Source organism: Neltuma alba, unplaced genomic scaffold (genome assembly GCF_004799145.2).
Source record: "Neltuma alba isolate B1F8T4 unplaced genomic scaffold, ASM479914v2 tig00011686_pilon, whole genome shotgun sequence".
Lineage (NCBI taxonomy): Eukaryota > Viridiplantae > Streptophyta > Magnoliopsida > Fabales > Fabaceae > Neltuma > Neltuma alba.
This window is the reverse complement of record NW_021636325.1, coordinates 7,575-69,084: the sequence shown is the minus strand read 5'-3', so window position 1 is coordinate 69,084 and position 61,510 is coordinate 7,575. Positions and strand designations below refer to the sequence as shown.

Here is a 61,510-nt window from a genome sequence, read left to right as displayed (position 1 = left end):
AAAGAGATCTACAGGAAATTCCACACGTAGTTGTAGGTTTAATTAGCCCATGACATGTCCATGCCGAGTAATAATACTCCGACGTACGCTGACTTTCAAGAATCAGGAATCAGGATTTTATATGTTCTTTTAGGACTTAACTTTTACACACTAGTGTGTGTGGTTGTCATGCAAAATCAGAATGCGCTCCGTGAAAGGCGCGGAGAAGAATTTCCAGTTTCTTAATATTAATCAAGGAAACTATCTATTAAATTCCTACAAAAATATATGCTAGCCATCTATCTGGTCCAATCCATGGCTGCCACCTTTGGAAATTTCAAACGCTGCAAAATAATACTTCTCCGATCCTAAATATAAGACCCTTATACGCACTAATATAAATATTTTATATTTAGGACTTGAGGAGTATAAAATTATGTGTATGGAATTAAATTCCCTTCAACTTATAGAACATTGAAAAGATTGACAAAAACAAAAAGTCTCCAAAGTACAACTATATGAAATAAGAAGCATAATTAAAAGATTTAGGCTTCATTTGTTATCATATTTGAAATCACTTATAAGTATATTTTACATAAGTTAAGACAAAATGTTTCTCACATACTTACTTTGTATTTTGTAAATCAAAACTGAAAAATTATTTATAATATATTCTCAATCATTCACGTTGTAGCACATGCTCACGCTTAGTTGAGTAGAAAAGCTTAAAATGAAGCAGGTAGAGAAATGGGAAAGAGAGAAAATAAACGGGAGATAATATATACTAGGCCTATAAAATAAAATAAAAGTAACTTTGTGCGGACTCATTCTAAGCCCAGTCAGCTCAGTTCGGGTCCGATCCCCAGTCTAACAGTCAAGGGCGGCCCGTGCCCGAAGGATGTTATTGGTAATGACTGTTTTGTCTCGTCTTTTTGATCTTTCTCCCTTCTTCTTCTTCTTTTTTTATTGGGGATATTAGGTGACGAATCCGCATTGGTTCGATTTTTTTTTTCCCCAATGCGAAAAAACACGACTCGGGGGAACAGAACAACACCGGTCCTTGAGCCAATTAATTTTTGCTTCCGTCGACGTTTCCGTTGGATCTTATAAAGATTAAAAAAAAATTGATTCAATATTAGTGACAAAAAATAATAAGAAAAATTAATCATTTGATTTCAATAACTTTAACTCAATCAAAATCCTGTCATTAAATTCTAAATTCATTGCAACACAATTTTCTATAATTTTGATTCAATTGAAATTTTTTGCCGTTCAGTTCAAAAATTTGTTATAAATTTTAAAGTTAATATAATCTTTTTCATAAAATTTGATTGGATTTTGATTTTAATTCATGAAATTTTAAACTAGAGATTTTTGTTCATGAAATTTGAGATCATTTTAATTTAATCTCTAAAATTTGAGACTAATAATTTTATTTTTTAAATTTAATCTCATTTTAATTTTGATCATGGTTTTAGGAAACCAAAACACTATTTTAAGAACCAAAATTCATTAAACATATTAGGATGAGGTCAAATTCTAAGGGGTCAAAATTACTCCGTCTGATTTAAAATATATAAGCTAAATTTTATCTATTTACGTTTATCAAGAAACTAATTAAAATTAATTTAAAACAATAAATGTGTAAGGTATATATTTGTTTTTCTTAATATACCCTTATTAATGAAAAGAATAAGTAAAAGATACAATAAATAAATTAAAAATAAAAGAGAATATATAGGGGTAAAATTGGAAAAAACTTATTAACTGTTGGGATGAAAGTGAATATTATCTTATAAAAAAATTAACCTTTTTAAGAAAGTTTAGCTTATATTTTGAACAGCAGGTAGTATTTGTTTTAAATTTTAGGGAAGAAAACTATTTAGTAATTTCTAATTTTAAAAGATCAAAATTTAGAGAGTAAAGATATCATTAATTCTAAATTTTATGCCTGTCATGTATTGAAGTCCGTATTAGTCAAGCTCAACAAGATTAGGTGGGGTTGAAGCCTGAAAGCAAAAGCAGAACAGGAATCAGGAAGAAAATTGCGACACTCGAAGAAGAGCAAGCGCCTGCTGCATCCATGAATGAACATAACCCTCACCCTGGACGTTGGACCCATCCTTTCCCCTTTTCAACTCTCTTTTAAATATTTTTTGGACGAATCTTTCTTATTAAATACTTCTCCTACTGTAAATATAAAAATTATACTATAAAATGAGTATTATATTTATACTTTTCCAGTGCTAAATATAAAATTTTTATATTAGTGTGTATAAAAATCTTATATTTAGACTGAAAAAGTATTATTCTCCTCTTTACATATTGTTTAGGTCTATCATTTCCCCAAGTTAATTTCTGCTCCGCTTTTCCATTTAGTAGCTGATTGAATGTAATGGATTCAGCCCTTTGTTTTAGGGAACTGGCATTACGTCCATCCTCCTTTAATGAAATGGAGCTTCGATACAATGGACGCGTCTTTAAAAAAAAAAAAAAAAGGCATCTAAGGTGATTGCTATGGAGTAAAATGGTTATTTTAGTCATTTTCTAGTGTTACAGCGGCCTCTGAAATCGAACCATCATCCTCTTCTTCTACAACAGTATCATTTCTGCGGAGGAGTTTCCGGTTTGAAAAACCCAGAACTGAGGAAGGGAAAGGATTGGGACTTGTGAAAGTAAAATCAATGCATTCTACAAATAAACATTTGGTTATGCAAGTCCTAGTTATTGTGGTTGGAAAATGTCTGACGAAATACAAGAAGATCCTTGCATGCTCTGTTTTTTAACTTTTCATACTCTCCCACGCGACGCACTTGGTTTGATCAATTTGACCTCATGAATATTCCTTTATTACCATAGACAAGCTGGAAAGCATTCCATACTGGATCTTCAAATTTAATGGGATCTCCTTTCATTTCGTCAGTGTAGGCTCTAGTTTCACAGTCGGAGTAAGTGGAAAATATCGTTTCTCTCTATTCAAATTGAAACATAAAAAGCCCAAAATGATGCATATGGAAACCGAAAATTTTTGTATGGGACCAACATGGAAACCCAACCATTGAGGCGTGAATGATAACTGGAGTACTATCAAACGTGGAATTACATTACGGCGATCAGAAACAGAGGTTTTACGGAGAATGAAATCCCAGCAACGAAACTTTGTCGGTCATCGTGAAAGAGAGTGCGCTTCTGGCTATTCAGTTATCGTGCATAGTAGGATATATGCGCTTGAAGTTTTTGGGCAGCGATGCTGCGAGCACAGGAGCAGTGAGGTCAGAAACGCCGTGGACGCCGTCGGAAGAATCTCCTTGAGAGGAAAACAAGCGAGCAAAAAAATCTACCCCAGTCTCGTACATAATTCTCTTTACTGATTTCCTGGGATGAGGAATCACCGATGCTTTGGTCTTGAACTTGCGAGGCTCTTTGGCTGTTTTGTCCATCCGATCGGCTTTGAGCTTTGTCTTCTTCTCTTCGCCTGCCCAGCTGCCCCTATCTGTGACCGGTCCAGGTCCTCCCTTCCTTGAAATTTATAGGCCAGAGAATGAGGAGGACCGTGGCCCCTACTTTTGAGGAAAGATACGCCGATACTGAACAATCCTAGAAAAAAATGGCAGCAGTGATATGGACCCCACCTGATATGGACACCCGCGGCCCGCCTTTTGTTTTCTTACTGGCCAGTCTCAACTCTCACCGTGTCTTTCTTTTTTGTTTGTTTTTTTGGTTTAACTCCCCAATCTTGGCTATCCAGTCTCACTGCGCTTTATTCCTTGTGTCATTCTTTATTTTTTTTGTTGCCCACCCAGTTCACCGGAGTTGTATCATTCTTCATTTAATTCTCACATCATAATGATAAACGCATGATAATTAATTAATTACAAGACCCTGCCTTATAACGAATTAAAATTGTTATAATTCCTCCCATCTTAATCATAAATGTTGTTTATAATTTACAAATGATATCTTATTGAGATAATACTTTGTTAATAGTAATTTTGTTCCTCTATAACAGGCCTTGCGTTGGATCTGTTTATAATTTTCTCTTTAATGAAGAAATTGCTTTACTTTCTAGAGCAGCGCATATCGGATTGGGAAGTGGCAGGTGCTGTATAGATTATAGATGTGGCGAGCAAGGGCTGAAAAAAGAGGGAATTAAGTACAGAAGGAGCGATCTCTGTATGCGTGCGCGTGTGTATGGCCTTCGACACGTTGGTGCTCCTGATGAATAGTGATGACCGGCCGGCCTTGTAGGCTTGGCTAGAGAGGGGGCCCACTGCGGCGGAAGATGGCGGCGGCTGAGAACCCATCTAATCCTGTTTCATTATTATTAATGATAATTATAATATCACTGCGTGGGAAAGAAGTTTCCAAAGATTTCCCAAATTCTAGCCTGTGGTGATGGTTTAATGTGTAGATTTAGCTTTCCCCATGCCAAGTCATCGTGTCCCTTGCCATCGGTCATTCAGTTGTCCGAGCTCCTCCACGTGTGAAATTATAGACGAGGATCAATCGCTTTGTACTGTCTGGCCGTAAAAGATGCCTTCCAGTCTTCCGTTATTGCGCTCTCCCTTTTCCCATCGACCGCCTCATTGTGTTTTTTTTTTGGGCAACCCAACCGCCTCACACAGAACCACCACTCCATCCGTGTCAAAATACTCCTTTAATTTTATTTATACATTACTTTTAATATCTTACATGGGAAAAAAAAACATTAAACTCTGATAACTGTTTAAAATTCAACTACTTTCAAATTTTATTTTTAGTTAATATACACTATATTTCACATATATAGAATTGACCGAATACTAAATAAAAAGTAAAATTATATATCAATATAAAAAAATTTCTCTCAACACCATATAAATATGACTAAAAAATATCTTCTCTTTCTGTTCTATAAATAAGACCAGAGGAATATAAGATAAACTTTATTCATTTATGTTTATAAAAAATTAGTTAAAATCAGTTTAAAACGATAAATATGTAAAACACATATTTTTTGCCAAATATGCCTTTATTAATAAAAAAAGAGTAAAAGATGCAATAAATAAATAAAAAAGAAAAGAGAATACTATGTGTTAGGTGTAAAATTGTAAAGAAAAAAAAAACTCATTAAATACTTAGTTAAATATAAATGTTATCTTATAAAATACCAAGTCCCTCCAACAAAATTTATCTTGTACCCCTCTAATCCTATATATAAGTTTCAAATAACCGAATCACATTAACGAACTAGCAGCTAGAATTAGTTAAAAATAATAAATATGTAAGAAATGTATTTTTTTTAAATTTGCCCCTTTTTATTAAGAGAGTAAATGAGGAAGGCAATAAATAAAAATAATGAAAGAGAATATATGAAGGTAATATTAATAAGAGAGATGGAGTACTAAATAGAGTCAACTAATAGTAAAATAGGAAAAAAGATAATTAATGCTCAGACAAATTAAAAAATAAAACTTATATTTTGGACCAGATTCCTCCTTAAAAATGAAGCCTATATATAGAACGGGAGGGAGAATTTTGAACAGGAGGGGGAATAGTAATTCAAATTGGTTAGCGTCGTTTAAGATGCATTAATCAGTGTATTGCTCTCATATATCCCAGCCACCTCTGAGTGTAAAAACCCCATCATTCAGACAGTTTCTAAATGATCTTACATTAAAAACAAACAAATACACTGTAAGATTTGCAAAAATAAAAAAACTGCGGTACACAAACTGTCCTTGGAACGTTGCAATGTTCTTTCTCCGGGGATTCAAGTTCACATCTGGAATTCAAATGAAACATTATCTTCTTTTTCTTTTTGTTGGTTGATTCCAGAGCTGCTTCCCCATCCGGTTTAATATATAAAATAGTATAATTTTAGGATAATTTAAATGTGTTTATAAGATACGAGTATATGTTTAAAATATGTATGAAAATCTAACTAATATTTTTACTTTATTTCTGGGGTTCATTAATGACATGATATATCACTATGTCGGATCGCACTTACCGCTCACTTCTCATAAACAATATCTTTGAAAAACAAATACAATTTTACATAATTACAATTTTTAATTAGCCTTTTTATTGAGATTTGCTGAGGTGAATATTTAGATTGAAATACTTAAATACCCAAACGGAAGGAGAGGAGGAGACGATCTCCAAAGTTCCCCTTTTGCTCGTCAACATTGGCGGCTGGGCAAAAGGCCATCTTCATTCGCTGGGCCATGTCAGAGCATTAGTGGTAAACAAAAATGTGATTATTTTTTTAAAATGAAAGATAAATTATAGGGGCCTTGAAATAAACATTATAATGTGGAGGGGGAAGCACCTTCCCCTCCTCCCAACACACTCGTCACCCTGCTGTATGCAGATAATTTGCAATTCAGCAGATAAATGGATGGTTTCACGTTTCCTTTTTCTTTTAAATCAAAAAACAAACGACATTCATATACTCCCTCCGTTCCTTATTATAAGAGATATTTGATGCTTATGACATGTTTCTATATATAAGAGACGCTTAAAAGTTGTCTCTATTTTTGTGTTAATTTTCTATTTTACCTATATTTATTGTCTCCAACTCACACTCTCTCTCCTTCCTACTTCTCTTTCTTTTTAATAATTTATCATTGTTCTCCCTCATACTCTCTCTCCTTATTAATGAGGGTATTTTTAGAAAAAAAAATTATATTTTTTATACATTAATTGTTCTTAACTAATTTTAACTGTTTTTTTTATCAACGTAATTCGGTTATTCGTCTCTTATAATAAGGAACGGAAGGAGTAATAAATAAGGATCTTACAAGCTCTTGCTTGGCCCGTGCCCTAATGATTACGTGATGCGCTGATGCTTACATATACAGGCTAATAAAATGATGCTTGAAATTTTGAGCCACGAACTTACTTTTTATTTTTATTTTTAAGAAACTGTTAAAAATGCCCGCTATAGTTGGCCATTTAAGCTGATCATTATTGGATTCTAAACAGAAGTAGTGGTAATTTATTTAACATTATTTTTTCTTCCACTGAGATTTTTTCCCTTTTCATCCAGGCCTGTCGTGTGTATTAAAAGTTGAAAACCGCTCACTTTAATGACCTATTATCCACAACCCTCCCCCCCTCAAAAAAAAAAAAAAGCGACTTTGACTTTAATTTTCCACTGTCATTTCTGTCTCACGAGTGAAAGATCTCTCTTCAACTGAGAATTCGAGGGGAGATCGAGGTTGAATGCAGGAGTGACTAAAAACGTCATTAGCCTGGTTTTGAACAAATCCTGACATATTACCTATGTGTAAAACTAGACGTTCACGCGAGATAAAATTAAAAAAGAAAATAAGACGGAGTATGCCATACGGAGTAGTGGCAGAATCAGGAGAGGGTGAAAAGATGGGGGGTGAGTTCAAAAGTCAAAAAGAGTTTCTGTTTGCGAGCTCTTTTACGCGGTGAACAGGAATGAAACCCAACAGACACGGGCGGCTTGCATATTGCTCGTAGTTTGAAGGCTATGGCGGCAGTTAGCATCCTAGCGTAACTCATATCACATCACAGGGTTGGGTGAGACTAAATTGAGAAAGGTTGTCAAATCCAATCAGGATTGGGCATGTGGCCACAAGTATTCACTTCCCCCGGTCCTCAGTGAGTTGGTGATGTCCAATCAGTCAGACACCGTTTTACTTTTTCACACGCATCCGTTACGCCCAGCCTTCGTCACTCACCAAGCAGCGTACTCCTCGAGAAGATAAGTTTTAAATTTGAGGAGGAGGATGATCAATTTTAATATCTTACTATTTTTAATTTTATTTTAGATTATTTATTTCTTATTTTTTGGCATATTTTTTATATATTCTTTTTTATATTTTTCTCATTTATTATAAAAATATATTTGTAATTTATTTATTATTTTTAACTAGTTTAACTAATTATTTGTTATCTATAAATTAATTATTTGAAACTAAGTCTTGAGCTTAATATATTACTGTAGTTTAAAATTAATTAATTTTATTTTTTGAATTATTTTTAGATTCTATTATTTGGGTAAACATACACTAAATTCTTAACAACTTTGCATTAAAAATTACTAACTCTAATTTTTAATATAAAACTATTTTTTATTTAATTTGGTTTTAAATATAAAACTTTAATTTACTTTATTTCTTATATTTATTTATTTTTTAAAATAATATTTATAATAGTTATACATATTAAATATTTATTAAATAATAAATTTAACTAAAATATATAGTTATTAAAAATATTTTAGTAAAAACATCATAGGCAAACTTATTTTTTTCATGTGAACTAAACAAATCAAACGTCCGACACACGTGTGAAAAATTAATAAAAGAGACACGTATTTCAAGAACCAACAGCAACCCTGCCTGGGTACTGCTGCAAACTTTTTTTTTTTTTTCCGTGAAAAGAAGATGTATATTATTTATGCGATGAGAACAAAGTCAGTTCTGAGTACAACAAAAGCAAAGCTCAGCTAACGAACAACCAGACATGAAATCCTTTTTTGCAGTGTAATCGCAAAGGGAAGGCGACTCGTTTACACCGTGATGCGCTTGGACATCCTCTTGGCCGAACAAAGTGCGGTTATGCTTACGCCATTCCCGTAGCTTCCAGCACGAAATTCCGAATATTGCTGCAAATTTTATGTAACACATGAACACCACCGTTTCTCTTGCATGATAAAGAACTTAAGTTTATATAATTTCTATGCCTATTTTCAAATTAAATCAAAACAGGTGGACTTTAAATTCAGAGATAAATTAAAATATCGTTAACTAGAATAATGGACGAAAATATAATTATTTTTATTCAAGTGAAACAAAGTTTGTTCATTGTATAAGTTGAAATACCTAAATGTTTTTAATGCTTTTTTGTTGGGTTAATATAATTTTCTATTCTTAAAATCTGAGTCCATTTTTATTTTGGTTTCTCAAATTTTAAACATGTGGTTCAGTCCCCCAAATTTAATTTGTCTTAAAACCTTAGTCTTTAAAAATGTAACAATCTTAAAATTTGCCTAACTGTAAGAATGGAGTTAAAATAATAACACGGACTCACTAGATCACGCCTAGTTAAAAATTGTGTGGATAACAGATTATACAGAGAATAATGAGTTTTTAAAACACAATGTAGTAAACAGTCCCTCAAAGAAACATCCAGGGAAAAAAAAGGTTAGACAACTACATTTTGAAGACATTTTCTTTATTTTTTTTCTCTTTGCTATTTGCATAAGATTTAGCTAGATATCATTTAGTGAGTCTACATCATTAGTTTAATGCTATTTATAATATTTCAGAAGATTTTAATAATATTACACTTTTACAGATTTTAAGATAAATTAAATTTTATGGAGTAAAAACACATGTTTTAAATTTAAGGGATCAATACTAAAATAGACCTAAGTTTCAGGAGAAAAAGTTATATGATCATAAAAATAATTAAAGCCCAAATGCCTACTTGGGTATATTTCTTTACAGTTCAGACCCAAAAGGATGGTAACGAGAACGTCAGTCTGGGTTGGTAAAACCGGGGTGGGCCTAACAAGCTTCAATTTTTGGGCCAACAGCCCAGCAAGGTTCCAGATTATGTGAAGCATCCAAGAGCGAGGGGAGGGGTGGGGAACGGAGCCTATGGGAGGAAGGCGAGGAAAATTGGAAGGAAGAAGGAAATGAAAGTGACGTGGAAGAACAGCAAGAAACGCTCGTTGCCGGCGGTGTCCAACTTCAGTAACCTTCCTTTTGAGCATCAAGAGGAGGATGTGACTCCTCATCAAGACCATGCTCGTTTGCGGGGCAATAAAGATGCCGAAACCGGTGCTCGTAACTCGGACCAATCCGAAGATCGGGACAGTCCCCATCACTCTGACTTATCGGAAGCAAGACGTCTGGCCAAAGAATTTCAAGCTCAGGGAGACAAGCTTGCTGAGGTATTACTATCACTGTTTTTATCCCTCAGTTCATTTTTTTAATCTGGAGGGCAAAGGAGAGAATTGTTTTAGAAGCCGTGATATTTCCCTACGGTGTGCCACAGGGTAGCGTTTAGTTAGGCAGATGTTCACTGATTCCAAGTTGTGACTACCATTACAAATCCCTTTGCATTACGAATAACACCTTTTTGTCGTGTAAAAGATTAAATACTAAATTTACATAAACAATATTTTGAGGTGAAATGCTCTTTATTCTTGTTGTTACTGGAATGTTCTGGGATTTTCCAAAGGCTACTTCCTCCTGTTGTTGTTAATTCTCCTATATTTTTACCACCTATTTTTCTGGAAATTTTCCTCTGTCAGTTTCCTTAACTTTTCTGTTCAGCTCTGAGATATCTTTCGATCGATTTTTCGCTTCTATCCATTCGAATACTCTTGGGAAAGTTCAATCTCATTTTAATGACTTTATCAATGTCAAGCAATTGTTACATGGACTGAAAATTGTGTCTTTTTACTTGTACCACACCCTTTCATGCAGGATGGGAAGTACGGGGAGGCATTAGGTAAATGGGAGTCTGCTCTGTCATTGACACCTGATGTTGCTGTTTTACATGAACAGAAAGCCCAAGTTCTCCTGGAAATTGGAGATGCTTGGAATGCTTTGAAGGCTGCAATCCGTGTGTCCCTGCTCTCTATTCTTAATCTTGTGTATTTTAACTGTACGTTATTATATCTCCAATTCCAAGATTCAATAAAATAAATGAACAGTTTCTGCTACTATTAATCTTTTTTGACGTGTTCTAAGTCCTATAAACTTATTGAAAAACTCTTCTGGACTTAGACCATAAGCTTTTCCATCTGTATATTTTTAATTATGTTCTGGAGTTTGGAAGCCACATGTTTTGGCATATATTTACTCAAAGCACTATTGACTTAGTGCTCAATATGCTCATTCACCGCTTCTATATGGCAGGAGCTACGGAATTGCAGCCATCATGGGCTGAGGTATGATGTTTATAATTTAGAATTATCGTAGTAGTGAATATTGTGAATATTTTGAATTGTTACATTGTCGTATTTAGAGGATTTTTTTTGGGTCTTAAAAGCTTTATGTTGTGTTTGTATCATTTGAAAGATATTGTTAGAAGCTTCTCAACCTAATAAAGCTGCTTTGATATTGTTCTATGTAACATGTATGGTCAATTAGATTTATGAAGTCTGGTTTCCTTATTATGATGCTCAAATTCTTTGATATTGGAATATGGAGTAATTATTGGTTATTTGGCTGGCTCATGTAGTCAAGCTCCGGCATTTATGTATATACATAAATAAATACATTTCGGAATCATGTAGACAGAACACCTGTATTTTACATGATTGATTCCCACCTGTTGTTATGATGTGTCTTAAAATTGATAAAAGAGAATTAATGCTGGAAAATCTCTAGCGTTGCAAGTCTAGGCCGTTAGGTTCAGAACCAAGTGGCATATTTCTCTTGTTTGAGACCAGTAGAGAGTTTCAGCAAACCTAAGATCGGAGATTGCTGGATTGTTACTCCTCTCCAGCTTACTTTAGTTTTTTAATAGCATCAAATTCCTCTAGATGCTGTGTCAGCCTGTTGACTTTTTTCAGTCCTTTTTGGTTCTATAAATGCCTGCCCTTGGCTAATATCTCTTATCTCTGATATATTGTCATTTTGTTTTTTATTATAAAACAAAATCATCATTGAATCGTATCTGTTGGATCTTTGAAAGCTTTTGTCTGTTGTTTGTATTAAAACATTGGTGCTTAAAATTATGTTATTGGTTGATCATGGATTACATATGTCTGATGTAATGTAACTCTTTTTCTAACTCTTATTCATATGCAACTCGGTCTCTTCAGGCATGGGTTACACTTGGCCGGGCTCAGCTAAATTTTGGCGAACCTGATTGTGCCATTGAGAGCTTTGACAGAGCCCTATCTATCAAGGTGAACCTTTAAGAATATAATCTTGGTTGTTGGTTTTGACGTTGCTCAAATCTTATCATGCTGGTGAATCGTGTGATATGGAAGGTAGAATTTAAACAGCCATAAGATTGACTGACTAATGGTGATATCATCCCAATGTAATTTCCGGTGGGAGAAGTTAATTATTTTACAGTTCAATTAAACGGCAACTTTTTTTTGAAGAAGCAAAATTTCAATGAATTCCACGTTTGAGAAACCTATACAGTCTGACTGATCAGGAATTCCATTTTGAACAGAAGACCTTTTTTTTCCCTGGGTTGGGGTGTAGCGTTTAACTAGAAAATTTGCCTCTTATCTGAGGCGAATGCACCCCTTCCGATGCTTGAATAATGTTACTAAACGGATCTTTGCGTCTGCTTTCACTTTGATATCTAACGAAGTGTATTGGCATATGCAGCCTGATTGCGTGGATGCTCAAGGCGACAGAAAAACGGCATCACATCTTGTAAAGAAGAGAAAGCAACTCCACTCAGCAGGCTTGAGTAGTACTAAAAATCGTTACGAGGTGGGTGATAAAGAAAGCGCCTGAAGAAGACTTGACCTGATCGCCGCAGTTGCGTTCTCAGAGTTCATTGGCGCGGCCACGTCTTGTCAATAGTCAAATACAGATGACTGGTGCTACACCTGTATTTAACTGTTTAATAATAAATTACTCGGCGAGCAATTTTTTTCTTTTTTTGGTTGTTTTGTTTTGATAGAAGGCGAGCAAATATTTGGGTCGGACGTCATCGTTAAGAAACAGTTTTCTTGATGACATTCCCTACCCTGTTGCGGACGATTTCTTCCGTAAAAGTTCCCTTCGTACAAATTAATGTTAATATAATCAGGGGCGTGACGGTGCATTATATTACTATCTCCGTTTTAATTATAAGAACCAGTTGATTAATTTGAGGAGATTAAGGAAAAAAGTTAAGTTAGTTATTTGTAATAAATATGTATTGCCTTTCTTAAAATATCCTTACTAATCAACTATATTAGTTAGAACTACTATTATTAGAAGGATTATTTTGGAAAAAAATACATAAATATGAGATAAAGTAGATTAGAGTCTTATATTTAAAATCAAAATAAAAGTCAAACAGAGTTTTATATTAAAGACCGGACGGAGGTAGTATATTATAAATTTGCTACTTCAAGAATTAGCAAGGGTCCGGTGATTGAAGCGTGGATCCCAACCGTGGCCCGTGGGCTAGGCCTCGCGATCAAGAGCAGCAAAAGATAAAAGGAAATGATGGTAATTAATGTTATTAAACTCGCAAGTGTGAGTATCTCAGAATAATAATGTGAATTCATGATATAAATTTGGATCAAAAAAGGTTGCCTCAATTATTAAATTAAATATTTACTAGAACATACAATTACATCATCGATTACAAATATTATCTAATAAACAATGACAATATAATCCAAAATAGACTAATTTAAAACGATTTTTCATTTTTTAATGAAATTTCAAACTAATTTCAATACAAAGTCACTGAACAGATTTGGATACATACATTTATACACGTACACAAACACGAAAGTTTTTGCAGTAGTTTTAGATTGGTTGAGAATGAAAGGTTGGAGAGGGAGGAGTAACTTGTTAAGTTTGACTACTTCAAAACACAGCACTGGAGAGTCGGAGAAACAGCGTGACACTTTCCGAGTTCCCTCACTCTCTGTGTTGAAAAATGAAAATAGGGTTCAGTTTTTTTTTTTCCAATTAAAATTTCTCGACTCCCCCCCCCCCCAATTCAATGATATAATTGCTTCCAGGGGATTTAAGTGTGATTATCCCTTATTAAAAAAATAAAATAATTCTTAGAAAATGGGGGTAGAAATTAAAAGATCGCTGAATAATAGAATGGGTTCATTGTAATGAACGGAGGAATTTTTTTTTTTTTCCCCCTTAATTGCTTTGACCATCTCTTAGGATGCCTTTTCCCTTCCAAAGCCGTAGGCCCGTGCCAAAGAGTCAAAACAGCGTAGGATTTAGTGGGGGACGGGCTAATAAGGGATAATGTCCCAGTTTGAGGAAACGCAGGAAACCGATGACGAAAACTCAATGCAGTGCCTTTCATGCCAGGATTATTACGTCCCAGGAGATGCCGGCACCTGCAGGGAGTGCTATGAAGAAGTCAACGAGACCGAGGAGGAGCTCAAGACTGAGATCGATGACTTGAAGGCCAAAGTTGCCTTCCTCAGCCTCTTGTCTCCTGTTGATCACCATAATCGCTCCGATACTGACGTTATTTTGGTTCCCTCCGATGAGAGTTCTGATCCACCCTCCCTGACCGTTCCAGCTCACAGGGTTGTTCTGGTCGGTATCTCCTTACCCATGTGTTTGATGAATTTTTCCATTAAACCTATTCTTCTTCAGTGCTGTTTCGATTTAGCATAGGGCTACCCACCACTGATGAGGCAAAATTTGGACTTTAGCTGTCAACTTTTTTCGAAGAGCACTCTTTGCTGTGTAATCCTACTCGATTTTAACTTGAATCTTAAAACAAAAGGATTTTATTGAACATCCGGCCCATGGATTCTCGTGTTTTGTCCTACTTTTTCTGTTATGCTACTTTTGCTTATTCACCAGAGGAGCGGGAGTTTTCTCTTCTTCCGGCGGGGGCCTTGTATCGTCTACCTGTTAATATTTTCAACTCACAAATCAGGGGCACTCAGAGGATTATGATCTCTTTCTGTTTTTTTTTTTTTGCCAACGGATTATAATCTGTGTTACTAATACCAAGCTAATAATGGTTGGCAAAAAAAAAAAAAAACCAAGCTAATAATGTAGTTGGGTCATTGTATTCTTGTGAAATTATTCTTGTTAAGGGTTTCATCGATTTCAGCTTTGCTGTTAAAAGCACTCGCATTTGACTATCTGAGAAGAAAGTGATGCGACTTTTTAAAATAATCAAGTTTCACTTGCGCTTAGGCAAGTGCTTTGGTCTTCTTTGGCACTTGGAGAATTACGCGCGTTTTGGGTGTGCCTCGTAGTACACATGAGCGGGGAAAATAAAGCAGCATAAAACAAGAAGATATGAATACGTCCTCTATGTTTTTCCCCTCCTGGTTTATCTATCACTAGAGAGTTTGAGAAACCCAGTATGCTTGCTTTCGTGTATTTTAATAATTTTGAAGACTGTCAGACAAATCAGCAAATTTTCATACAGTGCATATGAATAATGCTTTGAGGCTATAAAGGAATTCTAAATACCCCTTGCAAGAACTTCAATAAGTTGTTGAATTTAATGCTGTATTGTTCCTAAAAGGCTAACTATCAGATGACCGGTAGTAAGATTCTCACCACAGCGTCCATATATTCTTATACGTTATAATTGCCCTGTCAGCTGTCAAGTATGAATCATGGGTTGTAGATCATTTTAAGTTTCCTTGGAGTGGCAAGTAGAAAGAATGACAGTTCTTTCTTCCAAATCTGGCTTCCTTTCTACTTTTCAACTTTCCTTGGGGAATTCTGGTAAAGGACTGTCATGTGACTATATGAGATGCGCATCTGATGGCCAAAAAAAAACATGAGATGCACATCTAAATCAGTCCATACTGCATGGATTTTATGTACTGACTCATGCATGCTCCGTATATCGGTAAACAGACACATCCATCATGGTTCATTTTCAAAGTGCCAAGCCTCTTTGTTCTTCGTGCATTCGTATATTCCCCCCCCCCCCCCCCCAAAAAAAAAAAAAAAAAAGTGACACAGATGAGTGAGACTATATACAAGGTTTACATCTCATTATTACTCTCATAATCTCCCTTCTGTCTTTCTCGGTATGCACTACATACATTCGCTTTATGAATGTAAAAGTCCGGGTTGCTTTATCTGTAACCAAAGGGACATGCACTCTAACTTGTAAGCATGTTTATAATCTTTTCCTTGTTCATTTTTGGGTGTAAGATGAACCAAAAAACGAAAATTGCTGAGCTATTGGTAGGGATGATTGTCTTGCTATTTTCTTTGTATTCATACTGAACTTGATGCTATCTTGATATTATGTGATTAGGTGAGTCGCTCTCCAGTGTTCAGAGCAATGCTTGAAAATGATATGGAGGAAAGACGAAGTGGTACCATTAAGATTAGTGATGTGTCATACAATGCTCTTCGTGCCTTTGTTGATTATTTATACACTGCTGAAGCATGCCTTGATGACCAAATGGCCTGTGATCTGTTAGTTTTAGCTGAGAAGTATCAGGTGAAGCATCTCAAGGCATGCTGTGAAAAGTATTTGACGGCCAGATTGAACTGGGAAAAAGCAGTCGCGAATTATGCCTTTGCTCACCAACATAATGCTAAACAATTACTAGATGCAGCCCTGGCATTAATCACAGACAACATGGACAAGCTTTCTAAGCATGAGGAGTATGAGGATCTGGTCGAGAGCAACCCTCGTATTGTGGTTGAAATCTACGAAGCTTACCTCTCAAAACAGGTTAATACTGCAGCCAGCAAGAAATCTTTCAAAAAGAAATAGCAAAAGGACATGAGAAACTAATAGAGTCGATGTTGTGATATGTTCTTCAAGTTGGATATTCTTGACCGGCTATTATTTTTTGGATATCTGAAATGTAAATGAGTGTAGTGTTAGCAGACCCCATTATTCCAATCCCCCTTCCGAGTTTGTTTCGGTCACATTTCCTGAGAGCATAGCTTTTTGGAGATATAACATAGATGTCATTTTTTGGTTGAAATATGTAATATTATTTACTTTTTTAAGTCAGTTGCACTTTTTGCGACCCGCCGATGCTCCCAAACTTATCTACGAGTAATTTTGGGGTCTGCGGATATCTAAAGCGAGTTTGTATTTTAAATTTTAATAATAAAACTATCTCAAGTTTTAAAGTGCAATTTTTTTTAATACACGAAATTGTTTTAAAAAAAAAAAAAGAGAATGATTTTTAATGAGACGAAATTATAGACATTTCGTGTGCGCTATGGAAAAGAACGTTTCGTATACCCAAATATGATATATATTATTTATTATATTTATAATATCATAATTTAACATAGTAAATGTCTTTTTTAATGATTATATTTTACCTTACACGAGACACGAGATGTTTTTAAATTATAAAAGCATATATTTATATTTTAATTTGCAAGCCAAACAATCCTTTTACGTATACAATCATGTTTGACAACATATGAGAGTTACTGACAATGTCATTTCATTTACTTGTCTATTTAAAATGAATTTAGAAATGAGAAAAGAATGCTGAAAATATAATCATAATATTTTTTTGGCATATCACGCACATCTATCTATTGAATAATTAATAGAAAAAAATGAAAAATATATACTTATTGAATTTGAAAATGACAAATAAGTAATTTTGATATATTTTGACTTATCAAAATCATTATGAGTAGTCAAAACCGTTACAAGAATAGTCGGTACAACCTGTTTGTTTTTTAAAATTTAATGGATCTGTTTTTTTAATCATTTTGCCTAATCAATAATAAAAATAAGTTGGCAAAAAATCAATGACAAAAATAGATTAAATTGCATGAGGCATTTTCATCCAATAAAAATTAATTTTATTGCATAGGTTCTATCAATCTTTATATGAAATTCTTGCTCTAATAACAGCTGTGAAAATAAAAGAAACACTTCGACTGAATATGCATTTTGTCTCATTTAGTTTGCCTTCTCCATGCTTTCAAGTTACTGCAAGGTGGTGCCAATCAAATTGGACCAAACGCCATTTAATGCTAGGTTGAATTTGAATCGGCTTACTTACAGCATTCACTTGTAGTTACCAGATACGGGCCTTTTGAACATGGGATTAAAGCAGCGATCAAGGCATTGTTGCTAAGTATTGAATTGGCTTTTGAAGGGAGATGCGCCAATGCCTAGTTGTGAGCCTACTTCTGGCGCACCATGATATTTAATTTCAGACAGTTATAGCTATCATATTTCTTTTAATATCTTCCAGCTTGTCAGAAACGCTTCTCAGATCTTAATATCTTCCAGCTAGCATAGGGACCTTCGCCCACATCATGCCGGAAATTCACCCAACCCATGGCATTTGCGATTTCTTCCAGTTCACTAATAACAGATATGTAGTCACGTATATATACACGCCCACCAGGTCTTAACATTCGATCCATCTCTAACATGATAGTTGAGATATTACACCTTTTCCTGAGACAGGTGAATATTTCAGACCCCTACGATGGTGGTTGTGGAAAACATGAATGTATCAACAAGGAAAAAGAGAGTAATAAAAGCATGGACAAAGTGACATACCTCTTTTTCTCAGCAGAGAAAAGACCCGCTGCATGCAGCAGATCATAGGTTCTTGGATATGTGTCAAACGGTTCGCACCTACAAAAATAAAGTAAACGACGATGACAATAAAGCAGGATGAATTCCATAATATAAAAGTCACCAAACTCACGATGGCGTAAAGGCCAGTGTATTATGCGTTCACAGAAAATGCTTAGCATTCTTAGAAAGCTTTCAACCAAGAGAAGTCAAACTTTAATGCACATTGAAAGAAAATCGTTAATCTTTCGGAGTAGACAAAGTGAGAATAAATCACAACGAAGCATATAGCATAGTTTATGTTTCTAGAAAACAGTTTTGAAATAACACCAATCCTAGAGACTTATAGCATAGTTTATGTTTCTAAAAGCTTAAACAAAGTTGAGAGCCAAAAGCTTTTAATTGATTATTTTCAAAATGCTTTTCTGAAAAAAATCTCCAAAACTACTTTTGTGGAGTTGGATCATTGTTCTTTCCAGTTCCACAGAAATCAGGAACGTCGTTTAGCATTCACACGCCAATATAAGATGACAATGTCAACTTTAGTATGAGTTGCAAACTTGCATAACATCACAAAGTAAGTCCATAACCCGAATGTAAGCAATTTAACCAAATAACAAACACAAATCTCATACCAATCATGAACCACTCCTATCAGTCCACGGTCATATACAACAGGCAAGGTATTGAATTCACTAACAGGAACAACATTCATAACCCAACAATCAATCTGAAGATCACGCAGAGCGGCTGCAAACCTGTTATTGTCAAAAGAAAGCAACTCATCATACACATAAGGACAGATGCATGCTTAGAAAATCATTCTACAAAAAATCATCACTGATAAATGACAAAAACACAAAACAAAATCAATGGCTTATTCCATACCCCCCAAAACCTGCCCTCATGTCCATAACATTCCTTAGGTTGTACTCCTTCCAATGGTAGGCTCCAATATAGCTATCTATAATTTCCTTCCAATATTTTGATTCAGCCTTGAAGAGTTCCTTCCTGGAGATATGGGCATCCATTTTAATGCTCTGAAGCCGGTCTGGCGGTTGATGAAGGCGTGCAGGCCACTTAGAAACATTGGCTCCATAAGCACTACTAGGTAATCTAGAGATGCATGCCTTAAGGTCAGTATACCTGCAAAATCCTTCTGGCTATCATGAGTTTTGGTATTCATTCATCAAATGCAACCCTATACCTAAAATTTTTATCAAGTTCTCGCAATATTCCAGATGATCTATAAATAAGCTTTATGCTTCCATTGACTAGCTACAAATTAAATCTTAATATGAAAGGCCCATATGGAATAGCTTATAAGTAGCTTTTCAATCGTGATTTGTGTAATACGAGGTAAATATGTGAGAAGAATTTTATTTCAATTTGCGTGAAACGTGCTTACAAATGCTTTTGCATGCTATTCCAAATTGTTCACCGTGCGTTTCACTTTTCTCTCGATGAGTAATCACCTTATTTAAATTTCAGAGTTTTCTTGTCTTGTTTATGTATAAAGAATCCAAATTGCTGTAAATCCATAAATAAAATTTAAAAAAACTTATTTGAGAGGACATTTAATAACAAATAAGATGCCTAAGTCTCATAATGAAACATTATGATTGAATTTCGGGACATACCAAACTTCATCAGGATCATCATTGGAGTCACAAATCAGAGGCTGCACACTGCTGTTACGACTAAGGTAGCAGCTATTGTTCATTGGTTTCTGCCATATAGCTATATATCCCTCCTTTCTCACAAGTTCCCAGCAAATGCGAGCAGTTAGGTTCTCCATTTCTGTTATGTAATCAATTCAAAAATCATGATTTCCTACCTATACTTATGATCAAAGTCCAGGAAAGAAGCAGCTAAATATTTGATGATATAAATATTCAAGTCATTTAAAAATATTTCGGACCTCTCCAACCTCGAGTTATCATATAGAAGTAGGAAGACTCTCAAGAGAGCAGCACCAAATCATCGACTAAAAAAATTGATCAGTGAAGATACCTTTCCATTGATCTTGGAGGATCTCTTCATGTTTGTAAACAGGTTGTGCTGCCCATACAAAGTGTCCACCTGCCCTAAGCAGCCTGTCGGCCTCAAGAAGCAAGATTCCACCTTCAAGAAAAGCCAAGGGAAAATGGGATATCAGTGCAAAGAACTATAGCCATATAAGTTAATCGTAAATACAAGTATATCCCTCCCTCTGTGTGTGTGCGCGCGCGCGTTTTTTTTTTTTTTTTTGGGTGGGGGCTGGTGGTGGTTTAGAAATAGCATTCTACAGAAGGAATTAAACTTTTCACAGATGTTTCAGTCATCTCATTTAGGACTGATATTTTTCTTTGGTAAAAAATGGTAAACACTGAGAAACTCACGGTTCTTATTAGCTTAACATAATTTCTTTTTCAGCGCTGAAGATGCAGGATTAAAGGGTTAAAAGGAATACAGCAAATAAGGAAAAGTAATACCATCACGCATCCAATTGATTCTGCATCTTGAACAATGAATCAGGTCAAACGCCTGGCTAGGGAATGGCAAACGGTGCGTAGCAAAAACTGCTACCATGGCAGGAACACCACGCTCTAGAGCGAACTGAATCTGGTTTTCGTGAACATCTTTTGGTGCTATTGAAAGAGTGGTGACATTACGTTGCATCAAATAAGCACCAAAACTTGCCACTCCACAGCCAACGTCTAAAGCAACTTGCGTGTTGTGACCAAATGCAATGTCAGGAACCATCTACACATTCATTTCAAATGATCATAGCGTTGCACCTATGCAATGTATCAATAAACAATAATTAATAAATAAGCATCCTAATAAAAATTGACACCAACCGCAGAAATCTGATCCAGGTATTTATCCGCACCATGAATAAATTGTGTTCCACCACCAGGAAAGACAAATTTATCCTTCTTTATAGATATCCAATTTTGGCCGCCTTTATCTTCAACAAGACGTGTATGAGGTACATTACTGAACCAGACCTGTCATTACGTATATAGTAACTTGAAGACTTCTCATCTCAAACAGAACTGGTGAAAGAGTCACAATGTGCAATAATGAAAAGCATGCACTACTGAAATATAATTTATAAGTATGTTTATATGAAACCAAAAGAAAAGGTTTCAATTTCACAATCAACAAGTTAAACATTGAATCATGGCTTTAAATGCCCAAGAAATGAAAAGGAGGATATTCCTTTCTAGATTATGTTAATGATGTAGGTTTAGAAAATTCAATGCCCCTGTTAACCATCTTAGATGCTTCACTAACAGGGACTATCAACTGCTGAAAGATTATCGATATTCTAGTTTATCTCCCAAGCCAATTGACCGGCTACTGCTTATTTATCTTCTGAAGCATAAACTCCAATTCTGTGAGAAATTGAGGCCAACAATGCAAAACAGGTAGTCATACATAGTGTACGTTATACAGATCACGCAGTTAATATCCAAACCGCCGGTCTCTGTTTCATCATCAATTCCAATATCACCCCCTCCACCAACTGACATTTAACCCATTCTTCTGATCAAGCCCAACACTGTATCTAAAGAGTCCACTTTAAAGTTTCAGCACAGCTCAAAGACCCCCCCCCCTTACAAGTTAAAGTCAGTCCAGTAAAGCCTCACACAGAAGCAAAATAAGACCCTTTTGCAGTCCCTGGGATGGATTAGATAGTTCTCTATCTTGTTGGGCACAATGACAACTGTAACAAATATCTAACCGAAAAATGTGAACAAGTTCAGAAACAACATCGCACATCATGCAATGAAGATTCTACTTAAACATCGCAAAACCAAAAAAGGATAAATAACTGATAAACTTACACAGTTCCAAGTTCCAACTCGAAAAGTACCTCATCTCTGCTCTTGGGCCACGGTATTGGACTCTTGTACCCCTTCGGCATTGGCACCAAGCAATTAAGCCCCTTGCCTTCCTCGGGACAATGCCGCTCGTACTTTCCCCCCCGCTGGCTCGAATTCAGCCTCTTGATCCATTCCTCATTGTCCAAGCAAGGTACATAGTCGGTCATGCTCCCGTCGCAAACCTTAAACCTCTCAATCCTAACTATGACGTCACTTTCTCCCCCTTCCCCCTCTCGTATCTCGCTCAAATTACCCAATTCCTGTAGCAAACTCGCATCAAGGTCTCCAATTTGGAAGTCATCCGACATCACACCATTGTCGTCTACAACGCCCATCCTCTCCACAGGCGGCAGCGGAGGTACAACGAATACCTTCTGACGAGGTGGCGGAACCGGAGATCGGTCCGCCGACGAAACGGTAAAGGAAGAAGTTTCGCCGGAAGGGGAGCCGGAGAAGAAGGTGCGGGAGGAGTAAGTGGAAGAGTAATGGTTCAAGACGAATATGAGGGGTAGAGAGAAGAGAAGAAACGCCGTAAGCTTTACGAAAGCAGAGGTTTTAGAGAGATCAACGGGTAAAAGGCCCAAGAATTTCATGGTCACCCCGTGGGAGGAAATCGTAGGCTACCCTATGAGGGTTGGTTTATGGGGTCTGAAGGAAGTGAGGGAACATGACGAACGGAGGCCGACAGAATGAAGGTGACGGTGGGAGGGGGTGTTGTCCGAATGTCCGTAACAAGGCGCGAGGACGTGAACGAGTATACCAAAAAAGAAAAGAATAGATCATGGATTTGGGTGACTAGTACAGTACGTGTGAGTGTTATAAGCAGAATCAGTACAATATTATATTCTTAAATATGACTTTTTTCGGGGCGTCGAAATTCTGATATGTGAATCAGCAGGCTTGCCTCTCGTGGAACTGTGGGACCATTTATGACGCAATGGTGAACGCGTTGTCGTATTGGCCAACTGGTCGTTGCGGGTGGATGCCGGCTGCCATGGCATGAGCGCGCTTCTACGACGTTATTCTTTTCTTTCTATACTTTTGCCACGTGTTCATTTCATTTTATGAACAACGACAATTTTTTATGAAAATGAAAGTAGAAATAAAAATAAGAAGAAATTGTTTTTTTATTGCAGAAATATTTATAAATATTCTCACATCATTGAATGGATTTTTTTTTGTCAAACTTTGAAGGGATTTGATGCGATATCCTAATGATAATTTGTTGTTTTGGCTTCTTCCTTAACTCCCAATACCAAACAAAATATTCTTTAATTTCGCCCGTGTTTTAGAGCAGGTCATTCTATAAATTGTTCCATTAAAATTTTTTTTTTAGTTCAATGTATAAACTCTGTGATTAAAATGTTCGAGCATCTAACTAAAAATCCAAGTTTAAAAAAAACTAAAAATTATTATATTACACATTATTATAATATATTTTGTTGCAGGAATACTAATTGCATTGGATTTTCTGAACTTTTGTCATTATTTTAGAAATCTTTTTAAGGGAACGCTAACAGAATCAAAATTAAAAATGAAAACAGAATGCGCAGAACAAGCTAAGGGGCTTGACCCCTTGACATAGCACTATAGCAGTATGGCACACTGGAAACTGGAAAGTAAAACCAACAATTAACAGCAACAGTATACAACTTTTCGGCAAAAGATCTAATTCATAACTTAATTTGAATTATAAATTAGATCTTGTATTTATATTAAGAAGGTGAGCTAATTAGCGGAAGCCTTCTCTGTCATAGCCAAGCAATGTGCATCAAGAGATAGGATATTGGTTCCAGCAGCCACTCTACAATTTACAATTTCCAACCTTCACAACTAGCTAGTTTACCAATATCGCCGATGACTAGCTCCGATCCTATGCTTAATAATCACAATATATAAGATTCGTTTGTAATTGCAGGGAGCTTGATGCAGATCTAGTTACTTGGAAATTTTGCTCAAGTAGATATGACTCGGACTAAGAAGAATTCATCAAGAACAGCTCAACGGATGGTAAGCAACATCATGTTCTTGAATTCCTGGAAATCAAGCAGGCCATCGGAATTGGTATCATATACGCAGATCATGGAGGCGCAGTCTTTACAGCTCTTTGGGTCCCATAAGCCAAGCCTCTTCAGCGCACACTCCACCTCTTCGCTGCTGATGAATCCATCTCCATCCATGTCAAACACCTCGAACGCCTTCACCAGCTCTTCTTCTTCTTCTTCGCCACCCCCTCTGCTCTCCCCGCTACTGTTACTTCTCGATATGGACTCGTAAAACATCAAGAACTCTTCCAAGTCAAGTCTCTTCTTCCCCACCAGAGACTCGACCTCCTCTGCTCCGTAATTGAATCCTATATTCTCCGCCAGTCTCTTAAGACTCTCAACGCTAACATAACCATCGCCCTTCCGGTCCAGCTTCTCAAAAATCCTCTGCAAGTCATTGCGGGTTAGGGAACACATCATATATAAAACGGGGATCGATCTTTGAATCTTGAATATGACTGTTTTGTGATACGCTAAACTGATATACAAAGACGCATATGTACAGATTTTTATACGTTTCATGCCAACCTATCAGGGGCATATATATAGGAAGTAGAGAGGCGCTCGAGTCTATCACGTAAACTGGGGTTCGTGATCCTGGTGTACCGGAAAGTACAAGAATGAGGGCCAGATTAAATTGATTTGGATGAAGACGTTCGAAAGTGTGGTCGTGGCATGGGTTCCAGGAAGTTCCCCAGGCATTTCTTTGAAAGCACATTGTGATTTCCAACGGATCAAGTGGATGTTTCTTCTTCAGTTCCACGCTCAAGGAAGTGTTTGGATAAAATCCAAAGAAAATAGTTTTTGAAGAATAGATTTTATGAAGGATAGATTTTGTGAAAAAATGATTATGATAAAGTGAAAATGTTTGGATAGTTGTCATTAGAAGTACTTCTTATATATGTAAATTATTAAAAAAAAGCATAAATTAATATGATAATAACATAAAAGATAGATTTTATAATATATTTTAATTTGAAGAAATAAAATTGTTAATAATATATTTTTTTACCAACATAATTAATAATATATAAGATAATGTAATTAATAAATAATTAATATGTGTATATATATTTATAAAATATAAGATTAAATATGCTTATAAAAAAATAATTGAGGGGTCTTAAAGTCATATTATCATTAAGATCTACTCTAACAGACACAATCATATTCTCTAATTTGAACCAGAAGTACAATGGATTTAGGGGATGTTTGGGTAGCACCAGAAGTGTTTCTGAAAAGTACTTTTTCACAAATCGAGATAAACTCCTTCATATATTTACTTCGTATACTGTAAAAATACTTTTAAAACTATAGTTTTGATTCCATCCAAACATCCTTTTACTTTTTCTGAAATCATGGTTTTGATGCAAAACTATGGTTTGTTAATTTTTCCTCTTGTTTGGCAAATGATCCCAAAACTATGATTTCCTATGTTACCCAAACAAGCCCTAAGTCTCCGTCAACATCATTTCCACGCTAAGATGCATCCAAGACCCAAGATCAAAATATTTTATTAGGTGCTTTAATATTCTAAAATATTTTGTGATATGTCTATAATTTTAAAATATTTTTTTAAGTGTATTCAGTCTATTAAAATATCTTATGATATGATTCCTGTAATTATATTAAAAGTAGTTGTGCTTTTTAAAATATTATTTCATGAGCAGTTTTAGTTTTATTATTAACTCCTCAAAATATTTGTTAAATTAATATATATTAAGTATCATAAAGTATTGTTTAATATTTTTTTTAAAGATGTTAGATACACTATAAAATATTTTAAGATAATTAAACGTATTTAAAAAATATTTTAAAGTGTTAAATATACTGAAATTTTTTTTAAATATTAAAGGTGCCAAAAAAACAACTTTGAATTCTGGACTCATCTTGACCCATCTTTTAATATTGGGCATATTGGCCAGGCTGCGTTTTTGAATGGAAATGTCAAAAGATTTAGTGATTTTCGGTAATTGACCAACCGGCAGGCGCGACGCGGAACTTCTCTTTGTTGCGGTCTTCTTATCATCCTCTTCTTTAATCCTCACCTTCCATTTCATCCTAAGGTCATGAAACACTCAATAAAATATCGAGATTTTCAGTAAAATACTATAAAGACGGTGAATTTTTAATTTTAAATCTAACTGCCTTTTTTTTTTCTCTTTTTAAAAAAGCCCCTTTTCCCAAATACTCTACATACCCATATGAGTAACACAAATGGCCGGAGTTTAATTTAATATGCGAGAATAATTTTCATTCTTATGTGAAAGAGTAAAATGTTATATTTATATATGCAAATCTCAACATTTTATTAAGTGTTTCATGACTGTCAGATGAAATGAAGGGTGAGGATTAGAAAAGAGGATGGTAAGAAGACTGTAAAGAAGAGGAGAGGTTCCGCGTTGCGCGTGCGCGTATTAATTACTTGAGTGCGATATTCTAACTGCGTGTTGAGGGCGGGAGGGGGTCTTTCCTCATGGAACACGTGTCAGGATTACTTGAGTGGGATATCAATTATTACGTCATAATGAGTCTAATATCCTGTTTGATACAAAGTATTAAAAATGAAGGATGAAAACTGAAATTACAATTAAGAAAAATTACTAAAAAATATTTAACATGAATAATTACTTGGTACTCCTCCGGTCCTTATTATAAGACCCCATTTGACTTTTTATTTGGTCCTAATTATAAGACCCCAATCCATTTTGTCTCTTATATTTATGCATTTTTTCCAAGATAATCCTTCTAATGATGATAGTTTTAGCCAATATACTTAATTAGTAAGGATATTTTAGGAATGATAACACTTATTTATTATAAATAACCAACTTAACTTACTTCCTTAATCTCCTCGAATAAGTCAATTGGGTCTTATAATTAGGACCGGAGGAGTACATGGATTTAGACAAACTCATAAAAGTAGAATTGAAAAATAATACTTTTTCTTACAATGTTTCCCAATCCCACATGAAGAGATTTGTCTAATCCTATGTATTAAATAATATCTTATACTAAATTCTCTTTTAATAAATCTTTTCGATTTTAATATCAATCCCTATCCTTTATTTTTAATACTTACTTCGTATCAAATGAGACCTAAATATTTAGACCATGTCTCTTCCGTCTTGGATGGGTCAACTCATTTGCGTTTACTATCTTTTTCTTTTTTTGCCGGTGTAGTGCGTTTACCATCTTTTGATGGGGACAAGGATATTTAGGTCATAAAAATGATAATTAATGACAATTAGGTATAAGACCAGTTTTTGGTAAATGAATTGCAATATTGATTTAAATACAAATTCATGAATCAAGTTCAAAGGTAGATATTTGCAGATGAATTGAAACTTAAAAAAGTTCTATACAGCTGGCATAAAAAGGAAGAAAACAAAACTTTTGTGCAACTTAACTGATCAAGACATCAACGAAACCTCTGCTCTAACTAAACGAGATAATGGGAACCCCGGAAAAAAACTAAGTTAAATACAATTGCCAATTGCCACTGTCCCAGAAAGAAGCCTTATTTTTTTTTAAAAAAAGAATGATAAACCCAACAAAGCCTTCCGGCATCACTGGGACGCATTATTACGATCAACGAAACGTCAAATCTAAAAGCAAGAATAACGAACAATGCCCAGAGGGCCCAAATTTGCATTGTTTCACCTTCAAGACGTCAACGAGAATTTGCCGGGTTCCGAGTAGTTCTTCTCCAACTGCTCAATCTTGTTGATCTTGAAACCTCTAATTCTTGTTACCTCAGGCTGCGACGCATCTTTGAAGTCAACAGTTTCAAGGGTCCACCCCTTGTTCTGCACCGAACCAACGATCTTTACCTATTTAACCATATCAACATAATCATATTCCAAAATCCATATCCATTAAAAAATTCTTCCACAGTACAGAGGATCATCTTCATCATATCAAATAATCAAAGTTTCAGTTAAAAAAAAAAAAAATAATCCTGATCGAGTATGGGATGGCAACAATTAGATGGAGAATCGAAATATCTGCATCATGAGTATATGAAGTTCCGTTGGAACTGAATCACAGGAGATTTATTAGTACAACAGTCTCAGGGTTCTCAATCTATGTAATGGAGTTGAGATTAGCATCGAGATCTCTTTAATTCTCTCCCTCCGTGTGTGCCCCTCAATGATATTTTCAACAAAAAATTAAGCAACATTTTAAACTATTCACAGCGAATAACCTAAGCAGCATATGATTGTGAATTTAACTCAAGTGTTTGATTATTTATTAGACGACCTGACTGTCAAATAGTTATTATTCCTCCCCAGCAGCTAATTTGATCTTGGGAAACTTCCAAAACAAACAATGAAGCAAATTTGTTCAGCCATACCTCAGCATCATCAACAGCATCAATAATTAAAGTCCCATCTAAGGACAGATTCTCAAGAAAGATATTTTGACCCTTTATGGCCAATGTAGACCTCTGAGATATTGAGGAATTTCCACTGATTTTGTTCTTGATCTGACAAAAGGTCAGGCCCCATTTTGGCTTCCATACAATACGGGGCCATACCTCAACCTCTTGCCCGTTGAAAACCTGCAACACCGGATCTGGTATCTTGACACCAGCCTGGCAGAAATAAGAATGTAAAGAGATTGGGTTATACTGTCTGGATTTTGACTTTTAGCGATGAGAATCTTGGCAGTATGTTAGCCTGCCAGTTACAAATACCAGTATTTTAGCCACAATAGAAATAAGAATCGCTTCATTTTGCCTACAAGTTCTACAAAGAAGAAAAACATTTGCATATTCCACTCTTAAACTCATGAAGTTTACTAATGCTCTAATCCCATACAAATGCAAAGGAAATTAGTTTTTCTATTTTTTCTTTCCTTTTCTTTTTTTGGGGGTTGGGGGGTGTGGGGGGAGTAAAAAGGCTAAGCTTGCATCAAGCCACTTCATATGTACAATTGCACATCTGCCGGAAAGGCTGGAAAGTGTAATCTTTAACATGCATTTTTGGCTCCGAAAAACCATTAAAACAGTTGGAATCAGAATGGATTTATTTAATTTTCCTTCTAGTTGATGTGGAAGAGCACCCCCTAATGATAGGAGGAGCATATTACCTTTTTAAGGACGAGGCTGTTAGCACGATAGACAGCCATTTCTCCGGAGGTTGCACTATGATATGGATTTCCCTTCGGTACCTTCAGTCAAATAAAAATAATATCAGACATAGTTCCCCTGTTGAAAACTTTTTAGCGATTAATGATATTTCAGTGAATTTGTACCATCATATAAAGCTTTTCTACCATCCAAACAGTATTTTATATCCAAAGCTCCCAACTCAGACTGAACTATTGATTAATTATTTGCACTCTGTCCTCCATCATATGCTATATATAATTAAATATGAAATAAATCATGAAAGACTTTTAAGTTTTCCCTTTTATTATTTATTCTAATGGGCGTTTCTTCATCTATGAGTTTTAGATGTCCTGCATTACTTCTCAAAGAAAACAGCAAGGTCATGCCCTGCAATAGCTGAATTTAATTTTAAATTATACCTTAGCAGCATCTTCAGGGTTGTTCTTTACAGGTGCATAGGCGAGCCATGTATCCATTACCTGCATATTTACATAGATCCAGTAAGCCAGTACCATGCGTGACTCCCAAAAAATCTCCTAACGGCATCTCTACAAACTCAACATTTATTTACCGTAAACCCAACCCTTGCAGACGGTGGCAATGTTTTTGGATAGTCTTGCATCATACATTCAAGTCGAGTTGATGACTTAAATGATGTCTTGCTGGAATCCTTATACCTGCAGTTAGAAAATGTTGGATTGATGGTCACCATAAAGTAGCCACTGAATTACATATATAGATAAATCAAATTTATATTGCTGCTTATTTATATTCCTATATAACTAATACAAACTTGTTCACTTTATTCTTAACAGGCTTTATGATTAAAGTAATTCAATGATTCTTATAAATTTCGTGCCACTTTTGTGAGATTTGCTGGGCTTCTCTTGAAGCTCTTGGTTGAACTTTGAACTACAGGACATCCCGAAGCCCCACCTCTCTTCCCATGGATCTCACTGCCCCTGACACCAGTCGATACATGGTAGAAGGCACAAACATCCAATAAACCAAAATAGTATTTCATTCATTCTGAGTGCTCCGCTACTAATAGAATAGAGGTATGCTTCAAATACCCTAATCACCCTAAATCCTAACTCTCTAAATACCTTTTATCTGAATTTCCCTAATTACCTTTAAATCCCATATTACATTGAATTTCCTATGAATTGTGGCATGTAACTTCAAAATTGTCCAATCAAATAGGTTCTAATTTTAGAACAGTGTCGTCATATAAGCAAGCAACGCATTTTACAGCTATATTTTTCTTCAATATTAGCATCACAGAATTGACGATTTATGATTTTTTTTTTCCAAAGAAAATAATTCTTATTCTGCTAGAAAATTTGCTGACTAACATTGCTCTACCTGGAATTTATGCAAAATGTTCAAAGAAACTATGGCATTAAGGCAAATTCTAATGGATCAAACACATTGAATACATAACTCAATTTTTTCAAGAAAATAATTAAAGCATGCTACCATTAAGTGTTTTAAAATAATAATAAAGCATAAGGAGTATACAAAGATGTACTTTGGATTAACAAACTCCGCTATGGCACCTCCAGTTTTTGTGAGCTCTTCAATGTAAGAATCAAGTTCCAGAATTAACTGTTAAAATAAAATAAGGCGTTACATATGGATAAAGCAGTTGGACCAAATAATAATAACCACAGTAACAACAAAGAGGGTAACAAAATCATAATTGTTGTTTTTCTGCTCCCCCCCCCCCCCGGGGTCTGGGAAGTGGGGCAGTTTGCAGTTCTAAGTCGCATGACACTGTCTTAGAAGGCAGATCACATTGCACAAATCCATATCATATCAAAATGAATGTCAATCTTACACCAAGTTTAGATTTCATGGTCTACCAGATATATCAAATCAAACACATGGAAGCCTGATATCTCAAGTATTGCAACAATAAAGTATGAACAGAATGCTCACAAGTCAAACAATATGTTAAGCTAAGAATGCAGATTAGAGGAGTACCATTGACTCAGACCAGCCATAGTTAAATGAAAAGGGGAGCAAAGGGGAATTCATGAGATTACTTGGTTTATGTTTCCTGGAAAGGGTGAGAAGCCTGTCTCAGAATTGACATCCCCATCAGGGAAGCCAGTTGCCCTGAGGAGGGGATCTAGCTGATTGTATTCCACATTTATCACCATTGTTCTCCCTGGGAGCGAAACAAGATAAATTAATAGTCAATGTTAAAACTAGTGTCATTCCCAAGGTCCACTTGAAAAAAAGATTGAATAGCTTTGGTTCAGATGCAACTTTCCAATTAAAAACCACACGGAAACAATGTTTTTACATTGTCTTAATCTGTTTATCGGGGAAAAATAATAATGATTAATCCTTGGTCAAAAATGAAAACAATCACAATAGCTTTTCTTAGAGTAATAGTGAATAAACAATTAAGAGTTACCATCTGCGTGAGAGAGTTTGGTAATTCCTCCAATGGCTTCTTTTGCTTTTCGAGGTACAGCAAGCGAGTTAACATGGTACTGTTTGGAAGCACTGACTCCTATTGCAGCGGGAACGGCCTGTACCCTCAAAATGCCGGTCAATTAATATTCAAATCATATTAATAAGAAAACCAGGAAATTGTGACTGAATGGAATGTGAAGGCAACAAACCTTGAACAAAAGTCCATTTGTATCTTGGAAAAAGAGAACCCATTTCAAACCAGAATCACGCCTGACAAATGCAGATCATAATATAAACTTACATAAGAGTATTGCTAAAAGACAAATTACCACAGCCCTTTATTTTAGTAGGAATCCTAGACAACAGCCCGCCAATTTAGAAATATGGTAAAGTATCATCAAACATTCCCAGTCATGTAGGACAGCTTTCTCAGGATTGAAATTGTATTCAAAACACACTGAAATTACTTAGGAGAAGAGACAAGATCCATAAGCGAATCAAGTAATCAACTCACAACAATTTCTAATTCTTGAGACATAGCTCAGTTAATTTAAATATGGAAGTATAAATGAAAATGGAGACACAAATTGAGAGACCACCAAAGTATGTGTCATCATACCATACTTTCAGAATACCACTGGAATAAAGAAGCGCATGAACATCGCCATGGCCATGAGGTTTTGTCTACAAAGAAAGAAATCCTTAATCAATATCACTTTCTTTGAAGATATTATATCTGAGGTTTAGGTAACACAACATATTGCCCCAAACTTCAGTCATACAGTCATGATTGTACCCTAGGCAACATTACCTGAATTCTGTACTTGTTTTTTGAATCCAGTGCAAGTCTTGCATCATTATCATCTAAGCATGCTACTTTTTCCTGAAATGTAATTTGTTTTAAAACCATTTGATTAAAACGTTTTAAAGAAATATTATACTTTCGTTTAGGTATCCAAAGCCATACCTGCTTTAAAAGTTTCACTTGCGTAGATTGCATACCAAAGTAGGAATTTGATTCCAAAAGCTTTAAGGTACGTTCATGTGTGTCATCAGATGTCATAATAACAAAAGGAATCCGCACCTGGCTCTCACCTGTAGATTGAAAAGAAACAACATTACTATAAAGGACTATTGAATATGATAATTGACGTTAATAACCACGTGATGCTGCAGGACAACAAACGGTCACACCTTTCCTCATTGGATTATAACAAAAACAGGAGATATATGACTCTACAATTCTGTTTCCTGATGAAAGATAAGGCTAACCTTGTGAAAGTTTATTGCTGGCTTCTTGCAGAGCCAATATAGATTCAATGTAATGCTGTAAAAAGCATGTTCCAGTGGTGGTTTCAACGGGAAGAGCAACCTGCAAGATGGAGAAGCAATGGTTGAGAATCAGAAATAATTCCAAGCGAGAGGGGGGGAAAAAAAGAAGCTAACTTATATGCCCTTCAGTTTTGCATAAAACATGCATGGCACAGCATTATTAGAAGGTAATAAGTTCATCATGGTCTACAGGACCCAGAGATTAGAAAGCAGGTGAGTGTAATTCTAAGGGCAAAGAATACTGCCAAAGCTATGGATATTATTAGACCATTCGCCTTAGAAGATTACATCAATCAGGGGGCCATGGGCTATGAAGGTCAGCTGAAAAAAGTACAGAGCAAAGTTGCTGGTAATATAACATCATCAGTCATAATACTGCAGTATTGAATAGAATCGACACTTGAGACTGAGTTCATTAGGCACACACACATATCATAGGTGTCATTAGTCCTTATATAGAGCGAGAAGGCATACCTTAATTCCATTGTATCCAAGACGCTCCCCAAGGCCACCTGCCACAAGAACAAATGCAGCTCTTCTGGCTTCCTTCACTCCTGTTTCCTCAAAATTGATGAAGTTCTCATCAGCAAATGTCAAAGTCTCCCCGGTTGGAACCTGCAAAATCATCATCAAATGAAATGAAATATTAAACTAGCCCATTCAGCATTTATTTGATATCAGTATATCAAACTATTAGGACAGCATGCAATGCAATATAGAATGTATGGAAATAGTACTCACAGAAGGTGTGAAGCCGTCGTATGGGTTCTTTCCAGCTTTTGAATCAGCCAACAGTCTTCTAGCGTTTTTAATATATGACGCCAGACCACCGGGATAGCTTGAATTCAGTCGGGCCACCTAAAAAGGAAAAAAAAAAAAAAAAGTAACTTAAGGCAGAGAGCGACGGGAAAAAGCACGGTCCATCCAGTATTACTTAGAGGATAAAACACTTCGGCCACTATATCAGCGAAGAATTTCATAGAAACCTCTTTCAGGATTAGTAGCTCACAATGTTTTTAAAAGGTGTGTGAGTTTTCACCCGAGTTGAAGGATCCGAATTAAATTATGAAATGCACGAGTACCGTCTGATGATCAAGAAGTCCTACCTGCTCAAAAAGTGCTTTCTTTTGGTCGTCATCGACGCCCGGCTCCGCCCAATGTTCAAAAAGATGACTTTGGCCCATCTCCAGCAACATCTTAGCGAGATCAACCTGCATCCACCACCCCAAGCCAAATCAAAACCGTCCCGAGCCAAAAAAAAAAAAATGAAAATCAAAGAAGCCAAGGCATGCATGGTGTGTGTCTGTGTAGGACACCTGTTCGGGCGACAGAAGGTGGAGATTCTTCTGGAGGTTTGGAGCAGAAGTAGCGAATTCGCCATTGATACCGAGCTTGGAGAGCTTGTCAGCGGTGGAATCGAGCGTGGAAGCCATTGAATAAAAACAAGAGTAGAGAAATCGCAGAGGCGGAGGATGGTCAATTCAATTCGAGATCGACTATGAGAAAAGCTAGCAAGGTTGGACACCGAACTAAAACTGACAGAAGTAGTCCTGCTGGAAGCCACGCTTCTGGATTTACGTAAATCTCTCTCTTCTTTTTGTTAACCATTTACGTGAATTAAAATTATTATTATAAGTTGCTGTGAGTTGATGGTCAAATCATTATTATAATTTTATCTGTCATTACTAAATTAAAAACGAACGGAAAATCACAAAAAAATCACTGAAATTAAAAAATTACATAGAAGAACCTATTTATAAAAATTATTTTCAAAACTCATTCTCCAAACCCATACTAATATTGTAATGAATTCTAATTTATAATTTTTCTACTGACTTTTTTTCCAATGTTTCTCTAAATATGAATGCAGTATTAAAGTAATCTTCGATATAAAAAAAAAAAAAAAGGTTCCGTCGGCGAATTTTTTTTTTTTAAAAAAAAGAGAAGTAGTCCTTTTATGGCCTGATGTTACCGGGAAGTACGGTCGTCATAATTATTTAGAGGGTGTTTGGCAAAATCAAAATCACGGTTTCAGAATCATTTTTCGGCAAAACGAGGTAACCTCCTCCATATATTTACTTCGTAATCCGTAAAAACACTTCTAAAACCATGGTTTGGCTTCTATCCAAACACTCCCTTAGTTTAGTTGGGCTCCTGCACTAAAATCAACGAACATATGATTTGGCGAAACCAATAACACCTTTCTGAATTTTTAAATATAAAGCTTATTTTATAATATATTTAAGATTGAAAGAGTAATATTTAATCTAAATAAAAAAGAACTGCCATGAGAATGATTTATGCCCGGGAAATTAACAAGATCTCGCCCCAAGAAAAATAATGACGCGAAAATATTATCCCTTCCTAATTTTATCATATCGCAAGTTTCTTAATTCTATGAATATTCTATCGTTGGGCTGATAATATTCTGTGAGGAGATAATTATATCCTTAAATAGATTTTAATATTTGATACTATTATTGTTGCGTTCTTTTTTTAAGATGGAGGATTTTGTTTTGTTGACTGACGGGGGATGAAATCAACATGTTTTAGAAGTAAATTGATTGATGATTAATGATCCCATAATATTTATCTTTAAATGGATACTTTTTTTTTTTTAAATGATAAGCACATGAAAGTTTAACTTGAAGCTGCCTAGTATACTCCTTCTTCATTGTCTCTTTTAAATTCTCCTTCCCAGCGTTCGAACCAGGCAGCTTCTGTTAAGGGTTTGTTTGGAGTTATATTCAAAAGAGACTTTTGAGCAAGTTCATATAAGTCGAGATAAAATTCTTCTCACGTACTTATTTTATATTTCAAAACCATCTTTAAAAATTATTTATAATTCAATCCAAACAAATTCTCAATCTTTAATAAGAAAAGTTATTTCGATAAATCATTGAAACTCGAAGAAAATTATAAAAATAAGAAAGTACAAAGAGGTTTTTATGAGCGCTGGATAGTATTTTAATTGGTAGTCTCAAGTACAATTGAGTGTTGGCATGTTATTCGCCAAGTCACGTCAGAGATGAAAATGAGCCTTTGCTTTGCATATAATTTAAAAGTAGATAGATTGTATTACTGATAATTCATGGATTTTTCATAAACCTTATATTATCCAAACATATATAGATATAAAATAGATTATTATGTTTATTTAACTATGATGACTTTATCTGATTTCACTAGAAAATTCTCAATCTATCCTTAAATGATGATTTTATTTTCCAAATCTGGATTTGAATAGCCATTAATTAACTAACAGTTATCGGTCGCCTCCATACCTTTGATAAGGATATTGCTTCAATAATATAAATGTTAATTTTTTTAAGCATTTAAAAATAAAATATCTTAAAAATTATAAGAACAAATCCATTATAATACGATAAATAAATGATTATGGCTTATTAAAAGCAATAATCATGGTCATGATACCTTCATACGTATGTCTTCATCCGCATTGTTTTTCATCTGCTAGGATTATTTCGAAACTAAAGCTCTTAAGATGATTAGAAATATAATTTTTTTAATTCTGATTATTTTAAAAAAATCCAAACAAACAAATTAATTTTTGGAAAAAATAATTTTCTTCAAAATAATTATCTAATTAAAAAAAGCCACTCCCACATTAAGATAAATCATAAGAAATTTAAGAACAGATATGTGCCCTAAATTTCAATTAATATTAATATATTTTAAGAGATATAATAATTAAGTTCATTTATAAATAACGTAACTCGGTTTGTAAAAGAAAGGTTTGGCCTGTAAATATTAAATTTTTTTAAATTAGTTACTATTAAATAAATTCGAAGAGCTATTTATATATAATTTGCTTACTTCAAAACTGAGCACTTTTCTTCCAAGAACAGTTTGGAAGTTTGATTTTTAAAGTACGAGAGCACATTAACAAATGAAATTAAAATTAACACCAAAAAAAAAAGTACGAGAGCACTTTTCCACGTAGGATAATGCCCGCACAAGACAAAAATAATGGAATACCCATATGCTAGTGGGAAGACCATATTCCCGGCCCAGAATCATTCCCATTCATCATTGTTCTAAATCACACCATTCAAAATCTCCTGATCTGCTTTGGGCTGCGCACATAATCTGCATTCATTGGAGTGCTTACAGGGAGTGTTTGGATAGAAACCAAACCATGATTTTAGAAGTATTTTTATGGTTTACGAAGTAAATAAGTAAAAGGAATTTGTCTCGTTTTGCGGAAAAGTGCTTCTGAAACCATGGTTTGGAGGTTGCCAAACACCCTATAGTCTCAGACCCACCTCCTAACACATCAGTTAAGTTATTAAATTTATTTTAAAATAAAAAAATCAAATTTAATTATTAATCACATTTGATTGAAGAGTATAAAAAAAAATTAGATCAAACTTTAAATTAAGGAAATCTTAAAAAAATATACCAGCACCTCGTTTAATAACTTATAATAAAATCTCTTCATTCCTTATGAGAAAGTGTTTATTTATAATAGGAATAGAGTGGTACATTGATTTTGATAGTTGGCTTGCCATAATAGCAAGACAGTTTTTATTTTATTTATTTGTTTGTTTATTTGCATTGGCAGCGGTGGCTTTACTTAGCATAGTAATACGACGGATTACGTGTGATATACTGGACAAACAACCCTCCCCACTTGCGAGTGGGTTTTTCAGATGAGAAGATTACAACTCCATCGACCAACAAAAAAAGGAGAATGAAACCTTTTCAGTTCACAGAAATCTCAGAATTGGTCATATTGAAGCAGGTTATTTATATAATATTCATGTTGCTGTACAGTGTAAACACATAGAAGTGCCGGGTGGAGAGCATTGAAAATCAACCAGGCATATAAACTAAGAACAAATAATAAATCGTTAGCTTCACAAATAGTCCCCCTGCCACTTGTCTGGCCGGGGGCTGTCAGACAGGAGATGTCTTGGCCCTAATATCCTTTTTCATTATCAGAACTGGTTTAATGAGTTCATCCTCATCATCCAATACTATGTCTCCAGGTTCACCATCACACAATGTTGATTGCTCCCTTGCTCGTCCCGGAAGTTCAGCAACGTCTTCATCCTCGACATCTAGACTGATATAGTCAGCAAGTTCTCCTTCAAGGCCATCCTTATTTTGTTCCCCTTGCCTTGGAGCTACAACCATCGTCCCAGGTTCAGAAACATCAATCCATAAAGAACCAAAATATCGCCTTTTACAGTTCCTCTGATCCACGCATCTCTTCCTTTTCTTTCCCTTTCCTTGTTTTTGGGGGTGATGAAGTTTGCACTTGCTCCCTTGGGTGCAGCTTCCTGTTGCTTGAAACGTAGGGCAGACATAGGTGTGCTTCTTCCGACACTGAGACCACATAAATGGCACAATCTTAACGCAAAATCACTTGTATATGGGGCAGGAATTGGATGCCTTAGGGGCAGAGTTAGCAACCAATCTAAAGTTTCTAAGAGTAAAGAAAGTAGCTACTATATAAATTATAGGTACGAGATAAATCGTCCATACAATCTTGAACTGCAGGCAAAACTGAATTTCACTCCTAAGGTGTCGCACTCGACTGAAATTCAGTGTGAACATAAACAGACATAGTAACCCCAACGACAATATCAAATCACCAAACTGGAGTTACAAAACCTGTTTCCTCAAAGATGCTAGAGAAATGAAACAATTGCATGTAAAAAGATTGATATGTCTGATTTGAGTGAAAAGAGAAGCTTAACATTCATATTATCCACTAATTTTACTGAAAATTTAACATGATAGCCTAATACCTCATTGCCATCAGCACAATATCCCCGGAGGAATCCTTCACAAACGGATGCCTTAGGGTTCACATTAACATGTCTATAGGGGCAATTTCTATTTGTGCATAAACCTGCCATTCAACTTGTCAGTATAGTAATTTCATGTTAATCACTCAGAAAGAAAAAACTTTCTTCTATGCACCTTGCAAAAAATAAGAGCAATCAGGCATTCTCTCGGGAATAACCTGAAAGGAAAAACAAAACAAAACAAAAACTTAGACATCAACTCTTGACAGACAGATCAGCAAATTGCAGCAGACCACATACAGTCCCTAGGACTTGATATATGACAAAACCTTATGAGTCAATTTGCAGTTGGGAGTGGAGCATAAACCATTCAGAAACTTAGTACAGACAGCAATTTTAGAGGGATCATGAATATAGGGACACTTCCTGTCATCCTTGTTACATTTCCCAAATCTAGTAAAGAATTGACAATACTTCTGCTTCCGAGCCAACCGTTGTCTAGCTGTGTGTAAACTCCACCTAATTTTTTCATTAGCCAATATACGAGTTCGCTTCTTTGGGTCTCTGATAAGCTTATGGCCATTGCCAATTCGGACATACCTGTGAATGTTGGAAGTTATCATTTATATACTATATACACAAAATTGTAAAGATAGTGAAACTATAAGAAGCCATTACCAACTGATTAAAATCAACAAAGAAATTAAAATAAATATAATAAAGCACATACTCATCATTTCCAATCACTAATCTCCTTGGAATGTATGAACTTTTCACATGCAAACCTGGACGGAGAGAAGCAGAGGGTAGGGGCTCATCAGCTACAAAGAGCATTACGTTTTATTAGTCCCAATAAAAATTGCCTTTCTTCTGGGAGAAATATAGCCAAATATTCCATAAAACATGTTGACAGAAAAAAAGAACCAAGGAAAAGAACAATGGAAAACATTAGAAGTTAAAAAAACGTTATAATTCTGAAAATATTACCACCATAGACACCAACAAAAGAAATACAAGAACTAATAATTATAATGCCACCATATGCTGATATTGATGCTTATCAAAATATGTGCATGGGAAAGTTTAAGCCAACTTAGCCACAAGCTATTTTGACACTTGGGATATATGCGTCACCGTTGATATTTTTCCAATGAAAAAACACACCTCTTGGAGAGTCTATCTTAACATGGAGGAGAGCGGACCCTTTGAAGTTGAGGGTCGATGCATTTCCCTGAAGTCTATTTATTCTGGATATTTTCTTTCTTTCTTTTCCCCCCATTTTTAAGTTCAGGGAAATTTATGAGTTTGTATTTCAGAATCCCAAGGCTAACAAGAATTAGTCTATTTCAGAACACCCAAGTCAGTAGAGCTTATTTGACATAAGCTCTTCTTCAATAAGCACATAACGTGTTTATCCATATGGGATCTAAAAACTGATGTATAGCCTCAAGATGCATAAGGGGGCATAGAGAAGGTATCATAATCGATTGTATACACATAAGGTTCTACCAACAAAATGATCATGGTAAAATTGATAAACTTAGTGTTGTTATAACATTCAATCAATAAGCTCAAAACGCGACATACCTTATACAGGTATTATTAAAGGGACCGGAGATGCCATCATTCACAAATGACATTGTTAATGAGAAATCACCAACTTAATATACGAGTAAACAAATCACCAATTTCTCATCTAATATGAACAATTGTCGCTCTAGATCATACTTGCCAAAGGCACATCTTAAAATTACTTGAATCGCATGTCCCAGGTAAATGTATTCTTTTAGGCAATCGTGACACATTAAGAAAAGTAGTGAATATAGGAGGTGAAGGGGATGCAACATCTAATAAACAAATTAAGGCATAAAGGTTGAACACCTGAAATCCTTTGAAGTGTCCTCCCCGAAGAGTCCATTCTGTAACGAACCAACCCAATACGAAATATACGTTCTCCTAATTGACCACCACTTTAAAGTCAGAGTAACACAGAAAATAAAGGAGATGCTATTTTAAAAAGGTGAACACCCATAACATGCATCACAGCAAACATGAAATTCTTGTAGAAAGAATGATTTTCCTACTCTTTGCCCGAGAGCTGATACAAGCACCATCTTTCTGTTCCCTCCTTTTCTTCTCTACAGCAGCAACTGCAAGTGTGGCTTCCTGTAATGATCATAATAATTGTGAGAAGAAAAATCTATTTTACTAGGAAAAACTATACCAAAATTAAAAGGTAAATTTCAATGGGAAAAACCCAATATATCATATGCATCAAAAGCCAAACTAACCTCGTTAACTTTCTTTGAAGACTTCTCAATTGATTTTGACCATTTTAGACTAGATCCGCCAACGCCTAACACCTTGGATTTCCGAAGGGAAAATCCATGGGTTGACCTAGTATAAACAGTATTCCTCTTTCTCGACAGAACCAATTTCTTGCTGAAACAAAAACAGTAATTGACCATTGCAATTGACTATGACTGAGGCAAATAATGTAGCGCAACATAACCATAAACAAAACAGAAAATATTGAGGAACAAACACCACCCAGTACCTGATTGCAGATAACGAATTAGTATTGGAGCTCAAAGCAGGATTATAAATGAAGCTCCTTAAGTATGTTGCTCTTTTCCATGGAAAAAACTGAGGCAGAACTTTCGGATGATGCTGAGAGTCATTATCGTTTTTGGATGAACTTGCACCACAGAGTGTCCACACCAATGAGGCTCTCAAAGGTTTGCATGAACTTCCAACAACTGCATATGAAGTCTCAAGTTAATTGTTTATCTAACCACTATGCAAGAAAACAGGAACTAATAAATGGAAATGCACTGGTCCTGATGCCTCAGCAGAAACAAATTAGAGAATGGTGGCTGAGAATGACAGAAAACATTAGCAAAATTACTCCCGGTTAGTTCAGCAAACAAACACAAAAATGGAGGAGTAAAAAAGAAATTTGAGAACTACTTTGAGGGTCAAAACCCATATAGAACTGAAAAGATGATGTTCCGAAGACCGTGGACTCCTGATCTGAACAGACAATCTAAGACCAAAAGAACATGAAGCCTAAGATAAATCTAGCATGGGCGTATTATCAATCAACTATCGCACAGCCCGGACAGCAAAAAGCAAAAAAATCTAGTGTTGCATCTAAGCTATAATCATATCTACTACAGCCATAAGCACAAAGAAGAGTATTCGGTTCAAGTTACATTCCCTACTCTGGAATTACATAAGCACGGAGATTAATTGATTTGACAACTTGATGAGTTATTCATACATACCCTTTAGTGACCGCCTCTTACCAAACCTCCTGTTGTAACCAGCCTTACGGGCCCTGTGCCTATCAGAGTTTACAGTGGGCATTGCAACTGTCTGGTTGATTTGACTTTCAAATGTAGTCCTAACTAACTGATTGTTGCTCCTCTTGTAGTACCCATCGGAAGAGGCCATCTGGACATTGTCATCAGTAGCAACAGGAAGTTCACAAGAATTTGAAGTTGCAACCAACTGATTTGATTTGCGCTTTACATAGACTATTCTCTTTGAATTCAAAGACACATTCTCATCACGTGCTTCAACTTGGCTCTCCACGTTGTTTGATGGAAAAGTTAGGTTTTCAACAGTTTCATCCGACTTCAGCGCATCATCAGAATTTGGAGCATCACAAGGCTCCGTAAAGTTTCTAGGTTCAGATGCACTATCACGGAAAGCATTGGAAAGGGGTTCTATTAACGAGGAAGATTTATTCTCCTCACATGCTGTTGCCATATGATTAGGTAATTTAGTGTCAACAGGTAGAGGAGGCGTTCTTTGCCTCTCCAGAGAAGCGGGTGTCCATCCTGATTTCAAGAGATTGGTGTGATTTGAGATATCAACCATAATTTCAGATCCAGTGCTCTTATGAGACTCATCAAACCCCAAAGAAGAAGACTGATTAGCAGTGCATTGTGGTGAAGCAGAAACAGAAGTATGTTTCCTTACAAGACTGTTACCTTTACGAATGTAAGAAGTATTTTGAAAGTTCCCCTTCTTTTCTGAAACTGACCTTTTGGGAGGCACAGATCCTGCCAAAGGATTATTTCCTGGTAGAGAACCAGAATTATTACCTGTACGATGCCAAGTTCGAAGTTTTGAAACCTGGGTTGAAAATGCAGATGTCTTTGACTTGGGAAAATTTAAGTAGGATCGACCCTTGAAAGTAGTAGGAATGGCAGGACCCGAGTGATTTTTGCCATAATTTAGCTCTGCACAGGAGGAATTCAGTCCTTGAGTCATAACTCTGGAATCAACTTGCAAAGGTTGAGGCATCATCTTCCTTGTGATCAAGTTATCACTTCTGGCTGCAGGACTTGACTTTATATTCTCTATAGTGTTCTGTGAATATGATGTACAAGCAGCTAAGTCACAATCCTGTTCAACCTTAGATGTGCTATCCGCATCATTTTCATCCCCTTGAATGCTTTCATTTTGGATTGTTTGACAATCTGAAGTCCTACTGTCAAGTATGTCCAGCATGGTCCCCGGAGAAAGTATATCTGATACTGTACTGCAGTCGCTTGTTACAGCATCAGTATCAGCTGGGCAGGACAAAGATTGATGTTCAAGAGGTAAATCATCCTTTGTTTGAGGATCAATGGATTTCATATCAGCACTCGGAGATCTTTCAACGAATTCTCTGGACTCAAATTTTTCAACATCCTTTATATCAATCTTCTCTCTCTCAGTATTTCCAGAAACCAGAATGTTCTTTAGAAAGTTGTTCACAGGCACAACAGGGAGAGAATTTTCTTTCTGCTCATTTTCCAACAATGGAAACTGATCGTTTGGAATAGCCACATCCTCATGCAAATGACAGTTGATGGCTGGGTGCTGCAACTGGGAGCATTCAAATTTTGTAATATTTGTATTTGCATCCATAGACCCAAAAGATTCTCCAAACAAGCTATTCTTGTACAATTTAGCACTACTCTCAGGATAAGGCAGGGATAGAGAAGCAGAAGGTTTAACCATGCTAGAAAATTCGACCTCTTTCTGGTGCGTGTTGTTATCACTAATACTAATAGGAACTTCTGCACAAGATGTGGCAACCACAATTGCATCACAAAGTTCAGCTTGCAATAAAGTGACATTCATGTGACTACTAGTTTTAAACATTGGTGAAGTCCTATTTGCGCTGTTACTGCCACTATGTCCAAAGTAAACTTCCGTTTCTGAAACCTCCCCTTTCCCATGTAAAACAGTAACCCCACCTGTGCTGGATTGTAAGCAAAAATCTGAGCTTTGAACATATGGATTTAAAACTTCTGACACACTTGAATTTTTTGACAAACTTAAGGTTGCATGCACATTTGCAAGGCTAACCGTATGCATAGGCTCTGGAGATATGCCCCCGAAATCTGAACTTGAAAAATTTAAATGTGTCTCAACTTTTCTTTTTTTAGACATATTTGCATCTCCTTCAGCATATCTAACCAAAGAATTAGCATTTGGAGACTGTTCAGTGGTACAATTCCCAGGAGATGCAGTGACATCCACAGGGGATGCCTCCTTTCCAGAATCTTTGACAATAACACTATGGGGAGTCATGATATTCTCTTCTGAATTAGTGAGGCTGTTATCAGAAACATGAATTGGTAATCTTGAAGGTTTTGGGCATTCTTGACCATCTGAAATCCTAGTTTCCACAGAACTTGAAAGACTATCCATTTGACTATCCATTCCACCACTTGGCACGGGGGAGCAAGTCTCTGGGTTTTCTTCCAAAATAACATTTTCAGATAAAGTAAGGGCTTTAGTTTTGCAATCTTCCTTGCCATCATTTTCAAAATCAGAACCTGTAATGTTCTTTTGTGCATTACCAGTAAGATCATTATAACTCAAGCAAGCCAGACTAACATCAGCAGAATTACATGTGTTTATAACATCTGTATTGATTACACTCTCAGCCAATGCTGACAGTCTGCTGTTCTTGTCATCTTCTACCTGAAACTGATTATCTAAATATTGCACATTAGAATAGTGGTGAGGTGATAGGGAGCTTCATTCTGACAAAGTTGCATATTAACATCATCACCATTATTAATGTCAGCAAATGTAATTCTATTTGGTGACTTAGCGTCAGAAGCCTTGTCATTATTTGGACTACCACGCAAGCCATGGACAAAATCATCTGCCTTCGGACAATCAAAATCATTCTTTACATCTTTAATGCTAAAAGCACCCAAAGAAGTATTAGAAATGTTTTCACTTCTCTCAATTCTATCCACTTGCCCTATATCAGCCTTATCATCAGCCTCATGCTCCCGTGAACTGGCATTTGGCCCTGTACTAGGCAGAAGTGTATCTCCCTTTCTACTATCAGGCAGCAGATGTCCTCCCTCTGGAGAAGGCAAATTATGTGGCACCTTGTCGACAGCAGTGATTTTCTCCTTTAAAGAAGTTTCAGTTTTGTCAGATCCAGAGGTAGATAAAGGATTAAAACTATCAGCTTTCACAGTTCCGTTAGGCATATTTGATGACATAGAATTTGAGACATTTAATTTAGGATTCGAAACAACTTTCTTCACCACTTTCTTTACAATTTTTTTCTTCTTGGCTACCCTTGGATGTGTTTTAACAGAACAAGAGTTGGTAATTTCATGAGAAACAATTCCCTTAGGGGTTTGAGCCCCCTCATTTTTCACATCACAATTAGTAGGTACACCGGCACAACGCCGAGAACAACTGTCAGAGACCTTCTTCTGTAAGTTAAACTCCTTGCTTGAACTAGGGATGCAATTCACCTTGCAAGGTGACCCACCTAAGTTTACAGCAGCCATAGATGGTTTGGCAGGTTTTAAACCAGGAGAATCACTATCAGAGACCAGACTATTCTTTCCCTTTTCTGCAGGAACAAAATCTGTATCAGAAACAGAGGTGATATCGACATCAGAAATTGCAGAACTTGAAGGTGCCACAATTGCCTTAGCCACCAGAGAATTTGATTTAAAAGAAATATCAAGCTCAACAGGACTTCTTTCTCTCTCTTCTGCTTTGACCCCATAACCTGAATACTCAAATTGATCTTTCCCTCTAAAGGAATTAGAGTTTGTGTCATCACCATGGCTGGTATATTGTAACTGTTCAATCTCACGGTTCTTGTGATTTGGTTTTACCATTTGAATTCTAAGAAGTGCGCTCTTTTTCTGAATTTGTTTCTTTGGAGCCCGACTAAATTCATGACCAGATTCCCTGTTCCCTCTATTATTGTATCTACCCAATTCTGAACCATAATACTTCCGGAGGTTAGACGAATACCATCACCACCGTTCTCGTTGTTTACCAGTTCAAAAGATGAACTGTGTGGGTCTCTGGGGCCCTTCCTATCATTTACCCACCTCTTGCTATCACCAAGTCCATCTCTTCTAGTACCCCTAGATATTTCGTTGTCCCGTTCCACGCCGTGATGCACATAATCGCCATTCTTGGAATCAAGATCCCTTGATAATGTACTCTGACTAGACATGATTCCGAAGTCTCCCGAAGATGCATGGAGATTTGATCCAGAATCCCTGCGGCGATGATATTTCTCATCACCTCTACCCCACGCAAATTCTTCCCTTGTCTTGACTTCATACCTATCAATGTGATCAACTCTTCCCCTCGAGTTGCCCTCTGAATTATACCTAACTTTATCAACAGGCGGATATGGCGCGGCTATTTTGTGATTCAATGGGTGCTGATGATACAATTGCCGGTCAAAGTCAATTGGAGGGTAAGGCCTCGACGGCCGATTATCTGACACAACCCTCAGCGGGTTCCAACCACCGATGCGGTTATCGTTATTGCGATAATCGAAATCAGGAAGACTATGGCGCGGACGGTCATCATCGATGATCATCCGATTTGAAACCCTCTGCGAATGTGTGAAATCGTGAGGGTGGCTAGAAGATACAGGGCGTTCTTCTTCAACCGGACGGTTGGCATAGTTTGGAGCCTTGAAAGAAAACTGGGATTGATGAGGAGGATTATAGGGGTGAGGATGCGTTGGAGGAGTGTTGCGCACGGTTCGATAGGAAAGAGAAGGAGGAGGGGGTGGGGTGGAAGAGTTGGTGCCTGCGGCGGTGGCGGCGGAGGAAGTTGGTGAGGGCGCAGACAGGGATCTTCGGGGAACTGTGAATGGCGTGGGTGATTAGGGGGAAGAGGAGCGTACCTTGCATGCTGATTCTGATGCTGGTGCTGGTGATGGAAGTGGGATGAGTGATCCATGGATGAAATCCAGAGAATTGGGGATCTAAGCTTCCACTGCGTGCAAGTAGGACTCGTGTTCCTCTTGAGAATCTGCAGGCGGAGCCTGCAAGTAAACTAGTTTTGGTAAAGGTTCGGCTGAATGTTAACGAGGTAGCCGCGTTTGACTTGGAACCATTGATTCTCACTTCTCACATTATTTGAACTGGCACAGGCAGGCCGGTACCACTGAAACTGGATAACATGCAATCCATGTTTGCTTGGCCCATATCAAATCCTTCGTTTTTTTTTGGCCAGCCATATCAAATCAAATTTAATCAAAGATAATTTCTTTTGCCAACCTAATCAAAGATAAATTATAACTTGCAGGATGAATGTTATATCCTAAAAGATAAATATTCTTGTTACTTGTGATAGCGAATATACAATTTTCTGGCAGAGAAAATATAAATAGTTTAAAATGTCTGTTTCATATATTTTACATTTTAAAATTGTATTACAAAAATGATGCAATTTAAATTGAAATATATTCATGTGTATAGACTAACGGATATGCAACACTATGGCAAAAGAATTTAGCTATTTATAATGTCTGTTTAGTATATTTCAAATTTCAAAATTGTATTATAAATATGATTTATTTTAAATTTAAGTTTATATTTATAATACTTATTTATCAATAGACGGAAAAATTCTTGCGTGCTCTCGGTGCACCACGGCATTTGTGCACTGTAAGGATGACATATCAAATTTTTTCTATCTTATGTGTTATCACTATTTCTGTCATTATTCATGTTGCCTGACAATAATCTCTCTCTCTCTTTCTCACGTGCATCCATTTTTCAAAACCCCTCTCCACTTGCTTTTCCTCTTCCCGATGATGCCACCCCGCCATGTTTTGCCAAAAAATTTCATGAGTTCTGGCTATATAATACTGATGCACAATCTAGAACCAAAAGCAACTTTTCCTCATCAAGAAATTCATTTTTTTCTTTGGCAACATCGTTTTTTTTTTTAGTGGATTCTTTGGCAACATCTTGATATAAAGGAATATTCATCGAAACAAGTAATTTGAAAATTTTATCTTTCAACCTCTATGATATTTCACCATCTTTTTATTGGCAACTATTACAGGATAACTTAAAAAACTTAAAAGTCGAAGCTTCACACCTTGAGACGTGACGCCACGAACCAGACTACAGTACAGCTAAGTCTTGCAGCGAAAGATTAAAGAGGACAATGTCATCTTGAAGTGGATCCATCTTCCAGCAAAATCTTCAACCCAATGACATTTTGGATGAAATATTCGACCACTAGCTTCTTGCGGCCGACTTCCATCTTGGAAATGAGTGATGTGGTGTTTGAAGTTGGGAGAAAGGATACAGACTTATGTGTTATATATCTCTTTTTTACCAATACAGTTCTCTGTTCCAACTCTCCAAAGTTCCATTTCGCCGGAGACTGCATTTTATTCCGCCACAAGATCTCTTCACGACGACCGGCGTTGGTTAGATCTTAATTGCTCTTCTCTTCCCACTTTCATTTTCACAAGATGACGAGAGGATTAGACGAGGGAAAATTTTGTTGGAAAGATTAGGTCGTTTTGGTTCTGGGTTGTGCATAAACATTGCAGCCAAAACTCATGAAAATTTTCGACAGACCATGGCGGGGTGCCTTCATCGGGAAGAAGAGAAGGAAGTGGAGGGGAGTTTTGAAAAATTGATGCACTTTCTCCTATAGACATCCTTTCTTTTCTTCCCTGGGTCGGTGTAACCAAAAGATTCAAATTACGACATCTGTCTTTTTAAAAAGTTATTTTTAACTAGAAAAAATCAATATTTGAAAAACAAGTTAATCTGTGTAGCTGATTCTTCAAGGCATTCTTTTAAGAAATTAAAATAAATTAAACATATATTATATTTACTTATTAATAAATGTTATGTTATATTTTACTTTATTATCTTTGCCAGTATTTACTTATCAATAAAATAAACCATTTGAATCCTAAAATAGCCAACGACTTCCATCCATCAATTTGCGACATGCGAGAAAAAGTGAAGAATGCAAGAAAGGAGATATTAAGTGCATGTTTGGAATGGTTATTAGATTAGATTAAAACCCAAAAAATTAGTTACCATCAGACACAAAATTACTCTTAGCCTTATTGATCAGCATATATAGCTAGTTCATCTTTTACACTTTTACCATTACAACTTTATCCGATAGACAAGTATTAAAACCGATACAATTTCCAGTAGACTACAACCAAAAAGGAAAATAGTCCAAAATTTTTAGACTAGCTTTCCTGACTGTTAAGGGAAGGAGGAGGGTACATTAACAACCTCCCATCCTAGACCCGTTTATGAAACCCCATGGAGGATGCAGAGGCAAATAGAAGAGGCAAGTAAATTTTATCTACAAATCCATCAGCTAAGAGGACAGTTTCTTCCGGCAATTAACCAGTAAGTTTGGTCAATCAAAGCTTGATGAGCGGCTCCACCTGCCTTTCAAGTAATCCTCTAACGAGACATTTTGCTCAATACTGCACATGGAGAGCGAGTCATCCTCCACATCAAGGAATGCTAGATTCAGATGTGACTGTAAATTAGCAGGTGGACAAGCTTCATCGTCGTGTGTTTCTAATGCCTTAGAAGCGTTAGCTTCTAACCTTGCCCACTTCATCACATCAGCGTCACCTTGAAGGAGCTTTGTAATCTGCGGTCCAAAATAATATGCATGTTGAATTTAATACACCGAAGACGAGTGAGAATATTACACCGCGTTCAAACAAGAGAATAAAGACAAGGAATCAGATATGCATATTACAATTGTAGAACCGCATGATGCAGGAAAAGCAAGATAAATAAAGTCCGGTCGTTTTCCAGCCAAAAAGAATGGGGGGAAAAGGTCCCCATCGGATCACTTACAAGGATCATTTGAGGCCTGGCTCTCGGAGCACGTCTGATGCAGAGCGACGCTGCCAAGACCATCCTCTCCATCTGGTCCTGATCGTAGTTACTACCCAGACTTGGATCTAATAATTGTGCGACTTTTCCACTATTCAGAATTGGACTTGCCTGAAAAATGATTTAAGAGAAGAAGTTATTGGACCACAACATATGATGATGAAGTAAAGGAGCAGAGGCTAGAATTAGGATTGGATAGACATACCCACATGACGAGGCTCTCTTGACCCTTAGGATAATCACCGCTTATGGGCTTTCTTCCTGTTAGAAGCTCGAGGAGTACGACTCCAAATGCGTAGACATCAATCTTAGCATTTACTTTGCCATACATGAAGTACTCGGGAGCCAAGTAGCTATAAAAACATGTAAACTCAGAAGTTTAGGACCACTTCAAGAGTATTTCTCCCTAACGCAAATAATAAGTTTATGGATAAGGTGAAGAATGTAGGAGTTGAAGGTACAAACCCAAAGGTCCCAGCAACGTCTGTGCAAGTTATATGAGATGATGAGGTTGATGCCCATTTAGCAAGCCCAAAATCAGATAGCTGTAGAAAATTAAGCAGAAAAATTGAAGATTCACCAATGTAAACAATTAAAAATTTATGGGAATCCATCTAACGGAAGGAAAATTACCTGGGGTTCAAAATCCTCAGATAATAATACATTCGATGACTTCACGTCCCTGTGAATCACACGTTGAACATCTCTATTATGCAGATAATCCAGAGCCTCAGCAACACCAACTGCCACCTTATACCTCTCGGTCCAACCAAACCAAGTGGATTTTTCTTGCTCCCTATTTTGACACGAACAACAAGATGTAAATAAGAAGTTAACAAGACCATGAAATGTAATTAGAGATGGGTGACGGTGTACCATGAAGAATCTCTTCAAGGCTTCCTCTTGATAAGAAATCATACACCAAAAGAAGATTGCCGTCCTCAATGCAGAATCCCAGGAGAGAAATAATGTTTTTGTGATGCAAGGTAGTGATAATTTCTATCTCCAAAAGGAACTCCTTTAAAACATCATCAGAGGGCTTTAAGATCTTAACTGCTAGTTCCTTACCATCAGGAAGATAGCCTCTATAAACCTGACTACTTCCTCCTTCCCCGATCAAATTTTCTGAAATCATATAGGTAATCACATTAAAAAAAAAATTTCTTTTTGACAAATTGGACTTCAAGAGTCAGATTAACTTTACAGCATACCAGGCAAGAAATTTGACGTAGCCAATAAAAGTTCTCGGTACTGAAACAATCTGCAGGTTGATGAGTATTTCTCATGAAGACCATCCAATTCTTTAGGAATTTTCGTTGAATTATGGTCAGGCGAAGAGGCAGTCCCTATTTGAGCACTTACTGGAACAATAGCACCACTCTCGCCATCCAAAGCCAAAGATTGATGATGATCTGGATCAGAACTGTCTGGTCTGTGAGCATGATCCCCGGCATATGAAAGATTTCTGCTCGGCAACTGCATTGCCCACTGAACAACTGAGGTCTGGCGCCCAGGAGATTGCCGACCTGATGAAATTGTCCTGTGTAGTAGTGGCCAACCAGGTTTTAGTTCAGGCAATTCTCTGACTGACAGAACGTTAGCACTTGATGCTGCCTCTGCCGTCTGCGCAAGCACTATAGACATAGAATTATCTTTGTCACTATCACCAGAAGACTCTTCTGCAGCTTGCTTGCAAGCGGGATTTGGCAATGCATGTGATGGACCACAAAGTGAGCAGCTCCGTTTCTGAACGGTTTCTGTAGAATCAAGAAAGGCCTTGGCCAAACTGTTATCGGAAATTCTGCAAGTACCCTTGTCAAGTATTCCTGTGTTGTCATCATGTAGTACTTTGGAGCTAGAACTGAATGTCCGGTGAATTGAAGCAAGCAAGCCATTTCTGGCACGACTATCTACCCCTGCAACAATTCGATGAGTGAGAATTCTACGGTAATCATGAGATTCAAAACGCTCTGAAATATGAAAAACTCGAAACCTTGCAGGTCAGCAGGAGCTGCTGATGAGCCTTCTCTCTTGAATACAACTTTTCCATTATTGACAGCAAGAACCCAGCAGTCCTTGGATAGCTTCTTAGCACAGTACTTAGCTACGGAGGTAGATGTTCGAATTTTATGAAGGCCTTGAGCAGTCCCCGCTAAAATATGAGTTGCAGAATAGGCGTTTGCTTCTCGGACTAAGATTTTGCGGACTGACGAGCCTCTGCAGATTTTGAGCTTTAGATCCACCTGCATCGTTGCCACCAAAATCTCATTTGATATTTAACATTTGGTAATGGCAAAATAAATTTTCTATCATTCTGAACTAAGATATACCCTGAAATTAGTTAAGATAGCCCCTCATTTACAAGAGTAAGGGGAAAAAAAAAAGAAAAGAAAAGAGAAGACGTTTTGCTAGACTCAAGAGTGAGCAATTCGCAGCGAGCTGCCGAATCACGTTTTAACAGAAGCAAAGAGCCAGTATGTGAAGAAGAAGATTCAGCAAGAATAGAAGAACTAATGGAATCAAACCTGTTTCAAATGGCAAAAGCCTTCGTAAACAGCAAGAACAGAGTCAAATGCCTTGACAAGCGAAAGAAGCGACGCCTTCCCGTCTCGGTTCACAATTTCTACACAAAACCCACATCGGAAAAACCAGTTTCAATTCACGGAATCAAGAAGCAAGAAAACCGAAAAGAACCGAATGCTTGAACCAACCACAATCCTCAGGCGCAAGCAAATTCACTCACCATCGTCCCCAAGAACATGAAGAGCAACCACAAAATCACCAGGCTGAGCAACCTTAACCAAAGCCCATGTGAGCAACTCCCTGCTGGAAGAATCCAGCTTCACTCCCACCACACCGTCCGGCCACTTGATTTCTTGTCGATGCCTTCTCCGGTTATGCCCGCTTTCAGCATTTTCATGTTACGGGTCAGTTTCAGCGATCGCGTCAAACTCCGTAGTATCTGTCGTTTTGTTGCCGGTGACTGAAGTTCGTACGCAGAGCAAAGCTCAAAATATATGAACTGAGCCTTGGCGACTTACGAATGGTGTAGAGAGAGAGGCTTGGCTTCAATTCAACCTTCTTCGTGTTTTTGCCAAAATCGGTCTTTGAGCCTCGAGCTCGCACTTGCACGCACGCTCCCCACTGGAGAGGAAAAGGAACTGTAGGCTATAACGGCAACTACCCTATGAAGTCGTTTTAACTTGCTTGCCATTACCCCGAGCAAGGCCCTCACAAGTTTTCGATGCCCCATGACTTAACTACTGGGCCCCTCCTAGGTGAGACATCAATACAATAATTCCCCACTTGAATTTTAATTTATGCATAAAAAATCCTATTTCGTTTGATCAAAATTTTTCTGGCAGCATTTTCCATTTTCATTTTATAAAAAAAAAATGCTTTATACGTAATTATGATGAGAGGAAGATTAATTAATATAATCGGTTATGAGGTCAACGTGAAGAGGATTGGTTTGGAGATAATATTAGATTAGTAAAATAGCTCGAGTGCGCGAAAATAGGCAATTGTGGTTATCAGGACAGAGAAAAAGGTAAAATATTCATGAGGCAAGACTGTGGCCATTTGTATAGAAATAATTTTATTGTCCTTTTCAAAAATGACAACATGCTACATTTAACTTGCTTCGTTTTCAATCTTTACATAATACTACTCTCCTCTGATCTTTAATATAAAACCTATTTAACTAATTTGATTAGATTAAGGAAGTTAGGTAAGTTAGTTAATTATAAGAAATATGACACATTTTTCCTAAAATACCACAATTATCTTTCTTAATACCTCATCTCTCTCTTTTACTTGATTATGGTTGAGAAAGTATCTATGGTGGTAATTTAGAGAAAATTGATAAATATAATAAATGAGTCTTATATTTAGGACTAAAACCAACTCAAGAATTGGGTCTTATATTAAGGACTGGAGGAGTATATTTCTATTATGCATTAAATTAATGGATTTTTCCCATTCATAATCATCTGATTATATTGCATTAATAGTAAGGCAAAAATTAAAAGACGACCAACATCACAAGCAAAGCAAGAAAATGTCGTTGCCAGGAAACGGATGCTTAGCACATCAAGTGCAACAACTTAAAATCTACTCAGCACAATTTTTTTATAATTATTATCATTTTATATTCTATGGCATTTTTCGCTGTTCAGTGAACAGAATCAGTTTTTGATGGGTGTACAGAAAATATTATTTATTACTCATCTGATTTTAAATATAAAATCTATTTTTTAGTATAAATTACTCTTCTGATCTTAAATGTAAAACTTTTATATTATAAGGGTCTTATATTTAGTACAGAAAGAGTATATTATAAAATAAGTTTTATATTTAAAACTGATAGTATTATTAGCGATGGCGAGCTCAGCTGCTAAGGATAACTTGAGAATTCAGTTTTTTTTTTTTTTAATGTTTTGACCAACAAAAAAGGTATATTAAATCGAAGCCGCCAAACTTCCACTTAAATTAAATGATGATGGGGTAAGCAACTAGGAGGACTGGGGGAGCATGATAAATTATTACTATTTTTTGTCTCTAATATAAAATCTCGTTTCATTTTTATTTTGATTATAAATATAAGATCATATTTATTTATTTTTTCTAAAATAGTCCTTCTAATAATGATAGTTCTAACTAATAAACTTGATTAGTAATGATATTTTAAGAAAAATAGTACATATTTATTATAAATAACTAACTTAACTTATTTTTTTAATATATTCAAATTAATTAACTATTTTTTTATTTTTAATCTTAATTATAAAATTCTGTTTATGGACTATTGAGTTGAAAAATATAAGCGTGGGCTCAATTCATGGGGTTGGACGGTGGGGCATGCTTGGACGGCTTCGTCTTCATCGTTTTAAGTTTAAACCCACTACCCGTGACGTGAGGGAGCCTCGCGTAGGACCCACTTTACCCCCTTTCTCTTGTATTACTGCCACGTGGAGCACTGAGTCATCACGTGAAGATAGTAAAAGCTCATCCACGTGTCAACAGTAATGCCAATTATGTCCCGCACGGCCGCATTCGCACCCTTACGTTACGACAACAGTGTTCGGCAACCCGAACTCACCTCAAATACTACAACGGTTGCCGTTTTTTTTTTTTTTTACCAGAGAACGGTTGTCGTTATTATTTATTTTATCAGTTCATTTAATTTTTATTTTTATTTTAAATATAATATTTTAATTTATTTTATTTTTATATTTTTTTAAAATAGTCCTTATAATAATGATAATTCTAGTCAATATATTTAATTAATAAGAATATTTTCAGAAAGACAACACCTAATTATTATAAATAACTTATTTAGTTAGTTTTTTTATTCTATTCAAATTAATCAACTAACTGTTATATTAAGGACTCGGTATAGTATTATTTATAACCAAGTATACTTTTTATTAATTTGTCATCTATAATTATGTTAAAATAAGTTATTTTTCAGCGCAAGGGTAAAAACATTATTTAAAATTAAAAATATATATTAACATCCGTTTTTAACAATATTTGTTAGGGAAAATCCCTTAAATATTTTTAAATAATCCAAATTTTTATTTAGGTCATTAAATTTGTTAAATTTCTAATCAGCTCACATGGTCTAAAGAGAAATTTTAAAGTTTATGAATTAACTTTAATGTCTTTTCATTAAAAATTCTTCTCTTCTAAATTAACATATTTCATTTCTCAATTAACACATTTTAACTTTAAATTAACAATTTTCTATCTTCATATATATACTTACATCAATCTTTAAATAAAACTTGATCACAATACAATCTTAAAAATTAATAATTTTAATTATGCAATTAAAAAATTTCAGTTCTAAAGTATAACAACTTCAAGTTGCAATAAGTTTTTGAATAAAATTTAATCACAATAAAACCTTAAAAATTAATATGTTTCAATTTTTTGGTTCCTGGCAATATCACATATAGCAATAGCAATTTATCTGATATTTCGTAGAATTTATTGAAGGATTTTAAAAAAAAAAAAATCTAACCAGGGGGCGGGCGTGGATGGAAAGAGGGAATCATTTTGACTCCATGGATGCCATTATCGATTTAAAAAACTGCCGTGCCCCACGCAGCATTATTTAAAAAAGAGTAGCTGTAGTTGCAACTATTGTTTTCCATGATATTCACACAATTATTAATTATATGATCCAAATATTAACTTATAGGTTTGGTTTGAGTCTTTACTTAATTTTTTTTCGGATCTTTTTCATTTCAATACAAAAGGAAAATTTTTTTCTTTTATATAAATATATAGGGTTAAGGTACAATTTTGATCTTGATTGTATTTCTTAGGTACAATTTTGCCCTTAATCTTTTAGAGGTGCAATTTTACCTCTAATCTTAATTCTCATGTGCAATTTTGCCTTTGATTTGTGGGTGCAATTTTGACTCTATTACATCAAAAAAAAAGATCAGGGTCAAAATCGTGCCACTAAAAATATCAGAAGCAAAATTACACCTAACAAATAAGATTAGGGTTAAAATTGCACCTTAACCCAAATATACATACATTATCTTATTTAAGAAAGTCAAATCATACATAATTTACTAGCCCTTTTATGCGATAAAACTAGAGATGGCCCTGGAAATTCAATAACTACTAACAAGGATTTTGAAAATATAAATCAACAACAAAATTTGAAAAGCAGAGAAACAAGAACAAGAAGATTGAGGATTGAAATAAAAGTGGATGCACCACTTGAATGATAACTGTAGGCCCGCCCATTAACCTGTAAACAGAGTCATAAAGAAAAAGTCGAAAACTAAAAATTTGTAATTGAATTGGGGTTTGCAGGTTGACAATCATTCAAATCATGCATAAATCATAAGTGCATGGGCAGTGGCCTGTATGAGAATGATTTATTAATCTAAATCGAGTATAAAGGGGTGTTTGGATAGAAACCAAACCGTGGTTTCAGAAGTGCTTTTACGGATTACGAAGTAAATATGTGGAGGAGATTATCTCGTTTTACGGAAAAGTACTTCTGAAACCATGGTTTTGGGTTTTCCAAACACCCCTTAATAGCGAATGGATAACAACCGCTTTACCCGCCCGTGGAGTACTGTGGAGCATGAGAGCGGCATGGCATCCCGCGAAGTGAAAGTGATCCATGAGCCAACAGTGGGAATGGCATCAACACCCCCTGTCGGTGGCATCTTTCACGTGCCTTTTCTGGGAGGAAATATCTCTCTTTCCATTCATAATTCTTAACTCGGAAAGCAATTTTAGTCCTCGTTGTGGTGTTCATCAAATTTTTATTATTTAAATTTATTATGGACGGTTAAGATTTAAATTCTTAAATTCTTGTTTTTTTAAAAAAATATTTTTCAATATTTATATAATTCAAAATAAATATAAATTTTTTAAAAAAATTACAGTTATAATATTACATTTATTTTGAATTTTGTACCTATTAAAGAAAAATATTTTTGAAAAAAATAAAAACATTAAATATTAAATCTCGATCATTCATGTTAAATCTGAATAGTTAAGATTTAATAAGTATCATGGTACATTACTACGATGAACACTGAAAATGATTCCTATACTTGCCTATCCCCGTAGAATCTTCTCCATAATGTGAATAAACTTGGAAAAATATCATATTATGCGCTGCGAAGTATCCAAAAATCAGAATAACAATCAGAGTGTGAGGGAAACTAAGAACTGGCCCATAATTTTTCCCCCTTATTATGGTCCCATACCTTTTTTAATAAATTTTATTCTCTTTTCTGGTTGACAAAAAATTAGAAGAAATTAAACACAGGCTCAAGACCAGTTCGATATTCAAGGGAACCGTCACTTTAAGCGCGGTTTTCATCCGCCAACGGGAATGGCAGGTTTCGTACCTAATCGCGAGACGTGACTATTTACAATCACATTTTTTCATTTTCCGCTTTAAGCATATGTTTGGTTCCCACATGAGAATAGATAGGAGAAGAGGAATCCATGGGGCGAGAGGTTAGACGGGACAAAGGGTTGAAAATATAATGGGAAGGTACGTTATAACGTGCCTGTGGGGTTGAGGAGTGCGCGAAGGAATTAAGCTCCCCATGTGACCCAACATGACCATCTCCCACTCGCCGAATAATTGAAGACATTTCACTTTCTTGCTTGTTTTCCTCATTTCATTTTCAAGCCCTCATGAAAATCTCCCCATCTCCTCGTGCTGGATCATGTCTTTGATTTCCCCGTCACATCAACCGCCCACCGCCCCCCCCCCACTCTTCATTATTTTACTCTGTCCTGCCCTGAGGGGAGCTTAAGATCTGACACATACACGCAGTTTCTAATTTTGTTTCGACCCTTTCAAATAAAAATGGCAATATGCAACTTCTGAATTTTATGAATAAGTTGTCAGATTTTTCGCATAAATACCATGCATATTTGTTACCCACTACACAACTTTACCATCAACTGGCTCAGCGGCTGCTTCATTCTTTCATCGATCCCTTGAAAACAACTGCTCAGTGCGTGTGGATTATAACTCACCGTCTTTTTTCCTTTGCTTTTTTAGCCGCTTTTAAAAGCTGAAGTTTCATACACGACTCTGAACTGTGACCATATGGGAGTACCTTCTTTTAGGTGCGTGTGACCCCATCATAAACAGATATATCTATCTCCCTTTTTCCAAAGTAGACGTGTACGCCACTGGGTGGACAGCCAATGAAGGCCTCTTAAATTTGTGGCTCCCTCTCTTTATGTTTTGCAGTCAAATATGCAATTACAAGCAACCATTTTGGATTCAGAGAACACACCACTGCTTAGCAAGCATTCGACCCCAATAGCAAGGTTCAGTCCTTTCACCTTCCCTTCCCCATACATGAGACCATAAAATAATGTGTTTGGTGTGACGTCGTTAATATTATCAATTAATAATCAGTTCATAAACTCAGTAAATTATAATGGATTTAGTGCTCTTTATTGAAGTTCACGGTGAGCACTTGTACTTTATCATTAATTACTATCTATGTAATGATAGTATAAAATAATGTGCTTGGTGTGACATCATTGTTCATTAATATTATCAATTGCTAATATTACTTACCCGGGGCAGGGCTGATCAAGAGATGCTGAAATAGTGGCTTGAAACATGGGTTGGGCAGGGCTTACATAGCCGCCCCTAAAACCAAAGAACAAGTTACAGAAGGAGACGTGTGGACGAAACAAAAGAATCGAATGGATGACTAGCATATGGATGGCAGTTGCGTTACGTGCGTGTGACGATTATTATCCTGACTTTGTGACCCTTTCTTTCCTTGTATTGCCATAATCCGTGGCCGTTAAATTGGGGTTTGGCATCTCAAAACGACACATTACCCAAAAGCCAAGCCATTATATATTTATAGTCAAGCACTCAAGTAGCTAGCGATATATAATCCCAAACCGGACACATTGCCCCCTCCCAAACTTAAAACCCCACCTTCTCATTTGTTTATCGTTTATTCAAACTAACTCCACGTTGAAACTTCGCCTGTCAGCTGGTGGTTGGACAATCATCAAGAAAGCTAAGCCAGTCTCCACCTGCATTGCCTGGATTGGGTTTCAAGGGCAATCTTTGCAGAAATTCATCTGGAAAAATGTTATAATACAGACACTAGTAACTTCTAGATTTCATGCTTCAGAAGTGGGCTTTTATGGATCATTAATTCTTCTCTACTAGACGAGGCACGGAATCTTCCACTGCAAGTTTTTTGTTTAAAGACTTTTTTCATCCAAGAACTTTTAGGGAATTCCTCAGCTATTTCTAGGGATATTATGCTTCTTTTTAGGAATTTTAGTACTGTTAATTTCTTTACTGCACAGGATACTTGTCCTATCAATTCTTCCCACTTCTTATTTTGCCCGGTCTCTTCTGGTTGGATATATTAAAACTATCTTTTTTAATGCATTTTGACCTCACTATAAAAAAAAAAAAGCCTGTCAGCTGGTGGGCTTGCTTTATTTATAGGATAAGACAGTTAATCTTAGTTGCCATTTTGTACTCTGCCTATGATAAAATAACCTCACTCATCATCTTCACATTCATCATCTCTGTTCATCTCTCCTGTACTATTTCATCAGTACTCCAAAGTCTTCACTTGTTCGACAACTCTCAGTATTAAGCGGAGGGAAACATGATCTGGAATATCCTCCTATTAATGCGTGCTCGTCAAGCAAAATGCAAGTGAATGGACTATGGAAGATCGACAAAATATATTTTGATAATTAATGCACAAGATCCCATCAATCTATCTTTGCTTAAGAAGGAACCAGAGAGGTGAAGGTTCCCAGTGTATGAGACGACTAACTAAGAACCTTCCGTACTACCGTCAATACCTTGTTTCTCGTGAGCATTTATGGTATATATTGTCAAGAACCCCTCATAACTTAGACCGCGATGCATTTTTTAAATATCATTTGCTCTCAATGAAGACTGGCTAGGGTCAAAAAGTAGTTAGAGATATGATACTTGTAGCGAACACTCCGTGGAGGTGAAGTGGGAATGGAATGCAGATGCAAACTGTTAAAAATTTCTAAAAATTAGGTTTTAAACAAACAAGGCATGATAAGAAATGCGCAAATTGAAATGTCGCTGGCGTTAATTAATTTATGGTAGAATGAAGTCCAGAAAATGGAGCCTATAATACAGAAGACTTAATGACTGATCAAATGTGGTCCATTAAGAGTACCTATTTAATAAGTTAGGTGGAGGTCACATTTTATGTGGAAGGCAGAAGGCTATGCCTCACCAGTTTCGTTAATCTCTCACTCCCTTCCCTTCCATGTGAGGTGTTGGGCATTTTCAGACCTACTACTCCTTTTACCTAACTTAGCTTCCACCATATATCACTCTCCCTGGAGGTAGAGAGGGGAGGTTTTGATTCATTTATTAGAGTTGGTTATTGTATCAATTTAGATATCACAATTTTATGGTCCAGACCATGATGCAAGATAGCGATGTTCGTAGCACGACTTCAATTGGATAAAAGAGTTGATTAACAGATGAGGTTTTATTTTCTGTTAGTAGAATAAGGGCATCAAATGTGAAATCGGCCTTTAATTTAATTTCCCAACTAAGGGGTAGCCATCCTGTTTGAGATACTTTCAGCTGCGATGTGTGAGTGTGTGTAAACGCAATACAAATAAATAATCATTAAATTTTTTCTAAAATTAAAAATCAAAACTCAACTGCAATTTTAACTATATAAATTACTACATCCGGTCCTTAATATAATATCTTGTTTGACTTTCATTTTGGTTCTAAATATAAGACCCCAGTCTACTTTGTCTATCATATTTATATATTTTTTCAAGGTAATCCTTCTAACAATAGTAATTCTAACTAATACACTTGATTAGCAAAGATATTTTAGGAAAAACAACAGCTATTTATTACAAATAACTAACTTAACTTTTTTTTTAATCTCCTTAAATTAGTCAACTAGTTCTTATAATTAGGACCGGAGGTAGTGCATGACTCTGAGTGAAAAATAAATTATTATTGAAAATTAATAATAAGCAATGATTATTTGAAATCATT

General features: G+C 36.0%; 6 protein-coding genes and 1 pseudogene across 6 annotated transcripts; 2 read left to right on the top strand and 5 right to left on the bottom strand.

Annotated features, from left to right (window-relative positions):
* The first annotated feature begins 893 nt into the window (after positions 1 to 893).
* On the top strand, positions 894 to 16,754 carry LOC114716711 (BTB/POZ domain-containing protein At4g08455). Its single transcript, XM_028901756.1, has 3 exons — positions 894 to 905; positions 13,887 to 14,210; positions 15,913 to 16,754. The coding sequence occupies exons 2-3, from the start codon at positions 13,911 to 13,913 to the stop codon at positions 16,378 to 16,380; spliced, it is 768 nt and encodes a 255-aa protein (XP_028757589.1). The 5' UTR covers positions 894 to 905; positions 13,887 to 13,910; the 3' UTR covers positions 16,381 to 16,754.
* Positions 9,621 to 12,744, top strand: LOC114716712 (tetratricopeptide repeat protein 33). The gene is made up of 5 exons (XM_028901757.1): positions 9,621 to 9,898; positions 10,437 to 10,575; positions 10,872 to 10,903; positions 11,783 to 11,869; positions 12,306 to 12,744. The coding sequence occupies exons 1-5, from the start codon at positions 9,641 to 9,643 to the stop codon at positions 12,435 to 12,437; spliced, it is 648 nt and encodes a 215-aa protein (XP_028757590.1). The 5' UTR covers positions 9,621 to 9,640; the 3' UTR covers positions 12,438 to 12,744.
* A 763-nt stretch (positions 16,755 to 17,517) lies between the features above and the next one.
* On the bottom strand, positions 17,518 to 22,642 carry LOC114716709 (probable methyltransferase PMT10). Its single transcript, XM_028901754.1, has 9 exons — positions 22,040 to 22,642; positions 21,018 to 21,167; positions 20,649 to 20,919; positions 20,188 to 20,298; positions 19,815 to 19,974; positions 19,063 to 19,320; positions 18,810 to 18,932; positions 18,157 to 18,234; positions 17,518 to 18,051 (listed from the first exon to the last, which is right to left on the bottom strand). Exons 1-9 carry the CDS (start codon positions 22,640 to 22,642, stop codon positions 17,847 to 17,849), a joined length of 1,959 nt encoding a protein of 652 aa, XP_028757587.1. The 3' UTR covers positions 17,518 to 17,846.
* Positions 22,643 to 23,630: 988 nt separating this feature from the next.
* On the bottom strand, positions 23,631 to 24,592 carry LOC114716710 (probable calcium-binding protein CML44). Its single transcript, XM_028901755.1, has one exon. It carries the CDS (start codon positions 24,512 to 24,514, stop codon positions 24,050 to 24,052), a length of 465 nt encoding a protein of 154 aa, XP_028757588.1. The 5' UTR covers positions 24,515 to 24,592; the 3' UTR covers positions 23,631 to 24,049.
* Positions 24,593 to 27,580: 2,988 nt separating this feature from the next.
* Positions 27,581 to 34,402, bottom strand: LOC114716705 (UDP-sugar pyrophosphorylase). Its single transcript, XM_028901747.1, has 17 exons — positions 34,286 to 34,402; positions 34,076 to 34,180; positions 33,711 to 33,827; positions 33,444 to 33,584; positions 32,910 to 33,009; positions 32,605 to 32,732; positions 32,449 to 32,520; positions 32,257 to 32,321; positions 31,847 to 31,907; positions 31,636 to 31,753; positions 31,259 to 31,383; positions 30,742 to 30,818; positions 29,782 to 29,887; positions 29,630 to 29,689; positions 29,189 to 29,269; positions 28,452 to 28,691; positions 27,581 to 27,927 (listed from the first exon to the last, which is right to left on the bottom strand). The coding sequence occupies exons 1-17, from the start codon at positions 34,400 to 34,402 to the stop codon at positions 27,760 to 27,762; spliced, it is 1,881 nt and encodes a 626-aa protein (XP_028757580.1). The 3' UTR covers positions 27,581 to 27,759.
* A 3,296-nt stretch (positions 34,403 to 37,698) lies between these two features.
* On the bottom strand, positions 37,699 to 46,028 carry LOC114716708 (uncharacterized). The gene is made up of 11 exons (XM_028901752.1): positions 44,864 to 46,028; positions 42,034 to 44,789; positions 41,304 to 41,505; positions 41,038 to 41,188; positions 40,831 to 40,912; positions 40,628 to 40,702; positions 39,477 to 39,567; positions 39,076 to 39,346; positions 38,922 to 38,964; positions 38,747 to 38,850; positions 37,699 to 38,321 (listed from the first exon to the last, which is right to left on the bottom strand). The coding sequence occupies exons 1-11, from the start codon at positions 45,907 to 45,909 to the stop codon at positions 37,890 to 37,892; spliced, it is 5,253 nt and encodes a 1,750-aa protein (XP_028757585.1). The 5' UTR covers positions 45,910 to 46,028; the 3' UTR covers positions 37,699 to 37,889.
* Positions 46,029 to 49,109: 3,081 nt separating this feature from the next.
* LOC114716707 (probable receptor-like serine/threonine-protein kinase At5g57670) lies at positions 49,110 to 52,864 on the bottom strand (annotated as a pseudogene).
* Positions 52,865 to 61,510: the final 8,646 nt, after the last annotated feature.

Excerpts from the sequence above, each read along its gene's own strand:
- LOC114716711 (XM_028901756.1), top strand. The coding sequence starts at position 13,911 with ATGTCCCAGTTTGAGGAAACGCAGGAAACCGATGACGAAAACTCAATG. Across the intron at positions 14,211-15,912 it reads CAGCTCACAGGGTTGTTCTG|GTGAGTCGCTCTCCAGTGTT; the intron begins GTCGGTATCTCC and ends TTATGTGATTAG.
- LOC114716712 (XM_028901757.1), top strand. The coding sequence starts at position 9,641 with ATGAAAGTGACGTGGAAGAACAGCAAGAAACGCTCGTTGCCGGCGGTG. Across the intron at positions 9,899-10,436 it reads AGGGAGACAAGCTTGCTGAG|GATGGGAAGTACGGGGAGGC; the intron begins GTATTACTATCA and ends CCTTTCATGCAG. Across the intron at positions 11,870-12,305 it reads ACAGAGCCCTATCTATCAAG|CCTGATTGCGTGGATGCTCA; the intron begins GTGAACCTTTAA and ends TGGCATATGCAG.
- LOC114716705 (XM_028901747.1), bottom strand. The coding sequence starts at position 34,402 with ATGGCTTCCACGCTCGATTCCACCGCTGACAAGCTCTCCAAGCTCGGT. Across the intron at positions 33,585-33,710 it reads ACGACGGCTTCACACCTTCT|GTTCCAACCGGGGAGACTTT; the intron begins GTGAGTACTATT and ends ATGATTTTGCAG. Across the intron at positions 32,733-32,909 it reads CAGCAATAAACTTTCACAAG|GTGAGAGCCAGGTGCGGATT; the intron begins GTTAGCCTTATC and ends TTCAATCTACAG.
- LOC114716709 (XM_028901754.1), bottom strand. The coding sequence starts at position 22,642 with ATGAAATTCTTGGGCCTTTTACCCGTTGATCTCTCTAAAACCTCTGCT. Across the intron at positions 21,168-22,039 it reads GGCCCAAGAGCAGAGATGAG|GTCTGGTTCAGTAATGTACC; the intron begins GTACTTTTCGAG and ends ACGTAATGACAG. Across the intron at positions 18,235-18,809 it reads ATAGGAGTGGTTCATGATTG|GTGCGAACCGTTTGACACAT; the intron begins GTATGAGATTTG and ends TTATTTTTGTAG.
- LOC114716710 (XM_028901755.1), bottom strand. The coding sequence starts at position 24,514 with ATGATGTGTTCCCTAACCCGCAATGACTTGCAGAGGATTTTTGAGAAG.
- LOC114716708 (XM_028901752.1), bottom strand. The coding sequence starts at position 45,909 with ATGGTAAAACCAAATCACAAGAACCGTGAGATTGAACAGTTACAATAT. Across the intron at positions 39,347-39,476 it reads TTAGTGATTGGAAATGATGA|GTATGTCCGAATTGGCAATG; the intron begins GTATGTGCTTTA and ends CAACATTCACAG. Across the intron at positions 38,965-39,075 it reads ACTGCAAATTGACTCATAAG|GTTATTCCCGAGAGAATGCC; the intron begins GTTTTGTCATAT and ends TTTTCCTTTCAG.